The following is a 69,666-nucleotide window of genomic DNA, read 5'->3' on the forward strand; positions in this document are numbered from 1 at the left end:
GAGTCTTACTTTCTCAAAATAGGACTTCGAAAGGAATTTCACATGTTTGATAGTAGAATGCAGTAGGTATGCCCATATAAGTTTCCCAAGCCAAACTAGTCATTTTTTTGCCCATTTGCAAAAAGTTAACTTTACACTGATCTCTCAATCTTGTATAACAACTATATTTTTGTCAAAAAATTGATTTATTGATCGATGGTATGATCGATTAATATCCTTTTATTGGGTCTGACAATTTAAGTTGATCAATCAATGTACAGGGAATGATCGATTAGTCAAAATTCCTACTGATAGTCCATAACAAGTATGATAAATCAATGACTTTGCTATAATCAATTATGCTTTATATCCCTGGATGGCAAAGTTTTGTAAGATCAATCAATGTATGGGGGTTGGTCGATCGATCAACATGATTTTATATTATTTGGACACTATTGATCGATCAGTCCACTCGGAATGATCAATCATGCTTTATAGCACAGTTTCGCCATGTTTTAGTTGATCAATTAATCGACCCTAATTGATCGACCGTGTTTTATATTTTTGGTTTGTGCACATCTGGTTGATTGATATTGACATATGTTGATTGATCAATCCAGTGCCAGTTCACTAAGTGAATTTTTAAAACATGAGTAAAAATGATCCTAAGTGACTCTGACATGTTTGAAATGTGTGTGTGATTTGGTAAAACATGTAGAAATGTAAATATAACCTAAAGGTTTGAAAGTTTTTATTGTACCTCAAGTTTGGAAAGTATAGGCATTGCTCTCTTACATAGACTAAGTTTTGTGATTTTCATGACTTCCTAATCTCTAGTATTCAATTGTTTACTTCTTCTTTTGTAAGGTGCTTGTTCAAGAACACTTTGATACTATTGTGTAGCTCGAGGTCTTTGAGATGCTTGTGTCGATTCATTGAGACCTTTGAATTTTCTTTCTCTTGAAGAAAAAATATTTGAAATGCGTGAATTCCAACTCCTCTATCATAGACCTAGTAGGTTAATCCGATGCTGATTTTATCGAATGCAAAAATTGATAGAAAGAGTACAAGTGTTAGCTGTCAATTACTTAGAAATATACTTGTTTCTTGATTTTTCAAGAAGAACACTCAGTTGCATTATCTAGAATCGAGGTTGAGTACATAGCTATTGGAGTTGTGCACAACTTCTATGGATGAGATAGCAACTAGGGAATTATGGTTTAGAGAAAAATAAAATTCCATCCAATTGTGACAACATAAGTGTCGTAAGCCCAAGTAAGAACCCAATTCATCACTCTCGATCAAAACACATTAAAATTACACATCACTTTATCCAAGAGTTGGTTCAAACCAACATAATTAGACTTGAATTTGTTGCAACCAAAAACCAATTAGTGAATATTTCACAAAGTCATTGAGAGTTGATAGATTCTCTAAGCTTCGAGGAAAACTAGGCATGCACAACCCTTCTACGTCTAAATAGCTAGATAAATATTGAACTAAACATGACAGCTCATATAATTCATTCTATGGGAGTGAAATAGAAGCCAAAAGATCACTTTTGTTCACTCCACATAGGACATGATCGATTAATACACTGGCATGATTTATCAATCAAACAAATTCAATTGATCAGTCAACTACAATGGGAATTGAGAATATGAAGGATTTAAGCAACGTTTTAGGCCATTTCAAGCTATTCCAAACCCTATTCCATGGTTGCCAAGAGGTCTCTACCCCATTTCTCATCCTTCTCTGCCTGATTTCCTTCAATTTTTCCAAATCTTATCTATCCCTCTTAGAAGATATAGGCAAGATCTGGTCATATTGCATGGTGAGATGGACCAAAATCTTACCAACAATATAATTTATAAACTTCTATGAATATCACAAAACTTAATTCTTGGAATACCCCACATTTTTGTATGTCATGATGATTTACATGGTTTTTCCTTTATTCTTATCAATCGAACAAGGATCGTATCAAATCATAGCTGGATGACAGGACACAACATTTGATCTGAGAAGATGCAGAGCAGATCTCAGTCTCTCTTGTCTCGTTATGACACTCTGAACGAGCACTGGTCGCCGAGAGAGCTTACTTCAGCAGAAGCTCTTATCTCTTTTGCTTTCTTCTCCGTTTTCTATGCTTCCTACTTTTGAAGGTAGGGTAAGGTAGGGTAAAGCTCTTATCCACTGTTAGATGCAGTAAATAGACGAGCACAGACTTGGGGTCTTAGGAGTCCAAATTACAGAAAAGAGAAGATGAAAAAGCAGCAATCCACTAAAGCTTTTCCTATATTATATTTCAGACGATCTTCACTTTCTGAAGCAGTAGCTTGTTCCAGAACCCCGTTTGGTGTTTCAGACTAAAAAAAGTTAAAACCCACTTGGGTAAGAGCAATCGGAACGAACAACTCGATATTAGAAATTGAATTTTGAGGAGGAAAGCGAGTCAACCTGTTTGTCATCTTGACTGACATCACAGTTCTTTAATGTGCATTGAGTTCTGAGGCAGCTAGGCTGAAATGAAGTGCAGAAGATGACTGGAGCACTCCTGAATCCGAAAACCCATCTCGTCCTTGCCCAACCGTCCTTTGTAGTGTTTTTAGGGTCGGTAAGATGGGTAAGATGAGTGCCTGCTGCTTTGGCTCATTAAAATCTGCAGTTAGAAATGGGTAAGAGTTACAAAGAGATCATCCTTTCTGTCTACTTATTCAACTTCTGATTCTGAAAAGGTGCTTTAATTGGTGCGATAGTAATTGAAGAGCTATCCATGTTCATTATATCCTTCTCTTTAAATCGTACAAGCATACCTATTTATCCACTGTTTGTTGAGAGAATCGAAGAGATATGCCTGTCACTTTGCCTGAGAGGCTAACCTGATTATCATTAAGGTAATCAAACGTAAATTGAGATCAGTGGATATTCTGCATCACATCAAAGACACAAAATTCCAATAATCATACACGAATCATCGTTTTCTTCGTGGGCTGGTCAGAGCAAGAATGGAGAAGCTTCACAGAGGCCGATGCACTCTTGACTCCCTCTTACCAGCCTGTCTCTAAACTCTCTGCTATGAAGTCTGCTCTGGAGTCTGGGCAGCTGCTGACACCTTTGAGAAACGCGACATGGAATTCCTTCCGCAACGACGAAGGCAGAGAGGAAAGTAATTCAAAAGGAAACAACGAATTAATGCCCACTTCTGCACTGTACGGGAGCTGCATCGCGACACCTTCTTTATTCAATTCCTTGCGCCATTTAAGAACTGTTTCTCACTTCTTTAAATGCAAAGCCTCGCAAATTAGGAACCAAATCCGTTCAGTACAGTAACGAATCAAAACTACCTCTCGGTTCTCTCAACTACCAACTTGCAGTGTTTTAATTCCATGGCTCTTCTCTCCTCTGGTCTTTTGCGAAAAGAAGAGAGATCGGCCCACGAAGAAATTTGAAAATGCAAGGAGAAACGCCACCGGCGAAGAAGTTTGCGGTTCATTTCCTTTCTGGGTTCATATTGATGCGACCTTTCCTGCTACCGAACGACAGAACAGTTAGGATGGCCTAGCTTTCGTCTTTGTTCCGTGCTTCCGTGACAGCTTGCTGTAAAAAAGAGTTTTTCTCCCCAAAATATCAAAATCCGTTCCTTGATAGCATTTTACCAGTATGAAGCTGAAGTACATTTCACCATTCACCATGCCATACAGGAGGAAGACTCACTTCTTTTATAGGCATTGTAAATAAGAATAACGAACCATATGAAATTTGATAAAATTGAGAAACTGAAACAAGATGAAGCAGAAGTTTTAATTTACAGACAACAAAGAAGTAGCGGAACAAAAAAATTTACTTGTGAGTTTTCGTTTTTCTATCTCATGAACATCGATAGAAAAGCTCGACAAGCTTAACGAAGAAAACACTACATAGATCTTCTTTCTATTCTTGATCTTCGTTTTCTTCATCATCATTTCTTCCTGTACTACTAGTGTTACTCTCCTCGTTTCCTTCTTCGTGCTGCTCTACCTGTTGTGTAATGGATTGGGGCCTGTCGGCACTACTCGTTTGTCTGCCGAAAGAGTGGAGTTCTCCGTTCCAAGCATGTTATAGCAGAGATTGAGCTTCTTCGACGCGCACTCTTCAGCTGAAGCAGCGGTAATTGAACCTTTTGAGGTCTTCCGTCCGTCCACCCCCAGGAATCCACCAGAGATCCGTCTAGAAATTGCATGTGATCCCATAATCAACAAACACAACACCAAACTGAACCTCACCCACCACCTCATCTTGCCCAATTAGATATACAGAGGGGAAGCAAGAAAGAGACCCGACCCACCTGCATAAAAAGGCTTGAAAAGCGAGGGAAGATTTGAGATTCAGAGAGAGAAAAGGTGAATGGTTTGAAGGCAAAAGGAATTCGAAGAGGGAAAAAGTAGCCATTTACTAAGGCACCTCGGATTTACAGTCCGGTCCGATACATCCACATCCTGGGTCAGAATGCCCACCAAACAACATTAATGGCGCTTAAATTTTCTAGCCGTAAGCACAAAACGGGTACTTTCGAACCAAGCAAATACTACTGCAACTCTGCTATTCTCTTCCCGGTGTTTTCTATGCGTTTCCACTTCCTGCACTTCTCTGGTAGCAGGAGCCTCTGTTTCCCTTCGTTTTTACATTGGTTTGGGCAATCTGGAACCGAGTCTCGGCTAAAGTGCAGACCAGAAGGGTAGATTGAAGATCCTCAACCTTGTGTATTTTTGTTTCTTCGCCAGCAACAGAGAAAGGGAATCGAAGACTCAGTGTCGCTTCATGACGACGTAAACTGAATCACAGACTCGGTGTCGCTTCATTGTCGCTTCCGATCAACTGTAACACCCAGGGCATGTAGGATCTATCCACCATAGACTCGTCCAGACAAGAATTTTTTGTTGTTAGTAGGTTTGTTCATAATGCGGAATAGTTAGAGAGGCTCCACGTGAGAAGTTAATTGGGGTGTGCTCATCATCCTCTACGGATTCTTCTCCTTTTTGCTAGATACTCGGGAGGGGGAAAAAACGGAAGTTCACGTACAACATACCAAATCAACCCTTATAGCGCGCCGGGGGGGTGTGGGGGGGGGTGTGGGGGGGTGGGCTTGGAGAGAAAAAAACAATGAAGGGGGTAAGGAAAGGAGAAGTAAGATTAAATAATAGGTTGAGTCCAATTAAAAGGAGGCTGAGTTATTTTCACAATAAAACCCGACCCCTATTAATGATGAGGTATGTTCATAGTGACTATGAAGTCATATGGGACTCTACCATGGGTATTTGGTGAATTTGGACTTAGGTAAATTTTTGTATAAATAGGATTAGAAATTTTTTATTTTTTTTAAAAAATTATTAGTGTTATAAAATGTTGTTAAAAAAATTTGAAGTGCTATGAAATGATATTGCCATATGGTGAGGAGATTTGTATGTTATAAATATCCACCGCATGATTTTTTTCTGTTTATGTTTTATTGTGTTTGCGCTAATTACTAGGATGGGTAGAGAGTTTGATTACGAGTAGGTTGGGTAACCAAGGGTGGATTGAGTCCAATTCAAACTAGGTTGAGTCATCTGCACAGGCATCCATTAATTAATGAAACCCGACCCCATCATTAACGACGTACAATTTGTAGTAACTGCGAAGTCATATAGGGCTCTACTAGGGGTATTCAGTGACTTTGGACTTAGGTAGGGTTTTGCATAAATAAGACTAAATTATTTGCTATGGATTTTTCTTGAAAATTTTGTAAGTAATATTGAAAATTATTGAATTTTATAAGTACTATAGAATTATCTTGCCATGTGGTGAGGAGATTTTGATGTTATAAATATCCACCATATGTTTTTTTTTTTTTTTTTTGTTTATGTTTTCTTATGTTTGCCCTAATTACTAGGATGGGTAGAGAATCCTATTAAGAGTATGTTGGGTAACGAAATGTGGGTTGAGTATGATTCAAACTAGGCTGAATCATCTATATGGGTATCCATTAGGCAACGAAACCCGACCCCCATCACTAATGGCATACGGTTTTGTAGTGACTACAAAGTTATATGGGGCTCTACTAAGGGTATTTGATGAATTTGGACTTGGGTAGGGTTTTGCATAAATAGGACTAGATCATTTGCTATAAAAAAAAAATTTTTAAAAAATTATAAGTGTTATGGAATGTTTTTGAAAACTTTTGAAGTGTTATGGTATCTTACCTTATAGCGAGGAGATTCGTGTATTATAAATATCCACCACATAGTTTTTTTTTTTGTTTATGTTTTCTTGTGTTTGCCTTAGTTACTAGGATGGGTGGAAAGTACGATTAAGAGTAGATTGGGTAACCAAGGATGGATTGAGTCCAATTCAAATTAGGTTTAGTCATCTGCACAAGCATCCATTAAGCAAAGAAACCCGACCCCCATCACTGATGAGGTATGGTTTGTAGTGATTGCGAAGTTATATGGGGCTCTACCAGGGTATTCGGTGAATTTGGACTTAGGTAAGTTTTTGCATAAATAAGACTAGATCATGTGATATGGATTTTTTTTTTGAAAAATTTACAAGTGTTATGGAATGTTGTTGAAAATTTTTGAAGTGTTGTGGTATGTTCTTGAAAATACAATGGATTTGACTCTTTTATTGCATTTAAAATTTTTGGCATGAAATTGTATGAGTCAACCCAATCACCAAAAATTGCTTTCAAAGCCATTGTGTTGTTAGTGATAATGTTTAAATTCCTTGTATTTGATTAGTTCAATATGAATAAAATTTCAGAATTCTCTTCAATGAGGGCTACAAAATTGTTGCTTGATTTGTTCCACTTTGAATGTGAGGGCCTTACTAGGTTTCAATGGAATTTGAATACTAATCCTCACCTCAGGTGAGAGTCATTTGAACAAGCATTTTCTGGGTGTTTGGACCCTCCAAATATCAAGATCTTTTTTTAAAGCCTGACCAAACTTAGACAAACTAACATAGTGTAAGCCTACAAAGCAGAATTTGTTCAGCTAGCCAACTTGGTTCAATGGAGAAAAAGGACCCCTCCTTGGCTGTTTTGTAAGTGTCCTTCGAGCTGAAATTTGAGACTATGGATGTTCAACCCTACTACCTTGGTGCAAACAATTATGCTCTCAAGGATTCAAAATGAGTTGACAACAATCTAACTTGAGAAACAAAGGTCTTAATGCCAACTGAACTTTCTCACCTCAAGAGTTTCAACTTCCCACCTGCGGCCTCAGTCCAAACAAGGTTGATCAAGTGCCTACAATTGTTGAAATGGAAGCAAGGTTTTCTAAGAGGCCTTTTCTTTAATTGTGATGATAAGTTCGTGGCGGGTCATAGTTGCAAACGGTTTCAACTTTATATTGGGAATGAAGACGAAGATGGGGAGTTCTACCACCACTACTGGCCCATCATACAGGACGACATCCACGCTATTGGCCAAAATTTCCACCAATGCGGCATCACATAATGGGCTATGGGGGCCTTTGTCTCGGTGCCCAAAAAAATCAATGTCGAGCAACCATAAGATTTCCGCCCAATGAGCCTCACTACCCGCACATACAAGGTGATTGCTAGGTTTCTCGCTAATTGAATTAAAGAATGCCTCATATATCCAGTCAAGTCAATGCACTTTCATTCATGGATAAAATATACTGGACTTTGCAATGGTTACCCGCCCACAAACTGCTTGACTTCCTCAAGCGCTCGAACCTCACTAGATTCGCCATCAAGTTAGACTTTGAAAAAACCTTAGATTGAGTTAACTAGAAGCTCGCTGACCATCTTCTCTTACGCTTGAACTTTGGCACCCGATGCAGATTCTGGATGCATAAGTGCATTTCTTTTGCATCATACTCCATTTTTATGGAGTATCTTGCGATTACTTTAACAGTTTTGGGGGAATAATGATTCTTGGGGAATTAGACAAGGAGATTCTCTATCCCCATTCCCTCTTCACAATTGTTGTCGAACTCCTCTCTGCCATGATCCAACATAGGAAACAAATTGGTTGTTTCAACCCAATATCTAGCCACGCTGAGCAAGACATTGCCATTCTATAACATGCAGACAACACACCGAATAAAAAAAATTAAAGCTCTCTTATTATTTGTTTGAGGTCTCTTCGGGCCAAAGAATTAGTTGGAGCAAATCCTCAATCACTGGCTATAAGATCGATTTAGCAACCTTCTCTCCATAGCTAACTACCTCAGATGTTCGGTCTCCAAGTTGCCCGGTATGTACCTAGGCCTCTCCTCACTTGACAACTCTCCAAACTAGAACTGTTGGAACCTGGTCATTGAGAAGTTGGAAAACCATCTTGCTACCTGGAGCAGGAAGCTCCTCTCCAAGGCTGGCAAGCTCGTTCTGATAAAGTTGTGCATTACTCGATGGATTGAATTCTAGAAGAGGTGGTTCCCATGGGAGGGAATACATGCCTGAATAAAGTCCTCACCACTGATAATCTCCTCCAGAGGGGCAACTCTACCTAGACCCACCCCACCTACCCCTTTGCAGCTCGATACCTGAACCAGTCAGGCAAATTCTACTTCGCTGCTCCTACACTAAGGGTGTTTGGTCAAACCTCTTGCACCGGATTGGCATTCCTAACTTGCGCAATTCAAAACCTCCCCTCCATGATCCAATCCTTTCTGCCAAAGCTCATCAAATTGCTCCTCTTCAGCTGTTTGAGCTTCATCCACTGGTCCCTCTGGAAAGAAAGGAATCACAAGCACTTTTAATGCAAGTTCATTGATGTTGAACTCCTTGCTAAGTCCATTGTCGGCCACGTATCCTCTTAGCTCCTTTCTAGAAAGGAGTTTATCCACCTCAAGGCACTCATCTAAGAGGGAACTGGTGGCTTACGGCCATGATGACTTGTCCCTTTCGTCCAATCACTATTTCAGAATTGTTTCCCCACTTGTTGGTTCCTCAAGCTAAATTTTAACATTAGCACCTTGGGCTGTTCGGGGCCAATTGGATATGGTGGCAGCATTCACTTGGATGACGATACTCTCCTGGGTACCTATGTTAGTCCCCTTGCAATTTCAGACTCTACCTCAGTGGAACTCATTGACCTCCTCACCTCATTGTCTTTCACGACCAATTTTCCGGGCCTCTTATCATTAAGGGTGATTCCAAGGTTGTCATTGACTAGTGTGCCAAGTCAAAGACCCCTCCCCTTGAAGACATTGGGGCATCTTTCTTGATATCTATAATATTATCTCCAATTTACAATATACTTAGGCCCATTTCCCCTGGACTGCAACCCACTTTGTTAACAAGCAAGCCAAACTGGGTACTTCCCTTCAATCCCTTGTGATGACAGGAGGTTTACCCCTTATTTGTACTCTTTTCTGTTTTTTTACAACAAAATTCACATCTAATAAAAAAATAAAAAAATAAGAAACAGGTGTGGGTGGTAGTTTTGATTGACAACGGTAATGCCCATAACTTATTTGCAATAGACTTGCAAAACAATTAGAGTTCCCTCTTACTCAAATCTCTTCTTTCAATGATGGTTGGGGATGGGAAAAAATTGGTTCCTCTAAGAACAGTACAATACAACTCAGCATTCAAGGCACTTCAATTGTGATGGATTTTTTCTTGTAACCTATCAAGGGTGCTGATGTGGTTCTTGGGATGTAATGGTTGCAACCAATGGGATTTATACTTTCTGCATATGACAATGGCTTTTGAAATTATTGATCGCTAAGGTCATTTGGCAGTCTATACCTTGTGAGCCAGTGCAACTAGAAGCTGTCACTGACCCATACTTTGGGGGGAAACCATGGCTTTGCTCTTACACTTCACCATTGAGTCTCCCTCATCTCTAGCACTCATGGTAGATGGTTCCTCTATGATTGCAAAGGTTTTGAGCACCTTCACTGGTGTCTTCACTACATCTGTGGGATGCCACCTCCTTAATCACATAACCATCAATTTCCTCTCAAACAAGACACCACCCACCAAAAATTTGGCCATATTGTTATCCCCATATTTAGAAGGATGAGATTGAGAAACTTCTCAAGGAGATGGTCCAACAAGATGGTTGTAGCCCTTACTCGTCACTCCTGTTGCTAGTGAAAAAAGAAGGATGGCCTCTGTGGACTAGTACAACAAAAGTGATTGGTGAAATTGTTGGGATATGACTATGGGATCGTGTTTTAGAAATGGATAATGATTCCACCGTCGATTAGTGACTCTCTTGCTAGTACGAACCTGCCAGCATTTCTGTTATAATTTCACTTCTCCTCTATTTCAAGACATTTGTTACTCCTATGTGAAACATGAACGAGTAGCACATATGAAGCTGAATGTTCTACTTGCCAATGCAGCAAGTAATTCACAACTACCCCTTACGGATTGCTGCATCCCCTGTCAAGAGAATGAGAATGTTTCTCCTATAGATGCTTGTCAAATCTAAGAATCCAAACCTCCAGTGTCATTTCATTCTGGCGATTCTAGCAACCTGACCAACCTACCGAACTTGCTCTTGGTTTCCCAGTGTCAAAACTTAAAAAGGGTTTTTTACTATCTTTCAGGAATTTGTATTCTACAGTTCTTAGATTTTGGTTACAGTACAACATAATTTGCCAATCAGAAATTCATCAATGGGAAATGAATGATTAATTTATCATACAATGATTAAACGAGAATTGTACAAAAAAATTATGAGGGATATATCTGCACCCAAGCTAGACTCCAATAGACCTTTGGAAAACAAGAAGAAAAAAAAATACGTGTCAGACAGCAGAAATTAACAGTTTCTTACTGGCATCAAAGTAATAGATTCAAAAAACAGCAAATTCTTTAAGTAGCCTGTAACTTACATATTTCATGACAAAAAGTTTTTGTACCCAACTTAACAAGAAACTCAAGTCAGCATTTTCCATTCTCACCAAAATCAAAGCAAAAATAAAAAATACAAGTTCTAGTCGTGGGCTTTCAACTGAAGCAAATAACTGACTGTGGCTACTTTTACAATTAAAACAGCATAATTTTGCCATAAACATGTGAAAGCTAATGTGCGACCCCAAAACAGAAATTTGAAGAGCAGTATCCCATCAACAGTTTCCCATTTTCTATCTTGAGCAACAGATTACGAATAAAACATGAAGAAAGTAACAAGAGTGAAAAGACAACATCTAGGCCTCCAAGATCTATAAATATTGAAAATAAAGGCTTTCAAGATTTATAGAGAAACTCGACTCTTTAAGTTGTAAAAATGATGACAAAAGAAGATTTGAAGGCTTTGTTCTATTAAAACTGCTAGTAGTGTTTGTCAAACTATCCTTGTGGAAAAAAACAATAACACCATCTATTCTAGTAATCAATTACATATAATCTACGAAATTTGGATAAATCTCTATTCATTTTACACCTGATTGGAAGCTGATTCCAAGAAAACATTTAACATTATCGATGAGACTTGAATGAGGTTAAGTAAAGTTTGCAAAGACTTGTACTTTGTATGTTTTTCACTTGGACAAAAATCACTGGGCTGTCCTTAATTACTGAAGGAAAACGTCTGATGCTTTTTATATTTCAGTTGGTGGAAACAAAGAGCCATTCACAGTAAAGGTTCATTTTAAGACATGGTTCAAGATTTATCATTTTATCTTTCCTTTCCAAAGGTTGCATCTCTGACCTCATGGATAGCATCCAAAACACCTTCCAGCTTAGCAAATATATATTCTCAGCTTAACATGAATCGTTTTCATTATGTACATTGAGTGCAAATGATTCAAACTAATGCGAGTAAGAGCATCTATGCCTATGTTTGTCTAGACCTCTGAGGAATTTATTTGCTCTTTGTTGAAAATAGTCCCACATTGGTAGTGAAGTGATCGGCAACATAGTTAAGAAATAGAATCATGCCTTTTCACTCTTAAGCTTTGAGCATTTGAGTGGCTTGTCTTTCTTCACAGTATCAATTTATGCATGATATGCCTCTGCAAGTTAGTTGAACCACCAACCAAATGAACCAATCTTCAGGGAACTAGAAATGGCCCACAAGGGGAATGCAAAAATAGACCCAAACCAGTTATGAAGTAATCTGGAAGTGAGAGGGGGGGTTGCATGTACAAAGCATCCTACATTATGTTGGGCCTGTCTAGTCTGAGATTGATTTTTTCATTTGGATGTCTTTCTTAACTCTATTCAAGTATTGGAAGGATTAAGTAGCCAAGATAGCCTAATCAATTGAAACTAGTCTTTCTGCCACTCTCAATAGTAAGCATAAAGAGGGAAGGATTTGTATTTTACAGGGCTGTGGCCATTCTCTGACTACTTTGGATGTTCCGGGTTCTGGAAAAATATGGCCTATTTTTAACAAAATGAAGAACTTCCAAACATAAAAATCTACTCTACCTCAAGATAAAATGACGAGCCCAAGGTACATTGATGCACATAGAAAAATGAGTGATATCAGGCCCCTGCAAGCAAGCTCATTACAATCAGAGCGAGAGACAATAAGAGTGAAACCACAGCCTAAGAGCTTACAGTAGAACCAGTGCTGAACAAATAAATATAATATCTGTTTCTTGTATAATCATCTACAAATTTTAAATTTATATTCACATTTCAAATGCTTAATTATATCTTACCAAATGAACCCCCATGCCATACCATTGCATGGGCAGGGACAAACTTCTGCAAACTTCTCTGCATCACTTGAGTGGACCCTTCGAGATATTAGGTCATCATAGATATCTACACCAACAAATGACAGTCACAGAAAAAAAAATGAAATGACTAAATGATTTTATTTAATTATATTTAGTATATCTAGACGGCAGAAGTATGACAAAAAGAACCTAAACAACATCCTGGTCCAAGGGTTTACCATAAACGGAGAACAAGCTGTTCATTACACCTGCAATTAGAAACAAATTAACAGGATGAGAATATCACTACATAGAAAGGACAAACTCTGTCATTGATAATATAAAAATGAATATTGCCTACCTATGAATAGAATGGCATAACGTAGTATACGGACACTTGTTGTTTCTTGCAATAGCCAAACAATGCCAAGGAATATAATAAACCCTGAATTTTTAAGTTTCAAACATCAGCAACTCCTAGTTAGTGTCTGTCTAAAATAGCCAAGACATTTGAAATATATTATGTTCATGACGTACCTATACAAAGTCCTCTAAGCAGCCACTGTAGGAAGAAAAGAAAAGGCAATGGTTAAATATGCGTACATAAAATTTTGAAGGAAAGAATGAAAATTCAACAACATAATTGTTTTTCATTTTCTCAATAACTTTATTATTCCTCACATTTTTAGCAACAAAAAGTACAACAATCAATGCTGCAGCTAAACAACCAGCTCCAATCTTGGCAGTGAGGAGATTTGTAGAAGCAAGTATCAAGACCATCCCCCAAAATGATGAACCAAGATCTGGAACCAAAATGACTATATGTCACTGTGCTAGAACTACAAATGTAGGCTACGGATTGAAGGTATGTAGGACATTAATCAGAAACGAAAATTTTAGCCTACATCCAGCAGGTAAGATCACCCAGTATATGCCACCACGTGTTTGTGTAATTCCACCTTCATTTGCATGAACCTGGATTCCCTCTACCTGTATATGAAATGAGATTCAGACAAAACACTTTGAACCATTGGAGGATAAGAGAGGAATATAAAAGTTATAATTGAAGCAACTCTGCAGGAATTGAAGAGAAAAGCATTTTCATTAGCAAGTTACAATCACAAGCATTTTCATTTGCAACTAACAAGCAAAAGCTGTCCACCAGTAACAAATGCTAAATAGAAGAATTCGCCAATTAAAGAAGAAGTAAGTTGTCGCTAAACTACTAGTTTTAGTGTTTTAGCAACATGTTAAAAGCAGGGTCCAGCAATTCAATAGACATAAATCTTACCATATTATAGACCCAATCTAGCTGGGCCATTTCTTTAAACTAGTTATGCCACTTGAGATGGGTCTTTTGTGGTTTCACTGCTGAAATTATTGGGCGCTGAAAGTGGGGATGTAGCTCCCTACTTAAAGCAATTAAAACCTTAACCTAGCCATCCAAAAAGGATGCAAATACATATTCCCTAACCATCAATAGTGACTTTGCCCACAATGTCACTTTCATGTACAGGCATGGCCACTACTTTCTTGTTAGCATGCGTAAAAGTCTTACATTGATTTATAGATTAGAAGTACGTGAATTGACTAATCTTTTTGGGTTGGAACCTGACCCAACTAATCATGGTATTTAAGCTAGGTCCAAGCCCAGTTTTATGTTCCATCCATGTGATCCACATCTGTCTCCCTAGTCTGCTAAGTCTAGACATGAGAGGGGTGGACAAGAGTCACATACTGGTTTAAGATTGGCCTAACCTAACATTTTCAAATAAAAAAGACACTGCAATTCAGTTTGTCCAAATAATCGTACACAATGAAAAACTAATGCCGACTGAACTACTACACTAAAAATGTACACGTTCAACTTCTAGATTAAGGAATATCAAAGAGGAGACACCAAAAATTCTAAACATCATGCCAACATATGTTCATGGTTTTGGTGGCATCAATTTTTTTAAGACCTAATTTCATTATGAGATACTATTTAGATGCAATACAGTCAAAGAAAGAAATGATAAACAAAATGCACTGCGTGTCTGATGCAGATTAAAGGTTGATCTATCAGTTTTCAGGTAACTGAAAAGAAAGCTGTATCAGACTGATCAGGCATTGATACCGGTTTGCTTACTGATCCAAATCAAAAGTTCCTGACGAGAGAATATATTTGGCTCTCTAATCTAACTTAAACCAAGACTATGTTATCAGCTCTCATTGCCAATTTTGGACTCTCCTTGAGCTAGGCCACGATTATATAAGGAATAATATTTAGTATCCCAAATCATCGCTACCAACTAAAAAGGGAAAAAGGAAAAAGTAGAGAGCATAGGAAAGCAATTCAGCGAGTGATACATGTTCCTACCTTCCCACAGGTTAGCTTGCAAGCAAGAGCATGGCTAGATTCATGAAGAAAAACTGTAATGAGCTTGAAAGGCGTTAGCAGCACCGTCCTCCATAACTACAAGTTACACACGAGTCACATGAGAAGGTGAAACAAAACACTTAAATAGCCGGTAAAATGGCTTCTTGAAGCAGGTTTGGGAAGGGACAAAAAACTATAGGAGATCGAAAAATAAAACTATGTGTTGCGTATGCAGCAGCAGACACTCTCGAGAATCATTTTAAGGGAAACAGTCACAATGGAAAGAAATGCCGTTCTTTTAACTAACCCAATCCCGAGAAAGATGGAGTTGGAGAACATTTCCCCAAGAAAACAGAAAGGAAAAGAACTCATTCTTTTTCTATTCGGATTTACTCAACCAGATAGATAACAAAGGTAGAAGAATGCTCATTCAGAAAGAAACAAAAATCTCCAATCCCCAACCGTACCGCAAGGATTACAACCGTAAAAACACCAATGACAGACAGAAAAATCTTCTGTTCATGGCCGCAACAGTTCTTCAACTCCCAGTTAGGCATCTCCTCTCAGGATACAAGCAGCCCAAACGAAGCCGCGGGAAGTAAGTAATGAAGCCCGGGATTGCAAACTGGTATCTCCAGAAACTAAGATCCAAGACAGCTGTTCAGATTATTTCGTACCAACGAAATTGTTACAAGGAGTGGGATCTGAAGCGGCGGCCGACGAAACAGACACGGAGATAGTCGTCCCTGGCCAAGCTAAGTCTAAACTCCCCTTGGAGCGAGCGGCTTGGTCTAGGGAGCGTTGGTAGAAATGGCGACCGGCGCTTTTGCAGATGATAAATTTGATATCTTTGATCAACAAAACGTAAATTGAATATCAATTAAATATATAATCCGTAGAAGTTTCCCTAATAAAATATCGGTCGAGAGAGTTGATTTGATTGGGTCCGCGTTGTCGGACTTTTCCTCACCAACCAGAGAAATGGCAAGGCGGAGTCGGTCAATTCTTTTCAAATTTTAAAAGTAATCGTCCACGAAAAACACCAAACTCTCCAAGTCTTTGTCCGGAATCCCAAGGCACGAGGCCGAGGAGCGACTCCAGAGGCCAGAGGCGGAGACTACCACACTCATAATTCAGCCCAAATTAACCAATTTTCACCTGTTATATGGATCTGTCGGGCAGCCATTGTCGAGGTGACTTTGGATCTCGGTAACCCTGAAATGAGTTATTTTTTATAATATATTTAAATAAATCATATACCTAAACAAATATGATTACTTTTATAATAAGTAATTTAATATAATATTAAAATATATTAATATAATAAATAATTAAATAAGAATTTTTAAATAATAAATTAAAATAGATGGTAGTTTAGCCTAAATTAATATAATAATTACGAGTTAAAATTAAATTATAAATTTAATTAGTTATAAAAATAGCATACTTAAACAAAATTGTAGACTTTTATAATATCTAGATATTTGATCAAATTATTACTTTAACAATATCTTAATTATCACTCTTAAATCATTAATTTAATATAGTATTACAGTGATGAATATAATTAATAAATAAATATAGTATTTATTAATAACATAAGATAGATTTTAATATGGTATAAATTAATAATAAAATTACAAAAATTATGATTATTAATATAATTATGAACGTCCAGTGTCAAAACAGTTCGGTGTCAAGGGCACAGCAAGACAACGGTGAGCTAGTAGAGAACGAGAGGCAAGAGGGCACGACATCATAGCGAGATAGCGGCGAGCTGACAGAGAATGAGAGACGCAGTCGAAATTGTTCGGCATCGAAGGCATGGTAGCACAAGGAGACAACGGTGAGCCAGTAGAGAGCGAAAGATGCCATATTGGCGAGAAGCCAGTAGAGAGCAAGAGACGAGAGCAATAAGGGTTGGGAAGCAAAGAAGGTCGAGAGAGAGAGAGGAGGACACAGAGAGCGCCGAGTGAGCAAGTGAAAGTGAATGAATTGGGTTTAGGGTCAGAATTCACGTTCACTCATTTTACATTGGAGCTTGTAAATTGAGTTATTCAAATTAAAAACAACTTGTGCTTGTGATTAAATAGATATGCATAAAAGTAATTTAAAGCAAGGACTAACATGCACACATTATAGGGACAAATAGATTTTTTGTTAACGATGTTCCCCTAGTGGTAGTCACCACCCAAGAAACCCATGTTTGGGAAAATTCTACTATTAAACTCTAATTGCTGGAAAATTACAAAAGATATTCATGCTCTCCTTGGCCACGTGTAGCTCAATACATGATTTTATACAAAGCCAATTTTCCCAAGAGATTGATGTTAGATTCTAGCTTTAACTCGACCCTTCTATCTAGATTAATAGGTTCTAGATGAACCTTTCACAAATACATAAAAGATAAATGAAAAAATTATACCCTTACTTGGAGATATGCTTCTTTTGGAGAGATTAAAGCTACCTCCTCCTTTGTAACATGTTATGAAAAGATCAAGGAGCTTGTACTATGATTTATACAAGGATGATTGAAAGAGATTGAAGATTTTTTAAAAGTAAGGTTCTCTGTCTTTCTCTATAAAGCATTATTGGTAGGAAATTTCAAGATAAAGTTTGTGATTTGAAGATATGCCAATAAATACTTATAACTTTTCCAACTCAAACTAGTCGTTAATTGCCCATTTGAAAAAAATATATAGTTGATTGATCGGTAATTGGTAAGTGACTAATCGATCAATCAATCATAACGACTAATTTTTTGTCAAATAGTGACTTATTGATCGATGGACTGATCAATCAATATGTTACCATTGGTCCAGAAAAGTTAAGTTGATCGATAATTGTCAATGGTTTATCAATCAATCGAGATTTCATCTGGATGTGCATTACAAGTATGATTGATTTGTGTGTTTTCCTTTGATCGATCATGCTTTCAGTCCCTTATCAGCAAGGTTCTGACTAATCAATCAATCATTCCATGAAAATTCCACTTGCCTAGATAGTTATGATTGATAAATGCAAGTGGGACGATCAATTATAGCATGAAATGGCCATATCCTGGATGATCGATCAATCTACTATGATTGATCGATCATGCTTTATATTTCTGGCATGCACAATTCTAGATAATCAATCATTCCAATGCCAGATTAAAAGGGAAGATTTTATAAAGCATGTGATTTTTTCTCTAAATGGTTGAACATGTTTCTAAACGATGTTTATGATGATTCTAAACATGTCTATAAGCAATTTATATCGTAAAGCTCCAATTTCACAAGTACTTAAGGAATAGAAGTTTGGAATACTCTCTTACAAAAATTGATTGAGTTTAGATGTTTGTCTATGATGCTTGAACTCGAGTATTCTCATTGTCTTATTCCTTATGAGTGTTTCTTCAATAAATGTTCTTCAATTGTGTTTGAGGTCTTCATTTTGGCTTTGATGCGTTGGACCTTGAGATGCTCTTGAAGGTGAAGTATCTGAAATACTTTAGAAATACAAGTTATTAGTTCAATTAAGTTTTGTTATCATCAAAAGCAATATGGGAGTCAACCTACAGTCAAAAGTTCCCCCCTTTTATATGATGACAAAACCTAACTTGGGAAAAATAAGAATTTCCATAAGGGTAGGAGCTAAGAAAATAATGCAATCTTATCATAAGCTCCCCCTTAATTTGTGCATAGTTTGTTTTAATCTTTTTAAGTGCAATTTTTTTTGCGAGTGCTAAAGTCTTTTTTTTTTATCCAAGTTTCCTATTTTTTCTTCTCCCCCTTTTTGTCATACTAAAAAAGAAAAGTGAAATTAAACGCATAAAATATAACAAAAAGTGGCTCAAAGGCCATATCATAAAGATTTTCAAATGATTGAAAAATAGTGTGTACAAGTAAAAAAGGCATTACATACAAGTAAGTCGTCAAAAGCAATATACATTGGAAGTCAAAAATTAGATGGGTGGATCCTAAGGTAAACTATGCTGGAGGCGGAAGTCGGTTGAGGATGGTGTCGATTAGTTGCTCAATCCTCTGCTAGCATACCTTCACCTTGTCTAGAGTGGATATAACTGCTATATGAGTAGTCCGAACATCATATATGACGTCTACTAGAGTGGAGAGCCGATATGTAGATGATGAAGCGTCTTCTTCCAATCTTTTCTTCTTTGGGAACTCATACTAATCTGTGGAAGACTCCGGACTAAGCTTGTTTCTGGAAGTGGTAGGCTATGGGGCAGACTCCTTTGGTATCTTTTCATTTTTTATCCATTGTACTTGTAGCTATGTCCAACATGACAAGTCATAATATTTGCATAGTCAAGTGAAATCCTCTTGATAATGGCCCAAAGCCAGAAGAAATTGGCTACAGTGAGGCGAGAGAATGTGTCTTTCCTCAGATTGAGGAAATGTGTCACAATCTCCATAAAACCCTGATGCTCCATGCTTAAGTCTTTTATCTTAACTTCATAGGAGCTTTCACATGTTTTCCCAAAGGACACTTGGACGGTGTGCGTCTTGGATGTTTTGAGGGCAGTCCTGATGGAGGTTCATGGGCTAGCTCTCCTTTATAGTCTTGTTAATCCCATAGACGTTGTGCCACGCCAAGCACCAAACTCACTAGACTTGATTGTTATATGCGTGTTTTTTCACATAGCTCGTGAGTTGAAGGTCTCATGAGGAGAGTTCTTCTACCTCCTAATTGGTATAGAAGACTTTCACTAGGAGAGGGTAAACCGCTTTCTCACTTTCCAATATACCTTTATAAGATCTAAATATTTTATCAAAGTCAAAAATTCCTTGTTGGCAAAATGAGAGATTGATCTTACTTAGTTCTACTATGCTTTTTGAGGCAACTATGTTTTTTGAGAAAAAATGTTGGAGAAACTTATCTCTTAGAGTCCATGTTCTGAAATGCTCCCTCTAATTGGGCATTTCTTCTTCCTCGCAAGCTTTGTTCTCTTTCCTCAGAGACTTCTTTTTTGCAATGACGTTTGTCCTAGTTTGTCCTAATCATTTTATTCAGTTCAGCTTTTGAGAGAAAGTGGAAGAAATGAGGGTTTAGCTCCAGATTTGATGGAAAATCTCTTAAAGATGGAGACAAAATGGTGGAGATGTGGGGTCACTAAAGATATGGAAAATCGTCGCAATGGATCTTGAAATTATTTGGGATGAAAAGATAGATTAAAAATTCGAATTTGACCCTTCATCTACTCTGTTCACTCCATGAATGATCGATCATTTTGTTTCGATTGATCAATTGATCGCTTAAGTTGATCGATTAATGACCTTAGTAGAGTGACTGAAATGTAATCTTTTGATTTCCATTTCACTCTTTTGGCACTATAATTATGGGTTGTGTTTATTAAGTTCAAGTTTTTCAGCCTAAGAGAATCAAGATGGATTGCTCGTGCCTTGTTCTCCTCAAAGCTTAGAGAAATAATCAAATTCTAATGGTTTTGTAAAAATATATGCTAATTGATTTTCAGTAGGGACAAACTCAATTTTAATAGCCTTGGTTTGGACCATCTCTCTGATAAAATAATGTCTAATTTCTCTGTGTTTTGATCGAGAGTAGTGAACTGGGTTGTTACTTAGACTTATGGCGATCATGTTCTCACAATGGACTAGAATTTATTTTTGCTCTAAGTCGTAATCATCTAGTTGTTGTTTCATCCAAATAAGTTGAGCACAACAACTTCCACTTGCTATATATCAACTTCGGTAGTGGATAGTGCAATTGAATGTTGTTTCTTGAAAAACCAAGAGATAAGCATATTTCCAAGTAATTGGCAACTACCACTTGTACTTCCTGTCAATTTTGCAATCTACAAAATCCTCATCCGAGTAACCGACTAGATCATAGACCTAAGTTGAATGTCCTAAGTAGATAACGGAAAATTCATTTTAGTACTACTAAGTGAGATTCTCTAGGATCAGATTGATATCTAACACATATGCATACCGATAACATAATATCGGGTCTATTTGTATCATGCTTCTATAATATTGCGGTTTGGGTTCTGCCGGTGCTCAGTAGATCATTTTGTTTTTACCAAGAATACTTTTAAAAGGAAAATATTACTAGTAGTTTATGTGGATGATATCGTCCTAATTGGCAGTGATGTGGACAACATGAAATAAGTCAGAGAGAAAATATGCCAATAATTTAAAACAAAGGATCTTGGACTTCTGAAATATTTTTTAAGTATTGAGGTATTCCAGTCAAAGCATGAGATTATAATATCTCAAAAAAAGTATGTCTTGGATCCACTAGAGGACACAAGGATGACAGGGAGTTGACCTGCAAACACTCCTATGGATGCCAATGCATAGCTATCTGCAAGTTTTGGAGAAGATGTTGATGTAGGTAAATTATGAGAAAACTTATTTACCTCATGGTGACCAGACCAAATATATCATATGCAGTAAGTATGGTGACTCAGTATATGCACAAACCATAACTTACCAATTGGCAAGCCTTGGAAAGGATACCGAGATATTTAAAAGGAGCTCCAAGAAAATGGTTTCTCTATAAGAATCATGGCCACTTCAACATAGAAGGTTTTTTATATGTATATTGGATTGGATCATCTAATGACAAGAAGTCCACTTTAGGGTATTATACCTTAGTTGTCCAGTGCAGGAGCATAGTATAAAGATATAACCCATACAGTTAATGATCTTCTATGGATCAAATCCCTTTTTACTGAATTGAGATTCTATAAAAGAGCTTCTATGAAATTATATTGTGACAACCAAGCAATCATTTATATCACTTCGAATCTTGTCTTCCACGAGATGACAAAACACATTGAGGTAGACTACTACTTTATATGGGAGAAATTTCAAACTGGTATCTTATCTCTCAAACATGTTTCATCACATGAGCAGGTGGCAAATATTCTTACGAAACCAGTCACATTCAATATCTTAACCACTATATGCGGCAAGCTGGGTATCTACGATGTTTTCTCTCCCCAAGCTTGAGGGGAAGTATTGGAAGACATCTCAATGTGGTATTAAGGTAAATATCTTCCTCACATCAAGGACGTGGCAAAAGATCTAATTTAATGGTCTTCTCATAAGGATGTCACAAGGGTGTAATTAAAAAGATGATATATGTTTATTCATATCTTTTCCTTTTGAGAATTTGTTGCCCTAAGGGTATTGTAATCATTGTAAACTTACTTCTTTAACTATAAATAGAGACTCAAGGCATGGGGTAGATCATTAAGCCTCTCATTTTCTCTCTCAAATTCGTCCTTAGACATTTAACTCAAACTCTCTCTCTCTCTCTCTCTCTCTCTCCTTTCTCCTCTCTGCCTTCTTCCTCTTTTATTTTTCTCCTTTTTTTCTTTCTCTCCTCTCTCACCCTCTTGGTTGAGAACCTTATCATGAGATCCTAAGTCTAACATTTTTCAAAATCATGCTAAAAATCATCACATAAAAATATTTTAAAATCATAACACAAGATTTAACTTTTTTCCAAAAGTAAAATATCACTTGAACTCATGAAAAAGTTTTGGATGTAGTTTGCATTCTACATGTTTTAAAAATATCATATACATCTTTTCAAACATGTTAGAGTGCTAAGAGTAGTTTATTCTCATACTTTAAAAGTATACATTTTAAAATTGGCATTGGAATGATTAATCAACCATCCGTAATGAGCGATCATCTAGAACTGTGCAGGCCACAAATATAAAGCATGAACGATTAGCTATAGTCGATTGATCGATCATATAGGACAAGGTCACTTCATGCTATAACACATGATCAATCATCCCACCTAGAGTGATCGATCATTATTGTCCAGGCAAGTAAGTTTTCATGGAATAATTATCCCTTGTGATTTGATTGATCAATCAAAACCTTGCCAATAAGGGACATAAAACATGATCAATAATAAGAAAATACATTAATCGATCAACTTGACTTTTCTGGACCAACTGTAACATATTGATCGATCAGTCTATCAATCAATAAGTCACTGTTTGACAAAAAAAATAGCCATTATGATTGATTGATCAATCAATCACTTTACAGTGATCGGTCAATCAAAGTATTGAATTTTACAAATGGAAAATAACGGTTAGTCTGAGTTGTGGAAATTATAAATACCCCTCCAAACATCAGAGGTGCAACTTGCACTTGCATAACCAAATTCCACAAAATTAATTTGAACATCAAAGTTCTATTTTTACCTTATTTGAGAGAAAAACCTTCATTTTCTCAAATCTTCCTACATCTCTCTAATTTCTAAAGCATACTTAGTTCCATCAAACTCCTTCAGTTTAATCATTCATGCTTAAACATGTGAAAACTTGATTCTCATATGGAGAAGGGTTATTAAGAAGAAATTGTAAGTTTTTATTTTACTTTTATATTTTCATTTATTCTTTGATAAGTTCTCTAGTGCCTAGAAAGCTAGAGGAATTGGTTTCTAGAACCAGGAATCTAGAAGGGGAGTGCACGACCAAATCCAGAATCTAGTCCTTTGTATTGAATCTCTTGGGAGATTGGAAATCACGTAATTGGGATTACAAGTAGCTTAAAAGTGTCAAAAACTCTGTACACGTGGCTCATTGAATCTCCTAACCATTTTAAAGGTTTTTCTGTTTCAAGATTTCCGAATTCTCTACCATACCATATACACTAAATAAGAGTTCAAAAAACATGGTTGACAACATGCTTAAGAAAAGTGACCACCTCATTTTATGTCAATAGCATAGTTTTAGGTTGAAATTGAACATTCAAAATAAGTCATGTTAGTATAAAATTCCTTAGGACCACATTTTCATCAATGGAGTTGGGATAGGCCAGAGGGATATGTTACTATATATGAACTAGCATTAGTATCATACAATAGATCCACATTGAAAAAAAAAAAAAAAAATACAATGTGACACAATAGCCCCTATATGTACCGTGTATCAAATAATTTCTTATTCTCTATATACATATACACCTTACAATAACTCCAAATCACTTCTTTTATTTGGAACCTCCTCCTTTCCCGTGACCTTATTATCTGCGTTCAATCCCCTCTTTAAAGCTCTCTCTGACACCTAGTTATTTGGAAATTAACGCCATTAATGGTTCTCTCTTTTCTTCCTCGCAATGCAGGGCCTGGGTTTTGTTCAAATGGTCGTAACCTCACAAATCCAAAATCTTGAAAGGGTATCTACTACCTCCGTGATAACGTTGTTACGAAGGTCCTTTTCTTTTCTTTTCTTTTCTGTGTTTTACCCTTTTGAGCGATGTCAGGTTCGCATTTATTGCAGAGAATTGACGACACACGGATGAAATATTTAAGGAGTGTGCCGTTATCCCTTCCGAACTCCGCTTTAACTGCCTCGTTTTCCCTTCCACTGCACTTCCTCGTCTCTCTGTTCGCCGCTCGGTTCTGCTAATTACAGCGACAGTCGCCGTTTTGTTTGCCTAGCTTCTTCTCGGTCCGGGTTCTACAGTTACGTTGATCATGTCGGACTCGAGCGCACCGTCTGCGCTCGTCGACACCTCGCAGACTGGGTTCTCCATGAAGACGGACGGCTGGCGGGCAGACGGACCCCCACGAGCAAAAAGCCATGTTCGAGATCATGAAGGCGACCACCATTCCGGACGTGTGCAAAGAATGATGGCACGGCATTGAGTCCATGCCTGAAAAGGATCAGACATATCATGTCGTCTGCCTCTCCTTCGGCTCCCTTTCCGGCGACACCGCCTTCCCTACCTGTGACCAGGAGCATTCCTTTCTCTCCCCTTCCCTTACCAAGCTTCCCCACATCCGCACTCTTTTCTTCTATCTGCTTCACCGGCAACCTCCTCGTTCCTACGCTCCATTCACTCGTTCTTCGGGAGAATCTGACCGTTCTGTCTCTCACACTCGTCTGGAGGGTATGCCAACTCCTGGGCCAGCTACGCGGCCCTCGGGTGCTCACCAGAACCTGAGAACCTGAGGCTGAAAGACAACCGGCAGGTGGGGCCCAGCCCTTTCGACTGGGAGATGGAACGGCGGATGGGAAGGAAAACTGAGGCTCGCGAAGCTGGTCAGGCCTCTTTAGTCAACCCGGTGACGACAGCGCCGGGACCCTTCGTAGGCGTCAACCACTCAACACCTGGCATCGGTCGGTCCGTCCCCATCCGGAGAATCAACCTCACGGTCTCGTCGTCTTCACGGATCTTTCCGCCACGTCGCGTCAGCGCGCTTTGGTTGGTGCAACTGTGATAAAGTTCGTCGGCATTCCATTACAAAAACGTAGCATTAACGGTGCGTAGTAATTCGCTTACCGAGCACGAGGTTTATCGGAAAAACAGGTTCCCAATTATTTCAACGAACAATAATGGCTGCGTTTTTTGGGCAGGGGAGGCAAGTAAGCCGACGGCAGTTCGGCGATTCAATACTAAATACACGCTGTGTCGTCATCGTCACAATTACAGCAGATAGGAGGAGACCGAGTCGCCGTATTCTATCCAGTTTTATTTCCGTCGTGCGAGGTAGTGGTGGAAAATTTAGTGATTTATTGACTCGGGAAGCTCAAATGGAGAAGAAGCTTTAAATGGGAAAAGGAAATGGTCAAGAGGATCGGACTGGTGATGGAAATGAACGTGGAGGATGTGTTTGATGGTTACTCTGTAATTCAATTTCACTCGATTATCTGCTTTTTAAACTTCAACTTTAAGCCCACTCTATTATCAATTACCAAGTACAAATGGCTTTCACTTATGGCAAAATAAACAGATATAATTGATCAATCTTGACTTAATGCCTCAAAGAATGTTACCCATCAATTGATAATTAAATTCCAATTTAATTGTAATTATTATTTACGTCTTTCGATCGTCACCAAGATGTATTATTAACCAAACCGGTGACAGTGAAAGTGAAAGTGAAAATGAAAGTTGACCGCACCTAAATGTAACATATAGTAAGTAACCCTAAGGCAATCGACACTTTCCTTTTGGTCTTGGTTTGGTAGAACAATTGAGATGTGGACCCTTCATCCACTTATAACACCCTGGCTCACTATGTCAAGTTAGGAGGTGACCTGACTACCAAAATAAAAAAGCTCGAAAACCAAATACCCAACACAAAAGATCTCGAGGGAAGATGAAAAGAGAGGAACTCTAACTATTGGGAGAGGCGGAAAAAGGGAGAGGTGTCTTTATTTTCTGTCTTTTTAGGGTTAATTTCTTTAGCTTAATATAAGTATGAAGAGACAAAATATGTTTACTATATTTAGTTTAAAGTTTAGCTTTTAGTAGGGAAGTAATAATTCCATCTGAATGGATGGAGGATTGTCGCCCAGTCGCCCTCGGACTGGAACGTGGAACGTGGAACGAGAACTTCCAACACCCTTCAAATCCACTCCACCCTCGAATCTCGCCCGAAGAAAACCGCGTCTTAATAAGTCCACAGACGTATCTGTTTGCATTTTTGATAGGCGAGATTGATAAGCAGGTGTGCTTATACCTGGCCTTTTCCACATCCCTCGTTTTCGTTTAGTATTTAGTTTTGTTTGTTAGCTTTCGCTTCACTCTTCTTTTTTGCCTTTGGGATTGTTCCGTCTTGGACCTAAATAGGTTTTGTGGTTTTAGAAGACAGAGCAGCGGAGGAATAAAGATCTACTAATTATTTGGGTTGGGGTGGAAGGAGAATCGGGAGGTGTGTGATGGCTACCTCTCATATACTTTTTTTTTTTTTTTTAAGATTTATTTTTTGTTAATAATTTATTTTTTATTTTTGGGCTGAAGAAAAGGGTTTTAGTTTGGAATTCGGACGATCCTTGAGGTTTCGAGATTTTTGGCGTTGATCCGAAATATGACTTCGCTCAGCAGAGAGCTCGTCTTTCTCATACTTCAGTTTTTGGAAGAGGAAAAATTCAAAGAGGCGGTCCATAAGTAGGTTATGGGTTTTTTAAAAATCTCTGTTTTATTTTTTTAAAGGCTTGTGATTGGATTTAATGTAATTTAATTTAATTTTTTTTTGGTTTTTATTTGAAGATTGGAGCAGGAATCAGGGTTTTACTTCAACATGAAATATTTTGAAGATGCTGTTATTAACGGCGAGTGGGATGAGGTGGAGAAGTATCTTTCTGGTTTTACTAAAGTTGATGACAATAGATACTCGATGAAGATTTTTTTTGAGATCCGTAAGCAGAAATACCTCGAAGCGCTTGATAAGTATGTTTCTCTAATTTTTCTGTCTTCCCTTCCCTTTATTTGCTTTCCCGCTCCTGAATTGAGAGAAGCTAAATGGCTTGATATATTGCATTTGTGTATGGAATCTGCAGGCATGATCGGTCAAAAGCCGTTGACATCCTTGTTAAGGACCTGAGAGTGTTTGCGGCATTCAATGAAGAACTATTCAAAGAAATAACACAATTACTGACACTGGAAAACTTTAGGTACAAGCCCTTTAATTTAAATGGGGTATCCGTCTCTGGAAACTTTTTGGCCAGTTCCTACTTTAATTTGCAGCCACGGATGTTTGCCTGGTTATGGAACCCTTTTGTGCTTCCAATTGTTCAGGGAGAATGAGCAACTATCAAAATATGGCGACACCAAGTCTGCAAGGAGTATAATGCTTGTGGAACTTAAAAAGCTGATAGAAGCAAACCCACTTTTCCGTGAAAAACTTCAGTTCCCTGCATTGAAGACTTCCAGACTGCGAACCCTAATCAATCAGAGGTAAATTGTGAATTGATTTCTCTCTCTTATCCTGCTTATCTTTCAAATTTTGCTTGGCTGTGGATTCTTGCTGCTATTTTCCTATGCTTTTTTTTGCTTGGTATGATCTGGTTGAAGTTGACAAATATATGAAGACAATCAATGTGGCATTGATTGGGGAAGCTTTGCTCCCTAGAAAGAGCCGTGTTTCATAAGTCATAAGCTGGGACTGACTTTAAGTTATGATTTAACAGAACTACTTGTATGGTGGGTCTTGAAAAACATGTTATCTCCAACTTTTTTTTATAACAATGAAAGTGGTTTCGGTTAAGAGGTTATCAATGGTTTAGGGATACAGAAAATACGGCAGTAAGAAAAGCAAGAGACATTAAAAAAGAAAGGAAGTGGGAGGGCAGTGTCAACAGCAAGTTGCTGCCAAGTCACCCTTTCTCTTGCCAATGAGATCAAATGACATTTTAATTTTTACAAATGTCTGCATATCATCTCCTATCATAACCAATAAAAAAAGATGGGTTGTGATTAGTGTGATGATTTAATGTATTAATTTTAGAGATGATTAATATTGTATGAGTGCTACTATAGTGGGAGTTATGTATAACTTAAATTGGGCCACTTCTGACATCCTTAATTTGGTGCTCTTGGAACAATCTAGTGTAACACTAGATTTTACCTATATGTTTATCTTAAATTGCTTTAGTTCCTTGGATCCCTTCTTCAAAGTTTTGGGTGATTTGAAGGTATTTGCAGTTCATACTTAAAACTGGTTAAAACTGGCACCTTCTGTTGTCATCTTGTAATTTTCAATGTTGTTACTTTCTAATATTTAATGGTAGATTTGATTTTGATGAAGCTGCTAGACAATTTCTTCATATTTTGGTTTGTTTTTTCAGTTTGAATTGGCAACATCAGCTCTGTAAGAATCCAAGACCAAACCCAGATATTAAGACCCTTTTTGTTGATCATAGTTGTGGACAACAAAATGGTGCTCGTGCACCATCTCCTGTGAATAATCCCATGATAACGGGCATGCCAAAACCCTCAGGGTTCCCTCCACTTGGGGCTCATGGAGTAAGTGGCAAATCATGATGCCCCAGATTTATTTGCAAAACACCCTTTTTTAATCTGTTGGGTACTGATTGTGGTGTTTCTTTTCCCAGCCCTTTCAGCCAGGACCTGCACCTCTTCCAACTTCACTTGCAGGGTGGATGACAAATGCCTCTCCCATTCCTCATCCTGCTGTTTCAGGGGGACCTATAGCCCTAAGTAACCCTATGAATGCAGGTGATTAAAGCATATATGTCGTGGTGCTGGGTTGGTTCTGCACGTAACTGTAGTTGTACTCTGTTATTGATTCTGTTTGGTGATGTTTCCTCATCATAGCTGCTATCTTGAAGCGGCCAAGGACCCCTCCAATGAACAATCCTGCCTTGGACTGTCAGACAGCTGATTCTGATCATGTTCTGAAGAGAACTCGGCCAATGGGCCTTACTGGTGATGTACGATATCATGCTGAACATTCTGTTTTTCTAACTTCTACTACCATTTTTACAGGAACTATTGTTTCTTTTTTCCTGATTAGTTATTTACTCTAAGCTTCTTGGTTAAAGGGATTATGTGTTGTTTTGCTAAAAGTAAATCTTGTTGCAGGTCAATCTCCCTGTGAATATTTTACCTGTTGGATTTACTGGACAGGGTCATTCTCGGAGCCACTACTCTACTGAGGACCTGCCCAAAACTGTGGCTATGACTCTAAATCAGGGCTCCTCTATAATGAGCATGGATTTTCATCCTGTCCAGCAGACCCTTCTACTTGGTTAGTTCTGGGCTTTTAGATTCTTTGTCTCTCTCTGTTTCTTTCTCCCTGCACTTAGTTGACTGAATCACATTGATGATTGTAAATTCAGTTGGTACAAATGTGGGTGATATTGGACTCTGGGATGTGGGCTCTAGAGAGAGACTTGCTCTTAGAAATTTCCAGCCTTGGGACCTAGGCACTTGTGGGGTGCACCTTCAGGTGTGTCCTGGCATTTGTAAACTTGAAGCCTTGGCATTTGCATTTTTGACAGCAATCTGTTGCATTTTTTCTTGTAAGCAAAATTTTAACATATCTTGAAAACAGGCAGCTTTGCTCAAGGATCCTGTTGTGTCTGTTAACCGTGTCATGTGGAGTCCAGATGGATCACTCTTTGGTGTGTACTCCTTTTTATGCTCTTATTGTTCTAATATGCTATGGTAACCAAAGTAGTTGGTTTTCATGCCTTGTGATAAGCTGGATTCTTATGTTGTCAACTACATTGTTATGAGGGGTTGAAGTTTTAATCTTTCAGGAGTTGCTTATTCCAAGAATATTGTGCATGTATATTCCTACAATGGCAGAGATGATCTGAGACATCACCTTGAGGTCCTTATCATAGTGAATTATCATCTTTATATTCAAAGATATGCCATTTTATATCATTTACAGAATTACCTTATTGGTATATTTTTCAGTTTTAAACTCTTAATGAACCTTTGTGGTCATATAGATTGATGCCCATGCTGGGAATGTTAATGATCTTGCTTTTGCCAGTCCAAACAAGCAGTTGTGTATAATAACTTGTGGTGATGATAAAACCATAAAGGTTTGTTTTTCTTTGCTCTCTAAGTAAATGAATTTCTGCATTCTCAAAAAGGAAGTAAGTGAATTCTGAAATGCTTATTCATTGCTAGAAAACTGTATGCTGTTGCAGGTATGGGATGCCATAACTGGTACCAAACAGTTCACTTTTGAAGGTCATGAAGCATCAGTGTACTCAGTTTGTCCACATTACAAGGAAAACATCCAGGTAGTATTTGCAATTCTATTGTGTTGTGGTGGTCTTTGTATCTTCTACAGTTTAAAAGACTCACTGAGCCTGAAAGTTAGGATTCTTATATTCGCTATTTCTTATTACTATAAAGCCTATTTTTTTTAACCAGATTATAAAATAGCTTGTCACTAACAATAGATGTATGATGGGACTATATAATGTGAATGCTCTTTTCTAAAAGAAAAATATAGTGATAAATATGTTGATAATCTGTATACTTTTTATTTATTGCATAGTGCATAATAATAGTTCAAACCAATGATAAATGTCATTGTCCTATCCGTAGAGTGATAGGATCATATAATCTGGATTGCTTATGTGTTTTCCATTTAGGACATATGAATGCTGGGTGGCAGAAATGGTTGGCCTACTATGTTGACAGAAAGAGAATTTTTGATATGCTTTGTTTGTCTATGTTTGTCTATGTTTTTCAGTTTATCTTTTCAACTGCCATTGATGGAAAAATTAAGGCGTGGCTATATGATAATATGGGCTCCAGAGTTGACTATGAAGCTCCGAATAGTTCGTGTACAACCATGGCATACAGTGCTGATGGAACAAGGTTTACAAATTTTAGCATCAGACAATTCCTTTCTTTAATCCAATGTTTTTGCATTGTCAATTTTAACTAAAGACTTGTCTGTCTCCAATTCATAGGCTTTTCTCATGTGGGACGGGAAAAGATGGAATATCTCACATTGTGGAGTGGAATGAAAGTGAGGGGGCTGTAAAGCGACAATATCAAGGTCTTGGAAAGCGATCCTTGGTGATTGTGCAGTTTGATACCACAAAGAACCGGTTCTTGGTTTGTGGAGATGAGTTTTTGGTCAAGTTCTGGGACATGGATGTGGAAAACATCCTGACCACCACTGATGCAGATGGTGGATTGCCGGTAAATGGCTGATCTCTGTGGGTTCTTTTCCTTCTAAAGACTGTCAGAATAAAAGCTTTGCTTATTATTTCACGTGTGTTTCAGAACTCTCCCCGTGTCCGGTTTAACAAGGAAGGAATGCTACTTGCTGTATCCACAAATGACAATGGGATAAAGATACTAGCAAATGCTGATGGGCTTCGACTACTGCATACTCTTGAGAATCGCTCTTTCGATGCTTCTAGAGCTGTTTCTGAGGCCGCATCAAAGGTAGCTCCTTGAACTCTTTTTCGTCTAGCTAGATTTTAGACATGTATATGAAAATTCAAAAGTGCTTGTATTATTGCAGTCTCTTCAGGGAATTAGCCCTCTGGGACCCATTATTACTGCTGTTGGTGCTAGTGTTGGTGATCGAGGTGGCCCAGTGACTGCTCCAGGAGAACTTGTAAGTTTGTTGCAAATTATTTACTAGTGACTAGTGAGGTATGAACAAATGTTGTACATTGGAAAGAATGGATGTGAGTTGTTAGCAGTATCACTCACATTGTTAAATACGATGGAATTTTGTAGAATGGAGACCTCCGCAACCTTGGGGACATAAAACCCAGAATTGATGATTCGTTAGAGAAATCCAAGATATGGAAACTAGTGGAAATTAATGAACCTTCCCAATGCCGCACCCTCAGGCTACCGGATAATCTAGTGGCCATAAAGGTATGATTATGGAAACCCAATTCACCTTTTATGTTTCAAGAGATGAAGCAAGTCAAAATTCTGCATTCTTCGTCTTTACAATAATCTCGATATATCAGTTTTGTAAAACTCTTAAATATTATTACTTATCTCGAGGAGGTGTTTCACCACAGTTTCAATCTATGTTCTAGTTTTGAATCGTATCAAGTTGTGAGTTGTGTGAAATAAAACCAAGTAGATAGTCATCCTTGGCTAAAATTTCTGTGATTGTGCTCTAACCTTTTCCATGTCCCTCCATAGCGTAGTGATTTTCTCCTTTTATGTTTTTAAGGTTTTACATCGGAGTATCAATATTATTTTTTGCTTCGCTCTGATGTTTGAAAGCATAAAGATTCTCTTATTTCTGATTAGTGCTTAATTTGTACCTCAGACTCGGATGAGTACTAATTTACATGACCATGGCTTCTGTTATACATTTCTGTATGCCATAAGCACTGGAAAAAAACAAGAATACTTTCTGGGGGAAAATATTTTCAGTTCAGTGATATGAACATGGATTTGATGACCTTTGCCAGCGCAAAAGCAAATGCTACTTTCTGCAAATTTTCATTCATTGACTGATGGACCAGTTATTTTATAATGTGAGGTCTTGGGCTCAATTCTCATCTGGTATGGGGCATAATGAGTGTGATTTTATTCCTAGTAAACATTCTAGTTTTTCTCTTACATAAATCATAAATGTAAGTTTTGGTTGTCCATATTTTTGTGGGTCACACTTTGTCAATGCATAGAACTTCATCCAGAAAATCTGTCTCAATAATTATTGCTTTGAAAATGTCATGACTAATTTTATAAAAATTGACCCTGTGGGTTGACTGGGTCCAGTTGAATCCAGGCCATTGGGTTTTGACCGCTGTTTGAGCCGGTTTGATGTTAGAATGATGTCATAATGTATAAAAACAAAAACTAAAAGTTAATTTTCCCCTGCCTTCCGCCATCATTTAGAATAAAGTGAAAGGGGGGGTGGAAGGGGCAGCAGCACCCCTCCTTTCTTTGTATTTTACTGAGAGAGGGTGAGGGGGTGTGACTTTTTGTGTCGGTAGGGGAAGACCCCTGTTCTTCGTCATGATGGGAATTCTCCACTGTGATGAGTGTGACCCGGAGACTGGGCCTGGTCAGCCAGTGAACCAGTCAATGGAGCTTGATCAGATTTCTGGATGTCATCTCTTCTTGACCTGGGCAGGATCTTGGTTCTGGTTGAATCTCTTTCAATCAACCGATCTGGTCAAGGTTTTACAGCACTGGCCGTCACTTAGGAGAAGGATTTCTTTGTTGCTTTGGTCACAATTTCCTGTGTCTTCTCTTAAATAATATTTTAACCTTTTAATGATCTTTCATAGTTTTGAAGCTTCCATGTCCAAAGACTTGAACAAAGATGAGTATCTATTATATTTATGTATAAATATTTTTTATAAGCCTTCAGGTATTATTCTTATTCAAATTATTGCTCAAATCATCTGAACATAATCTTTGTATCCTTTTTATTTATATGTAAATTCTTGCAGTTCCTTTGATCCTCACATCTCTAATGAATTATTCCAGGTGTCTAGGTTGATGTATACTAATTCAGGTGTTGGCATACTGGCTCTAGCATCTAATGCTGTTCATAAACTTTGGAAATGGCAAAGGAATGAGCGAAATCCAACTGGAAAGGTTTTGGTTGTTTCCTTTTATTGGAACATTTTCTTTGTACTCCGTAAATGATGTTCATCATTTAACTGTCAAATGCTTTTTCCAGGCAAACGCGAGTGTACCTCCAGTGTTGTGGCAGCCAGCAAGTGGTATATTGATGACAAATGAGATCAACGATAATAATCCTGAAGAAGCCGTGCCTTGCTTTGCACTCTCGAAGAATGATTCTTATGTTATGTCAGCTTCAGGAGGGAAAATCTCTCTTTTCAACATGATGACATTTAAGGTAAATGTGATACAATGCAGAAAATTTCACGTGGTTACTCTGTGGTTTGGCCGATTAGACCTTTTTATCTATGGAAGGGTTCAGAATGTGAGCTCAAACAAAGATCTTTTGGTTGTCGGCCTATAAAACCCTTTTTCATGATTTTGCGTCAAACAGCGATCTTAGGAGATTCAAAGAAAGCATGTCCGAACAAAATGATGGGACATGGAGGTTCATGTTTGTAGACTTGTTGGTGTTGCAGTATTTGATATTTTTTTTCCAATTGCAGACAATGACCACATTCATGGCCCCACCACCTGCTGCCACATGTCTTGCTTTCCATCCTCAGGACAATAACATCATTGCCATTGGCATGGACGATTCTCAGATCTTTATTTATAATGTCCGCGTTGATGAGGTTTTGTGCTTCTTTCTCTTCATAGGAAGCTGAAGCAATAAGTAAGGTTTATTGCTTGGTGCTCGTGGTAATTTAAAATGAACAATGACAGTTTTCTACTTGGTTTAATGTTTCACACAGATTAAAAGCAAGCTCAAAGGACACCAGAAGCGAATTACTGGTCTTGCTTTCTCCAACGTGCTAAATGTACTTGTCTCATCAGGTGCTGATGCTCAGGTATGCTAACCGACTGAGAAAGCCAATTTTCTCTCTCTCTCTACACAAACACACACACCATGTTTAGAAGAGACAGGTGATTGTAGTCATCAAGTTGGTTTTTCAGCTATGCATCTGGAGTACAGATGGATGGGAAAAGCAGGCCAGTAAATTTTTGCAGACTCCGGCCGGCCGGGCAACAACATCTCTTGCAGAGACACGTGTCCAGTTTCACCAAGATCACATTCACTTTCTTGCTGTTCATGAAACACAGATTACCATATATGAGGCTCCCAGCCTTGAAATAGTTAAACAGGTTGGTGCTATTTAGGTAGTGCTTCATAAGTGCCTTTGTTATCATGTTTCATGCATTGATAGCAATATCTGTTCTCTTTTGCCTCAAAGTTTTCTCCTACTCTACATCTTTATCTTTGAAATGTCAATGTAATTCTTTTCTGACCATGATAACTGGATTTGGTCATAGTTTGTAGCACGAGAATCAAGTGGGCCCATCACGCATGCAACTTATTCATGTGACAGCCAGTTGATATATACAAGCTTTACCGATGGGAGCATCAGTGTCTTCACTTCCTCAAACCTTAGATTGAGGTGTCGTATTAATTCCACGGCATATCTACCAGCAAATCTCAGGTATTCACATATGTCACTCAGAGAACTGCTGTAGAATTCAAGCTGGATGTTTTCATTCAAGTCTGGAGAATGTATAAACTTGAGGCAGTGATGAACTTATTAGACTAGGCAAAACAGGCAAATTAAATCTACTGCAGATTCCTGATTGATAAGTTGATGTTGCCTAAATACTTCTGCTCTAAGAATCAACGGGGTTGTCTAATTAGCATTACTATACGGTGCACCCAGTGGACAATTAGTCGTGGCTTTCTATTTTGTATAATGTGATTCATTTTTATTCTTTGCTGACTAACTGTTATAATCTTTTCAGCTCCACTATATATCCACTTGTTGTTGCTGCACATCCATCTGAACCCAATCAGTTTGCACTTGGTTTAGCTGATGGTGGAGTCCAAGTCCTTGAGCCACTGGAATCAGAGGGAAAATGGGGTACAGCGGCACCACCTGAGAACAGTAGTGGTCCAAGCGTTGCATCTAGTTCAAACCCTGTTTCCGATCAACCACCGAGGTGATAACATCGAAGGCATTGGGTGCCTATACTGTAAAAAAGAATGGTATGGCAGGCTTCCTTCCTGAACTCACCATGTTTGAGCCCTTCTTTTGGGCATACCCCGAAGAAAGAGAAGCTTGGGGTCTTGCAGGTCGCGCTGGAGAAAAAAGTATCAAGTTCTTCTTAAAAAGAACTACCTTCTGTATGAGGCACTGTAACTTGAAGTTACAAGGGTAGGGAGGCAAGAAATTGGATATCAGATGTGGAGGGTTGTCAATCATTTGTCAGTCATAGCGGAAATAAGGAGTAGCAAGTTTTTATTTATTATTTTTCAATTTCTTGATTGCTCACATAGCTTCTTATATATATATATATATATATATATATATATATATATATATATATACCTTGTATTCAGAACTTTAGGGCTGGTTGTCTTTGTCCATTCAATTGGATAATATTTTATTCAGAACTTTAGGGTTTGCTGTCCTTCTCCATTCAATTGGATATATTTTTGTTTCCTCTATCGAGAACTCAGAAAGAGTTGTCACTTGGGATGTGTAAATTCAGTTAATTTCATTAATTTCCTTATCAGTTCCTGATGGCATATTCCAGTAAATAGAACATGTTTAATTTTCAAAGGCGATGTTATGCTGGCTGAAGCCATGATCCAGGGAAGCTACTGGGAGTAGTAACCCAATTATCTTTTGCAAATATTACTGATTCAATAAGAAAAACCATTTGATTTGGTGCGGAATATAATAGTGATCGGTTGAGATAGCCGATTTGTACCAAATGGTTTTCCGTATTAGATCAATAGTATCATCTACCTTGGGTTAAAAACCAGCACTACGGCCAGTAAACCGCTCGTAACAAGGGCAGATAATGCAAAAGACAAAAAGAACGAAAAAGAAACAAAAAGTACCAGCAGAAGGTATTTAAAAACTCTTTCTGCATGAACACTGACCTCGCAGAAGATGCCAATTGTTCAGAAGGGTCGATAGGTCCAATGCCATCAGAACAACAAACGTGTCGAAATATAACAGACTGATATAATTGGACCGGTAGGTCTGAACTTTGGGTGAGAATGGTAGCAGTTGGAGCTCTCTAAAAGCCGCCCCAGTCACATTCTTCACTCTCCAGTCTCCTCACTCCACTGATGCCAACATGAATTCTTCTTGCCTCTTTCTGAATCACCCTGCAAGAAATGGTGCTTCTCTTCCTCTTCTCTCCCTCTCTCTTTGCAAAGAAATCTCAAAATTGTTTCTTTCCCGGCTAATGGATGATGTCTTTTCGGTTTGCAGTCGCTTGCGCCCATTCTGGTTCGGTCTCTGGTTAGGCTATTGTGGTCTCTGATGAACAGGCCGGCGGCATCCGTTGCGACCATTCTCTACTACAGCCATCTCCTTCCACGAGACACTAACCTGGAGAGATTGGTTCGAAGAGATCTTCTCCACCATCAAAACTATCTCTTCCGTTTCGTCATCAGCGTGCTGAGATGCTTCTGGTAAGTGATAATAATCTCTCTTCGCCGGCCGGCAGCCGAGTAGCTCCCACGTTGGTCTACAATGCTCTAAACTAACGACACATTCTGTCGTTTTTTCTTTCCCTTTTCCAGATGGATGATCATTGTAGACTTCGTCATTTCTTCACGTTACTGTAGTTACATGAAATAATTCCAAGATTATGTAAAGTTCAGGTCGTCCATGGCTAGGACCGACTGACGATCCACTTTAACAAGTCTTTTATCAGCAAATAAAGTCGTTATACTGTTTGGACTTTTGGTAGCCGGCCATGAACAGCTCGCATGTTTTAACGCTCATGTCCAACGTATCCTCTAATGTTTAAATGGACAAAAATCTGAGATACCCGACTTACAAATCTTTACTAATCACATTAAAATGAAATGAGTTCCTAATTGACGACTTTGTGGAAAGAAAATGGAGAAGGATTGTAAGTTTTGAATATCCTTCTTTGGTTCATTCTGTTCAGATTGGTTGTTTGAAGTTGTTTGGTTGTCTTCATAGGTTGTTGCCCTCCTCGTCCTCTTGAGCAGGGAGAAGGGTGACTGATCTCTTGTCTCTTGATTGAGCAATGCGGATACATTAAGCATAGAGAAGTTTGTCATAAAAAACTGATGGTGTCATAATTGAGAGAAGGAGAAGTCCCCCCTCCTCCCTCCCTCTAAGCAGAATTTAAGAAGAGGGAGTGGGTGTCTCTCTCTCCTCCCTATTCCTCCCTTAAGATTGAGGAAGGAGGGTGGTGTCCCTCTTCACCACCCTTCATTAGCGAACATATGGAGGAGGAGGGCGGTTGCTCCTCTCCTCTTTCTCTCTATTTATTCTGTCTTGGAAATATCCATCGAATTCGTCATGGCTTGATGGATAGTTAAAGAGGTTCTTTTGGCCTTTGGCTATTCCTTGTCTGAAGCGGATTGCTTCATTCAAAAGTTAAATAACTAGCCTCCGCCAATGGAAGAGGAATCCCACTTCGTGGATAAAACGTCTTTTCTCTTCTCCAGTGCTTTCCATTAACAAAGGTCACAACTCCAACGGTCAGGAGATAAAGATCCGAGATCCGATTGCTGAGGTCGATGTCTCTTCCACTCGTTGTTAATCTGAACCTTCCACTGTTGCCCCTTGGGCCTCTTCTAATGCACGGCAGCTTTTCCTTATACCAGTGCCCTACGGAAGAACACAACGTACTTTGTCGAGTGTGAAGGAGCGCAGCCAAGGATAAGATCATTCCTTGTCTTGCGTGGATGATCAACATTAGAGCGACTTCCATCGATCAATCTTCTTTTTCTGTAAGGCATTTCAATCTGATTTTAGCTCCTCACCTGTCTTTCCTCCATCGTATCTGGTTTTTAGGCCAAAATAGAAAATTTAGTGGAAACAAGAGAAATAATTACTTTTTATAATATACTAAAACAAATAATATATCTAAAATAATAATATGTCAAAGTCCAAGAGTAGTTCCCGGAGGTCACCCATCCTATACAACCCGAAAAAACTAACCGTTTAAGGTGTGGAAAGTCAAATACCTAACTCAAACCACTCTGACACCCACCCCACCCATTCTGGAGCCGCTTCTCACAAGATACTAATGCGGGCCATGGCCAAAATAGAAAATTTAGTGGAAACAAGAGAAATAATTACTTTTTATAATATACTAAAACAAATAATATATCTAAAATAATAATATGTCAAAGTCCAAGAATAGTTCCCGGAGGTCACCCATCCTAGAATTACTCTTGGTCAAGCTCACTTAACTTCAAAGTTCTGAGTCAGATACCTAGCCAATACAACCCGAAAAGACTAACCATTTAAGGTGCAGAAAGCCAAATACCTAACTCAGACCATAAACTCTAACAAGAGTAGACGACACCTCTGACATAATAAACTTAAATAAACATTGTTACTTTTATAATTAGTAATTTAATATAATATTAAAATATATTAACATAATAAATAATTAAGTAGGATATTTTATTAATATATCAAGATAGATTGTAATTTAGTCTAAACTAATACAAAAATTATGAGTTAAAATTAAATCATTAATTTAATTAATTATAAAATATAGAATACTCAAAAAAAATTATTTACTTTTATAAATCAAATTCTTAGTTTAACAATATCTTAATTATCACTCTTAAAATTTTAATTTAATATAGTATTAATAGTAATGAATATAATAAATAAATAAATAAGATATTTTATTAATAACATAAGTTAAATTTTAGTGTAGTATAAATTAATAGTATAATTAAAAAATAAAATAAAATTATTAGATGGCGAGAAGGAGAAGAAAGGATTCGACGACTGAGGGGAAAAACAGAGAAGAGCTAAGATGGCGAGAGGAGATAGCCCAATTAAACGATGAACCGAGAGAGAGAGACGAGAGAGATGAGGATTGGGAAGCAAAAAGGGTCCAGAGAGATGAGGACAGTCTAAAAAGTCTCTTGCTGCTCTCTCTCTCTCTCTTTCCTGGTCCACCACCACCACTCACCGAGCTGGCTGTGCGGCCGCGAAATTATTTCTATTGAGGTCATTTTCACAAACAGAAAGAAAACCAAAGGGAGAGCGAACGAAATGCTTCTCCATGTCTTGCAATTAGTTGGATTCGATTGAATTGCCGGGAAAACCAGTTGTCGCCACCTAATGCTTTCCTCTTAAGCATCAAGCTGTCAAAAGCCCATGATCGAGATCCCGCCAAACAAACTCCTCACGCCACCATTCAACTTCCGCCAAGTCACCTACAACTGAGGACTCCGTCCTTCGCCTCTGCAGTTTTAAATGACCAAAACACCCCTAACCCGACATCGCCGTAAAAACACCTCTCCAAGGTTGATCCAATTTCTCTAACGGTGCCCGACCCTGCCTGCTCCAGCACGTGAAAGGTTTTCGCTTTAGGGGGCAATTCCGTAAAACTGTCAGACTTTCCATCTTGCCATCCGCCGCGTATCGTGCGGCAGCAAGGCTCAAGCTGTCGCGCACAACTGACAATTACTTGTCGGGCCAGCAGCCTCGCACATGCCAAGGAATAAATTTAATTATTTTATATATAATCTGTTGGTATCTTAGAGAAGCGGTTTTAACAGGTTCTTTTGGGTGTCGTTTTCCGAGGCCAGACTGATGAGCTCAGTGAGTCAATGGCATAGAACGTAAATTCCGGGAGGCCGCACGAAAAATGTGCGTTCCAGCTCAGGCTCGCGGCTCGGCTGCCACTTGGCGACTTCACTTTGGTCCGCGCCTCGGTCTTCGACTAGTTTGGTCCAAAAACGGTTATTAAATGCTAATTATGAGCATTACCGGCTTGACTCCCCACTTAGCTGGATTGATTAGGTTCAACTACTCTTGAGCACATGGCGGGGGCAGGGGTTAATTCGGTCATTACATTTAGGTTTTTGGATCGACATGGACGACGAGCTGAGGCTTGGCCTCCATCATGGGTTGGAGACTCCCGAGTCGCGCGTCTTGAGACGGAATTTGACGGTGACGAGCGAAGACTCCAGCGAGCGGCAACACAGACGAATTCCCAAACGTTGGAAGACTACTTAAACGGAATGGATTAGATTTGTAAGCGGAAACTTGGAAGTCTCTATCGGGAATCTCTTGCCTTCCTCCTCTCACATTCCTTCTTTAATGGCGAATGCTTCGCCAGCCTGATCTTCATTTCATCTGCATTTGCATGCGGTGATCTCTGTCGCCTTCGTTTTCAGCTCCTCTGGTTTGTTTGTGCGTTGATCTTGCTTATTTGGTGAGAGACAAGAGGAAACTAACGGAGGAGATGCTGGACGGTTTGCGTGGCCGGGGTTTTTCCTCGAAATGGTAAGAAGAAGAATAATCTTTCATCTTTTTGTCGTCCTTTTCGCATTCTTTCTTCTACTTCCAACTCCAATTTGGTTGAAGAGTTTCTCCGGTTGGTGGCAGCAAATCGCTGATCGCGAAGCTCAAGAACCGTACGGACATTCTGAAGAGGAAGAAGAGAGCTGTCATCGGATATTTGAAGAAGGACATTGCTGACCTTCTTCTGAAAGGTTCTGATACAAATGCCTATGGCAAGGTCCGTAACTTTTCTCTCTCATCTTCCCCGTTATTCTTTTTTTCTTTTCATTGGCGGAACGTGATTTTTATGCTTACCGGAGACTGTGAAAGCGGATCGGGATCTTATCCTTCCTCTGCAATTTCATCTGAGCGCTCTCTAAGGATTCTTTTTCTTTTTCTTTTCTCCTGTTGGATATATATATATTTTATCATGCCATTTATGTAAATTCTCTTTTATTATTCTCTGGCTTGAGCTTTTCAGTAATTTTCCTTTTCCTTTTTTAACTTCTATTTCTTGGAAATTCATTCCGATTTCACTGTTTTATTAAACATTCTGGTTCTGCATTTGAAAAAAAAAAATCATTCGAAATATTTTGTACTGATACTAGCCTTCACATTGCCAGTTTTCTGTTTGCTGTTTTTCATGCCATTTATGTCAGTTTTTGACATCCTGATTTACTGATTTGCTTTGTGCCTGAGTTTCTGGTTTTAGTCCGATGCTGCTTTGGAAAAAGAGTGTCTTTTGTTTGTGTTAGCTGGGAAGCTAGATAGTTGCTCTAAATTGAAGCCAATATGACCTGTCAAAGATACGAGTTCCATGGCTTTGATCTACTTAACCACTTCCTGATCAAATCCTTAGGTAAATTGCAATGATTTGCAATTTCAATCTGTTTGGAAAACTTCTATTATTCTCTCGTCTTTTTGGAGCCATAGAAGCTCGATGTTTAGGGACGGTGTAATGCATTTGTGAATAACTCAGCAGATAGACAATCAAGGTTTAACCTTGGACCAAGTCATATAGTGAACCCATTGAATTTCTCTCAGGAGCAACAGAGGTTCGATATTCTAGGTTGGCCAGGGATGTGATCTTATCAAATTTATACTTTTCCCCCCTCTTTGCAGAGGGGTAGAGTTCAAACTTGAATCTGGTCATTTTGTTACTTCATCAAATGGCAAACATGCAAAAGTCCTCATTCCAGATATGACGAGATCCCTTTTAAGCTTTATGGAAGCAGATGACATTTTAGACCAGCCCTGGATGACAGATCATTCCAAATTGCATTTCTGAATATCTGAAGCTTGTTTTGTTGTTTTGAGGGAAATGTTCCAGCTGTTTGTGCTTACTATCAGGACGCTTTCTCTGTGTTAACCTTGCCATATTTCCACTGATGTGGGATAAGGAATTTATTAGGTTTTCTTGATATGCCACGTGACAGGCTGAAAGGCTGATAGCTGAGGTTAACCATGGTTGTTCTTATGAGTTGATGGAGAAATTCTGTGATTGTATCTTGAGCCAGCTTTCGTTGATGCAAAAGCAGAGGTATGGTAAAGTTGTTTCTTATATGTTTGGATTTTCATTATGACATAATTAAATGTACTAGGTTATCTAATACATTATTGTTGATACACTGCTAATGAAGAGCGGGATGGTGATACAGTAATCTCAATGAATAGAAAACATTCAGGCTGTCTTAGGGGCATGCTCTCATGGTCAGTGAGGAATATTCCTTGGCAAAGATTCCATTATGCCCACATGAATGTCTTTACTTGGTCGCAGATTGTAACAACAAAGTGATCAATTATATATCTAAGAAAAGAATAAAAAGATGACCAATGCTTTGTCTACAAACGTGTAGAAAAAAAAAGTTGTCCATGATTAAGATGCAACTGCCAGAGGTATGTTCAGATGATGCGCTTGTTTCCTGTCAAAACTATGCAATCCCAAAAGTGGAAAGACTGACAGCCTGCAAGTAGACTACTTTGCACTTTAGGCTGTTCAAAATCATATCCTAAATCAGTTAAGCTGGAATCTGTTCTTAACTTTAACTATTGAGATACCTATGCTCTTGTCTTTCAGAAGAAAAAAAACATTTGTTTCCTTGCATACCTCTCAAAATTTGCACTCGAGTTGTTTAAAACTCATATTTATTTTCAAGATTTGGCATCCACTATATACATCTTCTGGTTTCATGGATGCATGTTGCTGATGTATAACTGGATGAAATGTTGATCCCATATGTTTAAAAGGAAACAATCAAGTACCTCTATAACATCCTTTTTTATCTTCCACTCCTAGTAGTTAGAAGGATCTGTTGTTCTGATGAGACTAACTACCAATATAAATAATGAAACTCCATCAATTGATTGGGCTCTATTAGAGGACTCAGGAGTAAATTTTTTTTTATGTCTTCTTTTGCGGCACCATGTACTCAGATGGATCTTCAGCCTTCTCTAACATCATATGGGTTTGGAAAAAGCATTTCAAACATTAATTTTCAATTTGTAGGTTGTCACTTATATATGCTGACCAGAAAGACAAATACCCCCTTGATGCTAAAACTTTTTTTAGGTACTTGCTTTCTGTTTGCTTGATAGGGGATTCACTCTCTTATTAGATACAAGGCTTTTTTTCTCAAAAAAATGGTGGCGGAGAGAACTGTGCAGAGGTTGTGTGGAAAGAGACTTATCAAGCCAGATGTTTTTTTTTTTTTTTTTTTTGAATGACTAGATGAAATTGAGGGTCCTATATATCAACATTAGTCATGATTGATAACCACTTTGGATAGTCGGAGTTTTTCACCTCATTTATTTAATGATGTGATCAGGGTCAACAATATTAACGGTCTTCTTCCTTTAACAACGTGTAGTACCCATGCTTTTGAGTGGCCAAGTTGTTCCAAACTCAATATACTGTCTTCCAAGTGCATATCATTATTTTCTTAACCACTTATCCCTTTCTGTCCCATTTTCTGTTCTTACTGAGTTGAAACATGGCTGCTGTTTGCACTTGTAAGGCCATCTAATAATTCTCTTTCTTTAATTTTTTTTTCCTGAACACATCATATTGTCTTTTTTACAGGGACTGCCCTGAAGAAAGCAAGGAGGCTGTAGCTACTGTGATGTTTGCTGCTGCAAGGGTTGCTGATTTGCCAGAATTATCTGACCTCAGGCGAATATTTACAGAGAAATATGGTAACTCACTGGAGTCATTTGTGAACCAAGAGGTGCAAAATCTCTCGCTCTCTTTATGCCTTCAAAGTTTTTGTAGTTCAAACTTTAAGATTAAATCAGTGATTTTGTTTTGTTATTAGTTTGTTGACAGAATTATCTTGAAGCTTCCCTCAGTAGACCAGAAGCTTGAGCTGATGCAAATTATAGCTTCAGAATTTTCCATAAAATGGGATGCCAAGAGATTCAAAGAGAAGATTTCTAAACCATCCACAATTCCAGTGGTAATTACCACCGATATTTCTTCTAAGTGCTTGTCATATTTGAGTTCACTGGTTCAAAAGATGAAATTAAAAGAACTCTCTTCAGGTAGACCAAGATATTTAATGTGTCAATTGCATTCCATTATAGGCCATAAAGCAATAAAACTTATGCCTCTTGTAATTTGAATATACGATGATAATAAGTGTAGGATCCTTTGCCAATTTTGCTATCCATAGAACATTACAGCCTCAGGAAATGCCATCTAATGGTTTGAACTTCTATTTATGCAGGATCGGCAAACAAAACGTGGTTCTGCTACCAATGGTAAGGACAATGCAGCAGACAAAAAGCAAGAGGTTTTGTCATATGGAAATGAATTCAGTTGTATACCCGCCAGAAAAGAAGTCAAAGCAGAAGCACTAGACTTGCATGAGAGGGAAGGCTACTTATCTCATGAAAGGGTGGCATTCAATGCTGACCCTGTCTACACAGCAGTAAAAGAGGTCAAAGCAGACAGAAGAGATGCCCATGAGAAGGAACATTTTTCATCTCATGCGAGAGAGAGAACAGAACCCAATAATCCCAGAGCTAAATTTACTAATCGGCCAGAGTTCAACAAGGACAATGGAAACCACCATCCTGTGACCAGCGAGAACAAGAATCTACCAGGGTTAAATGCATCTGTTTATAGTGAGTCCGCAGAAAATGTGAAGCCTACTTACAGTAATAGAATGCCTCCCCCTTATGTTAAACCGAATGGACCCAAATACAGGAGCAAGCTGGAGGTGCAGCATAGAGGATCTGATGATAATGAGTGCACTAGCCCACTGAAGCAGAGGTCAGAGAAAAGACAGATGGGATCGAATCCTACAAAGTTTGTAGCTCAAGGGAACGACATTAACATTGACCAGGATAGTTTTGTGCCTGATGCAAAGGGCAAACCAAGATCTGTTAGGAGGAAACACAAGAAACCACCCTCAGTTGAGGAGGATACCCCCACTGCTCAAGAGAGTGTTACAGAGATATCAAAAGGATGGGGTGGGAAGGCTACTTTTAATGATCGTAATGTTGAGGAAGAGGACGAGACGATGGACAAATTACTTGTTCATTACAGCAAGAAGAGTTCGTCGACCTCATTGGATGCCCGCAAAAAGCCGGAAGGTCTGAAAGCTTTACTCCCCGGTAATGATGAGGCCCCAAATGCTCGGACCAGAGGAGAAAGTTTACGGCCAGAGTCCATCCGTCTTCCAGCTAGAGCAATATCACTTCCCACGCAGCCAGCCACGGAGGTCACAAAGGCGCCTGCTCGAGCCACTTCATTTGAACCCAATGGTTGCAGCCCGAACGGTGTCCACGTCCATCCTAAACTACCTGACTATGACGAACTTGCAGCCCGATTTGCTGCACTGAAAGGAGGGAAGAAATTCTAGTTGTTTCTTACCGACCCTTTGGCTGATTCACCATTGACATCCAGAAATATCAGAGGTTTGTCCCTGGGAAGTCAGCCCCCGAGCAAAGCTATTGTCTGTTCCATAATGAATCTACCCTACATTTCAGTCGTTTGCAAAGTATATGCAAATCCATTTGTTCCGCAAATACACGAAATTTAGTAGAAATGTAATTCCCATACATGACTAACTGGGATGTATAGATCAATATATCGATTGAATATAATGAGGTAAAATCATTCCTTTTATTGTGCCATTATTTTATTTTGCTTCTGGATGATTTCCCGCATCCGCAGGTTAGTTTTTCTCTTTTTCATGTCTTGAACAGCCTTAATGTCAGAAGATTCAGAACACATGAGGCCACCTATGCCTTCCCCAAACACAAGCAAACAACGAACTCCTATGTGTCTTTCCCGCCAAATCTGAAGTCCACACTGTAAAAAAAATTTAAGTGCTCTTGGGCCATCCGTCTCTACCCCTCCAGACTCTAACTCGTCTTTATCCATCCCGCCAGTTTTCTTCACCGCAGGCAGAGGAATGTTGAAGTTGGTTTTATGGGGAACGTTAATAATGGCCTCAAGCCTGCTCATAGTATTGTGTCTTCTCCTGGTACTCTTAGCCGAGCTCTACTGCTCCCTCCTCCGCAGCGGCCCAGACAGCAAACAAGCGGACGAGGAGGAGCAGCCACCTCTGTCCGGACGAGAAAGATTTGCCACTAGCCTACGTCTCATCGGCCTCATCTCCGCTCCTCCTCTCGCCACCAAGGCCACACAACACCAACCGGAAGACAACATGGACGCAGAAGTTGAAGCTGATGGTACTAACCATTTCGTTTACATTTCTAATCCTATTTACGACCAAGTCGCTGCGGGTGTCGGCGGTGGAGGTACCAGTGACAGCAGCACAACACCGTTTGAGACCCCGGATTCTTCTCCTTCTCATTTGGAAATAGCAACCGGATGTAAAGAGGTGGAGGAAGAGGGAGACGCAGATTCCTTCTCCCCTCCAATCGCACCCATGAAGAAACTTCCTCCGAGCGCTGCTTCCATCACTCTCAGCGCGACCACTGATAGCAACCTCGCCAGTTCGTCGTCGTCTTCTTTCTCGCCACCGTCTAATTCACCTTCTTGGTGATCAAAGGGATGAAACAGCGGCAAAGGAGAGGGGGGGGTCTGTGCACATGGTGGTTTTTTGGTTCTTGTGAATGATGAAATTAATTAGTAATATAATGGCTTGACTTTAAACACGCCTGCGCTTTCTAGTCCCCTACCCCAATGTTTCTCTTCTCTCCTTTCCCTCCCTGTTTTGATGATTCCGATGTTCCGTGCTTTTTCTTATTAGAAGAATCCAATGCTCTTAGACGATGCTTTCGCAAGTTAGTTTGGTTAATCTACTGGCGCTCCAAATGGCTTTGGATTGCCCGGTCGATAGTGGGTTCTGGTGGAAATCGTTTTATGATAGTGGTCGACGCTAAAATTCTCAGATAATCATCAGCCATTATGATTTCTAATTTGCTTTGACGTGGTTGAACCGGAAAATATTATGTGGAGAAGGGAGAACGATTGTGTTTTTCGAGAATCAGTGAAGGCCAGACTTCAGTAAGCTCTGATCGAAGGAACAGGAGGCGGACAGAGATGAAGCCTGGACATTTATCGTCTTGATGCATCAGAAAGAAAAGGAGCTTTACCCTGCTGCCACTCTTTGACCCCTGCTTTTTCCTTTGAAAGCTAGATACCTCATTTGTATCATTTGTCGCGTATCGGATTCCAATCCAATTGGAATTATGGGGCCTTAAAATCCGATAAAATGAAGAAATTTCAATCGAAGCTCATGCACAGGTCTAAGTCACTGCACAAAGATATATCAATTCCTGGGATCTGGTGTAAACATATTCAAACCTAAACCATCTTGTAACTGCACAAAATTGCAATGTTAATGAAGCTATAGAGGACACTGTGATGCTTTCCAATTGTTACACCAACTAAAACACAACACTGTCACCTCCTTCCAATTTTCAGGGGGTGCAACTTCTCTCATGAGTGTACAACAGAGCGACTGCTATGATGGTGACCAGTGTTTCGTCCAAGACCTAAACCAAGACCCAGTCCCAATGGTACAGCAGAGTCACTCTTGCTGTGGCTGTGGTCGCACTCGCCTGAATGCACATGTCCATGACTTCTGGTGCTTTTCGAGTCCACATCAAGGGCAACATGGCTATTGCTATTAGTTTGAGGCACTCCATCTTGCAAATTTGTGTTCCGTGGCATCTCAGACATCCCAATTCCCTCTGCATGAGCTGCCTCTGGCACCACATGCTCGATATCTTCATTAGAACCATTGATCAAAAATTCATAACAGTTCTTTTGGAAGCCATGATCATATGGGTTCCTGAACCGCCCACCAGCTCCTCTTAGATAGCTGTAGCGCATAGCGTTTGCCATTTCATTGGTTGTGACGTTGCGAGAGATCTAAAAGAATTAAACAAGCAATGTCAAAAACCACAGAAAGAAAACAACTAAGCTATTTACAAAAGTAATTGCCAGTATAGATGTTGTAAACCAAAGGGTTTGGAGCATTGTTTGGAAAGACATCCTTCAGGCATGTTTCATGGACTAGAATAAGGCACCATAAACGAACCACAAGTATAGCAGGATATTTTTTCATCACTTAGATAAAGATGGTTGATGCCTTTTGTAAGAGCCCTACCCATAAATAGTATGAAGCAGCAAAAAATAAGTATCCTTTCATCTTAAGTAGTCAGTTTATTCTGTGCAGAAATTTTCTTTTCTTTTTTCTTTGTAAAATCTTCCTACAGAAAGCTAATTACCAGAAAATGTTTTTACTGATTCAGCATTTTAATGCTGTGAGCCAGTGGGCGTTTCAGAGAAGGGAAAAATATGACTTAAATGTCCTAAAGCAGCAAATAGCTTTTATAGGTGAAATCAAAGGATACAAATTTCTCTTTGAAGTGCAAATGACAAAAGTTGAATTACTTTTTCCAGTAAAATTAACAACATTACATTTGAACTCAAAAACCAGGCAGGTCTCCTAACCAATCCAATCAACTGAAATTCCAAAAACAAAATTTCCAGCATTGGTTGAAGCATGTGAAAGCTTTCATTCATGAGCAGATCATGTTCAACCTTTTTAAAGTTGTACAACTAGCAAACGATCATTACATCAATGATGAATAATGATATGAAGGAAACGAATTCCACTACAAAGTAACTCTCCATACCTGTGAAGCCTGTACAACTGTTAAGACGGATACCCCAAAGAAAAGAAGACTGTCCATAATAAGAAATGATACAGCACCAGCATGATGAGCACCTACATGGTTCACCCATTCTCCAAATGAACTCGAAGTCACTGGATCTGTCCAGATTCCTGCACTCAAAAAAAAAGGGAATGTTATTGAGAGATATGAAAGTCAACAATTGTTCAAGCCACTTCACAAGAAACATTACAAAATATAAAACATCTTCAAACCAACACAGACGTGTAAAAGTCACCACTCCAGTAACCAGCATGGCTGACACTTCAAGAATGAGGAACATAAAAAAATCCCACTTGTTTCTCTGCAATAAATTAGCAAATTTACATCAGATCACACAAGGTGGAACCTAAGGCTGTCAAAACAGAGATCATGAAAGATATTTTAAAACTGAAAAACCAGAATTGATATAGATTACCTTGCCAATACAATTGGATACCCAAGGGCAATGATGATCAAACTGCTCAACACAGCGATCACAGGTGGAACAATGCTTTGCTCGCAAAGGCCTAACAATCTAAAAAATATGAAGGATAAGACTAAGAATTAGTCCAAAAACGTAGACAAATAAAGGAGTTCCAGACAACTAAAGAATGATAGTCATAAAGGAGACCTTGCATGTTGCACAAAGCTGAGACCAGTTCCCAGCCAACAGGGCCGGATGATTCAGTTCTGTCTTCAGTAAAGGCTCCTGACAGAGAGTAAAAGACAACCAACGTTATTAGCTGCTTCTAAAGTAACACGTGCTAAACAAAGAATGAATTTGAAAGAATTAATTTTGATATAAAAATTGAGAAAAAATTTATGAGTTAAATTTACATTCTATAAGTTAAATCAGTCAAAAATAAATAAAAATCTGCAGATAACGGAAGTTTTTAGTGCTCTTTAAAAAAGTTCCGATAACAGGAAAATTGTGTTTCGAATTTTTTACTTCAGACACAATATAAGAGCTAATCACCAACCACTAAGCATGTATATTTGAAATGCTAGTGACAGGATATATAATTAGATCACTATTCTCCTTGCACCTTCTTAGCAACCTACGCTGGCACAGTCACAGAGTTCAATAATCATATTTCAAGCAATTCATCATGCCAACATAAGACAAAAGCATATAGTGATCATAAGAATTGAGTGGTTCATATATAAGCAGCTTAAGGGATAATGATAAAGAGAGACTACAAATCCAAAATCAGATTTAACGGGTTAATAGTAGAACAAGTGCAACTCACATCATCTTTCATATTTTGAGAGTCATGTACATTAATTCTGATGTACCCAGGGTCTTTCCTGCATATACAAAATAAACCAAAAGAAGTGATTCAGTGATAAACAATCCACAAGGGCTAAATCTAATGAAGGCTGCAACCAAACATGAAATAAGTTAATGATAATAACAGCAAAACATGCGATCCAAATATAAGCAGTAAAATATGTCTACAGATCACCACATGCCTAAGAGTCTTAACAGAATCCCAAGAAGTTTATCATGTGCTCTTTGAATGAAAAATGTAGCATTAAGAATTAAAAAAGGAGAATACACCAAAATAACCTTTTAAATAATAAACAATAATAAAAATTAACTAGTGCAACCTGAGATACAAACAGAACCATGGTAGAAGGAATTTGATATTGTTAAAGATGATTGCGACAAAATACTACTCCATACTTTGAACGGGTCAGGGGAACAACTAATTTGGATATAGTTACTGAGAGGTAAAAAATGTTAAGCAAGCAGCTACTACTGAATCATCACAACACACTCAATCAGTTGGAGTCTATCTGGCAGTTTTGAGCTTGTTGGATCACATTATGCACACTAGTAGGTTAGTATTTCTTGATATGTAGTGTGCATCAGCACTGAATAAAATTGTTAATCAATGGCTCCTTAAACACAAAGTTTGGAAAAGAATTTGACATTACATATTTTGGGGCAGGGACATTCATTGGTGAGAGGTAGAGAACAAGAGGATGAGGGACTACCTACTAATACTACATATCAAGAAATACTAAATAAACAAACCTAATAGTGTGCATTATTGTGATCCAACAAACTCAAAACAGTTCTTAGTGCTCGTTTACCTATTCTCTTTGTTTATTTCAAGAACATCTTCCTAACTTTAATGCAACCAAACCATACGTAATACATAATTTTTCCACTTCTTCATAGCAGAAAAAATGATGACACTTATTAATTTGGAGAAATCATGTTTCATATGCTCCATACCTACTACACCTATAGAACATAATCAGTCCAGCAGTCGCAAGGAAGACACCCGACCAAGCAAAAAGAGCGAATGCAGCAGTCAATTTGAAATATTGGGAAGCTGCAGCCAGAGAATAAGAGAAGAACCTGTTATAAGAATAATATAGTGATAAATGCATAGTTCTCAAATACTCAAATCAAAGGTTCCGCCACATAATGTACAGATAGTCCAGGACCACCAACAGAGATGTCCTGTCAAGGTTGTGTCAAGGTCTGTCTAAGGTGTTGATTGGGCAACTGCACAAACTTGATATCGTGTTTTCCTAATACATGTTAGCGTGGTTATTAGTCCCACAGTGAAAATTACTTATAAGGTTGAGATAGGTCTCCGAAGTCATTTTGGCATAGGCTTTAGACCCATCTTCATATAACATCAGAGTTAGATTTGAACCCAAGCCCGTCTGTCTGTGCTCCATTTGTATCTGTCCACATTGTAGGCCCATTTGTTTGTCCAATTGGACCCGAATGTGAGAGGAGTCTTAGCATAGGTATTAGTCCCACATTGGAAAATTACTTCAGTATCTGTTGGTTTATAAGTTTGAGAAATAAGCCTCTCAAGTAGCTAGCCATTTTTGGCATAGGCCTTGGACCCATCTTCACTATACGGAAAGTTTTAGTGGCAAGGACAAGAGTATTTGGCTTATGAGACTTCAAAGGACACAGCCTGTCCATTTTGGGATCTGCCTTGGACCCATCTTCACTATACGGAAAGTTTTAGTGGCAAGGACAAGAGTATTTGGCTTATGAGACTTCAAAGGACACAGCCTGTCCATTTTGGGATCTTCCAGTCGATCCATGTTGTGCATGGACGATAAACTAATTAAAATGCAGGCACTCTCAAGAGTTCTCAACCATTTCTCATGGGAGTAAAATTGAAATAAAAAAACCAAAAAAATCAAAGATGAAAAGCAAGTATATACCGGTGATGACTGAATGAATATAGATAGTGAGTAGCATTAAAATCAGGCACCAAAGTACAGGTGCAAGTCCTAATTTTGAAAGTCTTCCAAGCCGAGTATTTCCATCACAGCGTTTGTCCAATAGCCTTATAGCATTTCCCTGTCAGGAGAAAAGTCATAAAAACAACACAAAATTGATTTCACCAAAACAGTCAAGCAATAAAAATCGGCACCTGTATTCAACAACTACGAACTTCTTGAGAACCTAAAATTGGCTCACAATTAAAATTTGAATCCATCAATATTCCAGAGTTTTTAAATTTGTCATGTGTTCTCTGATCCTTAATTAGTTTTTTTCTGGAATAATGAATAGCTTTATATACAACCATTTTTCAAGATTCCATAAGTCAAACAAATCCCAAAAAAAAAAAAAAAAATACAAAAATTCCCACAAATGTATCATGGGCCTCTATAGTAATTGCCATAATGCAGAAACAACAGAAAATTTAAAAAGATTTTATTTCAACCCATTGCATAACCTGATGAAAATTAACTGAGCCTCTCATCTGCTTCTACCTCATATCAACTGTCAACCTGTACCCCAAACTTTTTTAAAACAAACATGAAAATTTCAATATAAGGGCCCAAATACTTTTATAAACAAGAAGAACAAGTAAATGTTCCATGAAGATAGGAAATTGGCAAATCCTGTTGAGAACCTCAAATATACCCTCAAATATATGGGATGGCTTCCTTCTGACTGCTAAACCATATGAAAAAGTTTGAATCTTCTCTTTAACTGTCTTCTGGCAATTTTCTGAACAACTTTAAAAGGAATCTAGAGACTGCATTCAGAGTTCCTCTATGCAGCAGGCCAGATGTAACAAGTCACTGGTATCTTCACTGGCTTTAGCAATTCACTAGACCTAATCATTCACTTAACCGTGTATCCTAGCTGCACTCCACTTTTTATTTCAGAAGAATGGTTGGAAAGAACTTAAGGTCTTGCTTTACATGCATTTGATTTCATTATTTCTATCCATGACATAGTGGATCACATTCTAATGATTCAAATTTTGCTAAAAAGCAAGGTTCCTGATGTTTATAGGTTGTCAAATTGTACAAAATGTGTACCAGTCACCAATACTTATCATAACTGACAAATATGGAAAGAAATTGTTCATTATCAAAGCAACAGCCCATAGTGATGAATAGCTGGTCAATCCATGACAAAATGGAAAATCTTACAGCTAGAGAAAGACTACTGCTAGATTTTTCTAAAAGCCATGGTCCCATTAAAAACAACATGCAACAAGATCAAGGGTTCCAAAAAAGATCAATATTCAATCAAGAATGTTTCAGTTATAGAATACCTACAAGGAAAAAAGCAACTTGCCGGTGATTCTTATCAGAAGCTAATTGTGCAGGGGTAAAACCAGTGTTATCTGTCACCATCAAATCCTCTTTCTTCCCTGCCTGAACTAACACTGTGCATGCCTCTAAATTTCCTCTAATAGCAGCCCAATGAAGTGGAGTACAACCTAACATGATAACATAAAGGTCATAGACCTAAAAATGGGAAGCAGCATATTTTCTGCTAGTACATAAAGTGAATAATAAGGAAAAAATGTAATAGAATATTTTGAATTCTACCCTCTTTATCTTGCCGCCCTCTATATGCATCAAGAAACAAAAGAAGACGAATGCTATCTGCAAATCCTTTATAAGCAGCCCTGCAAACTCAGAAAATGGAAAAAAAGAAAAAAATAATCATACATTATTCCTGCAAAGGTGCAGCACTTAAAAAGCTTTCTGAAAAGAAAACTTCTCAATAAAACCTATCAAGAAAACAAACATAACACATTACTTTTTTAAGAGAACCATCGAATCTTTCACTTAGTTGGATATTTAAGCCTCTAACACCAAAAACTGACCATGACCACAATGGAAGCAACCAACTGATATCCAGAGTCTCCAGAAAAAAGTGAGTTTATATTTTCAGATGGAGCACTACTAGGTTCAGTGAGTTATCGAATAGCAGAACAATTAATTAATTGTGGATGAAATGTCCAGCAATTCTCTAAATTGTCCCAGCCAACAAAATCAACAAGCCAGAATGTTCTTAACATTTGCTCTTTGATTAGCCAAAAGGTTCACATTAAAGAATCAGGATCCTCATATTTTAATGCAATTTCAAATGCCAAATGATGAGTGTCACTGTAATTGGCATGGAAGAAATAATAGAAGAAAAGAAAAGAAGTCTAGAGGCATAAAAAACCAATGTTATGTCATTTTTAAAACAAAAAATAGCAACATCTAAAAAAAAATGTAATACCAATGCAAAGGGCTCCTTCCATCATTATCAGGTATATCAGGATCAGCATTCCACTTTGTAACAACATGAAAAAGGAAAGCTGTCTGACCATATTGGGCTGCAACATGTGTTGCCTGCAACCAAAGAAAAAATTGATCAAGGAAATTCTTAAGAAAAGAATTAAGCTAATGTCCCACTACATCTACATCGACATGTGTTGTCATTTCTTAATACATCTACAAACTCTCAACAAACATGTTACAATTCCACACAGGTTAAAGATTAGATTGTAAAATACCCAAAGTAAATTACATAAAATCAAAATGGGATGTATAACTCTCTCTCTCTCTCTCTCTCTCTCTCTCTCTCTCTCTCTCTCTCTCTCTCTCTCTCTCTCTCTCTCTCATAAAAACTTCCAAACAAACTTTAACTAAGAAATACAAACACACCTTGTTTCACAATATATTGCCCTGAGATATTAATTTTTGGCTGTTTTTCCTCTTTACTGAATGGTGTTTTTTACTTGGAATGTTTTCTGAATGAAACTCTAAAGCAGTTCTTTTCCAAAGTAGCTAAAGGTTTGTTGCAAGTGAGCTGGTTGTGTTGTCCATGCTCCTGTTTCAGAATTGACAATTGCAACTTTCACCCCACAAGACCCTAACAAGTGGACTCCTCTATGAAATATGGTTAATAGTGGCTTTGGAGAACTGGTCCGCAATGTCCCTTGACCCGGTTCAAAGATTGATGGGCAGAAGCACAATAACAGTGAAGAAAGCAATACGAAGGAGAAGTTCAAAGCCACCTTCTTCAAATATGAGGAACTCAATGGTGTTATCGAATATGAATTTTCCAAAAACTAGAACAAAAGCACAGCTTGAGAATGATAAGAACATAACCTGGCCCAATAAATCCAATTCCCCACCAACCTCTGACAATTGAAGTGCCTTAAGCAAGAGAAGTACAAATTTTTTTCCCTTCTCCATCAGAACCATTTTTGTTCTAATACCATGTGAAAATTGCAAAAAAGAAGGGTATGAGAGATTAATGTTTAAAGACCCTTCTCTCCTATTTATAACAAAATCAATGTTAAGAAATACAATAATGTCCCTGCTCCCTCTAACCCTAGGAATCTAGTTCCTAGAGAAAAACACTTTCCCAGAAAATCAAGAAAATTAAATAATCTCAAAATTATAACTTCTAATCATAGTTGCTTCTTACCTCTCTAAACGGTTTGTACAGTAGAAAGAGCTCTAGTTTACATGTTAGATGTGAATGAGATATCAGTTAAACCTACTGAAGCAGGCCCAATGAGCTCACAGGATTAGTACCTAGTTTGGATTTTAAAGCATTGGTCTCAGGCTGAAGAACAGGTTCAAGGAAGCAACCTGCATATGGCCTAGGTTGGGTTTTAAAGCATTGCTGTCAACCATAGACTTTCTAAAGCAAAGTTGAAGGATTCCCTCTGGCAAATCCAACATCCTCACCATCAAAAGGATAGAAAACCTCTCACAGCCAATGAGATTTCTCTTTGTTTCTCACTTCCAATAACCCTCAAGCTAATATGAGCCATAAGTATACCCACAGAAACATCACAGAACATGGGTTTTAGAGATAGATGGAAATTCTGGATCCATCATTGTTTCCTCAACTTCCTTTCTGGTCTTCCTTAATAAAACACATTCAAAAGCTCTAGAGGTCCCTGCCAAGGTGATCTTTCGTCACCTCTTCTTTTTAACAGTGTTAGATAAGCCCTATATGCCTTGATCTTGTTGGGCTAATCCCACATCAAATTATCCTAATGTTGCTATCCCTCCTCTTTAATTTGTTGATGGACCACGTCATCAAATATTAAAGCCCTTCTTTCATTTGCTACCATATCTGGCAGAAAGTCAATTGGACCATTGGATTTCCATTGCCACCATCCATTAACCCTGGCATAGCTTCCCACCACCCAACCTGGCCTTCAGCTTTTCACTTCTAACCCAAATACAATGTTTTGAAACCCTATCCTAGAGAAGATTGAGTTTCCTCTTTGTTAATGTAGAGCTGAAATCCATCTAAAAATGACTAGCCGACAGTTAGGAGACCTTCTCCTAACTAATAACTAAAAGGCCTTTTTCCTGACATTAACTTAAGTGGATTATTCGCACTAATTCTCTCACTCATGTTTAAATCTAATCAAACAATGGACACCATTGAACAATGTCAAAACAAAAAAACGGCACAAACTAGGCCCAACAAAATAGACAACCTGCATGATGCTAGGGACGGCCATAAAGCAAACCAAACGAGAATCCACCCTACTCCGTCCCAACTCAAGCCGTGAAGGCGTGGGTTTTCCCTTCCACCCCTCAGGGCAGAGTTGGGATTAACCCCAAAGGACGGTGCCAGGTCAAGGTTGGTATGGTGTTAACCCAAAAAACTCTATCTGACCCACAACATTTAGATTACATATATACCTCATGTCTTTTTCAATAATGTCATAGCTTTTCAAAATAAAAACAAGAATGCAAAAGATACAGGTAGGTTTGGAAATAAAATATACCATATGATAATGAAATACGTTCATACCTTTAATTATTAAACAAAAGGTAAAAAGGAAAGAAAAAAATGTCAAATGTTCAAATTTTAGAGGGTATAAATGGAACTTTATGTGGATGAGGCAGGGATAGGACAGTCATGGGTTATAGGGTCAAAATTCCAGGCAGGGAAGGGTTAGAAATCAAACCTAGACAGTGTTTAAACAAAAAACGACATTTAGGGATGGGGTGGTGGGGCGGATCGGACTTTTTGAAAGCCATCGGTTGTCATGCTACTGATATCATGTTACATTCAAGTCCAGGTCTGTCCAAAAATAATTTTTGAATGTTGATTACACACACACAATGTACCCTTGAGATAAATGACAAATCCGCCATAATCAAGGTATATTCTAACGAATCAAGAAATTAAGGTTCATGAATGAGAATGAACAGACCTAACCTTGAATGCAGAGGTCCAGAAGCCCTAAAAATGAGCAAAGATGACAGCTAGAACCTTCACACATATGTCAAGGGCAGAAATGCAGTCTCTGACCTTTATGGAGAAGGACCAGCAGTTGTAGTGCCTACTTTAAATAGGCACTTGACACATTAGGATAAAGTAGGGGTCCCAAGTTTCTACTTTGCTTGTGTTTCCATATAGGGATGAAGACTAAGGCCTTCCATCAAAGAAAGGTAGGTTGAAGGAGAGGAACCCTGTTGCTGATCTGATTTCCTATACTCCATGATCCCCCTACTGGTTATCCCATCCGCTTCAAAAATCCATCACCAGTTATGGATCAATAATACTACCTCCAAAATCCTTTTTCTCTTGATTGTCCATCCAATGCACACCATGGGAATAAAAAAATAAAAATAAAAGAACCTCATAAGGACATAAGATCACCTGCTTATCAATTGGCAGGTTGAGTAAACAGGGCCAATGAGAAAGCCTCCTTGAGATGAGGAAACCTATCATATCACAACAAGATTTTTTTCTTTTTAAGATAGCATTATTATTGATGATCGCAATAAAATGATACATAAAACGTGGTAGAAAGAGAAAACCCCTAAATTGTGAAGGGAGGGAGCCTCCAGTGACAAGGATGTATGTCTCAGGAAGCCCCCTCTCTAGATAATATATCTGCATGGATATTAGCTTATCTGGGAACATGCTTACAAAAAGTCATAGATTTCATCAAAGATGTAACCAAGATGCCAAGGAGAAGTAGCTTTCTTGGACAACCCACAAGTCACATTTGCAGAATCTCCTTCTGTGATTATCAGGCCCCAAAAATTCTGAGAAAACTGCCTAATCCCAATTAGAAGAGCTTGGGCTTCAGCTTCAGACAAGTCACAAATTCCAAGTGGGATGGACTACAAGAGAAGGGTTGAGCTATTTTGGTCCTTGATACTGCACCCAAAACCAGCAAGCCCTAGGATCCCTAGTGAGGAGTCATCTAAGAAGGAAAATCAATTATCTCTCTACTATCCATTTTGTCTTGGTCAATGAGTTAGACATTTTAGGATCTTGCAGAAAAGCTCTTAACTAATCCAAGAACAGAGTTTCACATCCAAAAGCATTTGTTCTTCAGCTCCACCACTCCAGGATTCTTAAGATGAATGTAAAACCTATTCACACGGAAAATATGTCAATTATAGCTAATAAATTTCCAGTCTGTCTACTTCATGACCTACTCCGCTTGTCCATTGTGTGTTTGTGAGTGTGAGCATAGACACACTTTGGGTCCATCAGTAATGAACCAAGATCTCCCTCCAAGGAAATAGAATAAAAAGGTGGAAATGCACACTTTCTTTGAACATTATACATTATATTGAGGCATAAAAACAGATGACTACCTGCTGCCTACAACTATTAACTATATTATTTCAGCGTGTAAGAACAAAGCATCTTCTGCACGTATGATATTTTAAGTGCACAAGAATTATACAGCATACCTAAACAAGCAGAAAGAGACACAGAGATCAGATCTAAATATTAGAAAGAAAAACAAAATAAATAGCTAACCTGATATCCATATAAGTCAGCAGCATTTACACGAGCACCCTCCTGAAGCAAAAGCTCTGCAACCTGGATTGCACCCCGAACAGCACTCCAATGAAGTGCAGTCTGCCCAGTATGGTCCACCGCATTCACATCACCGCCATGCTGCCCAGTAAACAACACAAATCCTCATTGGCCATAAATGTTGAACCCTTGTATTCTTCATTTATCAAATTACTTGAACACAAAAGTAGAAACCATGAACTTCCATTTACAAGATAGAAATAATAGACAAAATCTTGATTTATTTTTAGACACTAACACATCCATTCCTCAGTATCATCACCAACGTTTTTGCCACACAAACACAATATCATACAGAGTAATAGCAATACAAATGAACAAAAAAGTGAGCATAGTCGGAAGCAAATCAAACACGAAAACAGACGAAAAATGGGTCACCTCAATTATATACTGTGCAGCGGCAGTACGATTGTTCAAAGCGGCCCACTGAAGAGCGTAATACCCAAGACCGTCTGTCTCCGAAACCGAACATCCCTCGCACTCCACCAACCTCTGCAACTTCTCCAGATCCCCATATGCCGCCGCCGTGTAGACATCGTTCCTCAAGATCTCCTCTCCAGCGTTTGCCGTTGACGCGTTCTGATCTCTACCGGCTGCCCCGTCCTCGACAACCTCGATCTCGCTCGACATTTCCTTCCCCCTATCTTTTTCCGTCACCTCTCTCTTCTTCTATCTAAAAATGCTCTTATTGCATGTTCTTGAGATATTTTTTTCCCGGGGGAAAGAAGAAGGAAAGGAGAAGAGCTGTTGATGTTGGTGTTGACTGGGTTTTTAGTTTCTGGATTTTATAGGGGAAAGTATTAGACAAGGTAAGAAGAAAAATTGAAAAACACAGGAAACAAGAAGCCAAACCAAGATGAGTGGCCTATGGATATCCGATAAAAACAATCATTTTCTTGCTCTCTTTCTGTGTTTCTCAGTTCTTTCTTCCATTTTTCTCTTTTTTAATAACCCTCTGTTCAAAGACGTTGATGAGTGATGACGAAATTTCACCCTTCGATCTCGATGGTAGGAACCGCAAGCTTTCTCATCTTATCCCTTCTCGTGGAAAGCTATCTCCAATCTACAAGTCTTTGATCCTGTAATAAAGTCCTAACAAGCAGGGTCTTGCAATTGGGGATCCGACCGGACTCGCCGTTGTCCGATCTCGAGGCGATTCACCCGAGTCGATTAGAAAAAAATTCTTTTTTTTCTAAAATTAATAAAAATAGGAAAAATATTTATTATGATATATAATACATTTAAATAGTTATATAAATATTATAATGATTTATGGTGCATAAATTTAGTGTATTGTGGTTTCATCATAGCTAAATACTTGTTTGTTTGGAGAAAAAAAAAACAAATATAATTCCAATAATATAAGACTAACAGCTTTTAGAATTGGAATTGGTATTCGACTTCGTGTCCAATGAGCTCAAGTCCTCACTCGAAGTACAACAATTCTCAAACATGACTCAAACTATATTCGATCGTACAACCTTCAACAAAGAGGCGATTAAAAAAATATTTGAAAGAAATATAAAACAAAATATAATTTAACATATAACATTTATACATATTTAGCTAAATATAAAAATGTTTTTAGGTTATAAATTGAGTGTGTGTAGTGAACAAAGAGTTTATTGTATTGTGGGGTCTAATTATCTGTTTGGTGTTAGGGTTTTATGACTCAAGATCAGGACTTGACTCAGCATCGCCTTAAGAAATCTGGAGGTGCTGATAGACATGTTGAGTTGCATACCTTGTTAGATTCACCCCCTGATATTTCTACTAGCCTAACCGGCTAGAAAAAAATTAAAAACATCATAAAAATAAGAAAAATAAGAAGAAAAAAACCTTTATTATGGTAATATATATAATTAGTCAAATTTCATAATGATTCGTAATGCAAAATTTTAGTGTGATGTGGGTTTGTCATAACTAAGTCGTTATTTTTCGGGAGAAAAAAAAACTCCAATATAAACCCTAATAGTGTAAGATAGATAGTTTTAAGAGTTGGGATTAGTATTCTACTCGATGTCCAATTATTTTGAGTTCCAACTCGACATACAACAATCCCCAAGCACGACTTAGCTTGACTCGGTCATACAACTTTCTATAAAGAGACTCAACCAAAAATATATTTAAAATAAATATAAATATATTGAATTAAATATATAATATGTTATGCACAGTTTACTAAATATAAAAACAATTTTTACTGTATGTAGTGAACACACAATTCATTGTGTTGTGGGATCTAAGTATTTGTTTGGTGAAAGAGAAAGAAACATATATATAACGAGATAACGTTGTCACTTGTAAGAATGATGAATATAAAATTATTCGTGGGATAGTATTTAAATTTAATTATACATTAGCATGTTAAAATGTGACCAATATAAGCTAAATAAAACCTAATGTGGTAAATAGTTCACCCTCATAAATCTAAAAAAATGATGAACCAAAACCATTATTCATAGATTCTCAAGCCTTGGATGCAAACATTGTTGTTAAGTTAGACTTGCATAGGAAACACGAATATAAATTTGATTTAACACATATTACTTAAATATTAAGTAAACTACTTACAGTTTATAATAGACATATACTTTTGATACACAAGATTCTTAAATGTAATGAAATGAGTGGCAAACCCAATAATGCCAAGATAAATTATTTCTCGCCCTCTTGTGTATATTTGCATCATATCTAGTAATTGTGAATGATTATAAATAAAAGTCATTATTTTGTTGCACTTTGCAATTGTTTCATGAGAACCTTTTAATTTCCAAATATCTTCATTCACTGAACCAATACAATGCGCAACAAATGGACTCCAACTTGTGATCAGTCGTTTCCCTTGCAATAGTTTGCCAACCAGTTTATACTTTGATGCATTGTCTGTGACAATATGCATAATATTGTCTTCACCGATTTCATCAACACCCCATCCATCAATTGACACAAGTATTTCACATCTTTTACTTTTCCATTAGCATCAGTCGATTTAACAAATATTGTTTCTTTGTTTGAAATGACAAGAAAGTTGATTAAACTTGTTTCTCGCTAGGTCAACCCAACCATCACATATTAAAGTGCATCCACATATTTATCAATTATCCTTAAACAATGTAACATATGATCTCATTTCCTCCATTTCCTCACACAACAATAGACCTTTGATATCTCATGTGGTAGGTCGCTTCACACCTTTGTCTTCTTTGGCAATAGCATTTGACATTCTGATAAAGTGTTCATTATGTGAATATGTGAAGGAATGACATTTGTAATAGAAAAATATGACAATCATTATGTGCACTGTCTTTCTCAATCCACCTTTCCATATATCTTTAAGCTTGCATTGAGTATACTCTTTTATGTGAGTAACAAATGAGTCTATTAATCATGTCCTCTTCATCTGGGGAATATTTTCATCCTTGCCAACACACATATGTATGTTTAGCTTTCATCATAGTTGTCTTAGAATGACGACTTATATGTATAAACTTAACAAGTTAAAAATCTTCAAACTCTCTAATTGTCTGCCTACTATTGCGAGTTGTAAACAAATCTCTCTCTCTCTCCTAGTTGGATGTGCAAGAGGGACCAACACCTCCCATTTGTTATTTTTATCTCTCTTCTTGCACATGCACATATGTTGATGACTCCTTCATTGCTTGTAGCATATTTGTGACATATTCATCCTCGGTGTTATTATCTTCATCTTCTCTATATCAAAGTTCTAATATATCATTAACAATTGCCTTCCTTCTTGCTTTTTTCTTATTTTGCTACTTTTTTTAACACTCATAAGCATATTAAAGTACTTCTTAACATCATGTTACACCTTGTACATGGCTTAGCATCGCCTCAAATGTTTGCTAAATATTGCTTTAACCTATTAATCCTTCCTTGCATCACTTTGTCACAATAGTTACACATTGTTTTATGTCGACTATTGTTGTCTCTAGTGCAATGCTTATAACCAGAATCTCGATGAATTTGTTTTTTTATCCCTTGTCACATATATCTGGAGTCATTGGATCAATGCATTCCAATAATCCATGGTCTCTATTTATTTTCTTTTTGCCCTTTGAGAGTTTCTTTTCTATCCCCTTTCTCCCACCAATTGAGAAATGTAACCTTCCATCACATGTTTGTCATTGCTCTACTTGAATCGAGAACTCCTCTCCATAGGATGGTGATTGTGATTCAATCATCCCACCTTTTTCTCTCCCTATATTTTTCTTCTTTCCTTGACTAGTTTTGCATGCAAGAGGAAATGAATACTTGGCAAGACTATTTTCATCTAATGAGAGTACAATACTTGTCCTCTCATATAGTTTAAAATAATATCACCTCTTGTTTTTAGGTGACACCCTCCTACATTGCCAGGTGTTAACCTCCCACCTTGTTTCCTTATATGGCATTCTATGTGCCACTTTTTTTGCTTAGGTGACATTTTTATATGATGTCATATATTAGCAATGTGAGGATGCATGGGTCATATCTTTAATAAAATATAAATCATAGGATCATCGATCAGAGTTCTGATTTTGATGAGAATTAGAAGGTATAGTAAACTTGCACGACCAATGCAACTTGAATTGAAGAAAAAGTTCAAATTGGAGATGCGGGGTATCGAACCCCGTACCTCTCGCATGCAAAGCGAGCGCTCTACCATGTGAGCTACATCCCCTCTTGTTGTTACTCTAAATGCTTCTAATTTGTTCTACAAAAACATAAAAAGTCCATACATAATTAGAAAACTTTTTCATTAGACTATGTTACATATTTATTAGTTGAAGATAAGGGTAGTTATTAGGTCGGGTTTCATGGGAACCCAACTCGACACGACCCAAAAAACTCTTTCAGGTTTTTCATAAAGCCAACCCACAAGGACGAGATAGGGATGTAAAACGGAGTAAAAATGAGTCGGGTATGAGTTGGGTGTACGAGAGCGGGGTAGGGACGGGTCGGGTTTGACATTTCAAATCTTTTTGGATTCAAAAAAACCCAACGGCAACACGACCCATGCGCAACCAGAGCGCAACCATTCACAAAATTCCCTGTTTTTTTCCTAGAAACAACATATATCCTAGGAGATTTGTATCTGAAGTATTACACAAATTTCAAGGAGAGATTTCCGTCCAAGATAGGAGAGAAATCACTCTCTTCCTTTTCTTTCTACGTATCCTTTGGCGACCAGAGCAAAAACTTGTACCCCTTCCCTCTTTCGAAGTTTAAAAAAAAATATAAGCGTAGTTCTACTAGAGGACATAAGCGTAGTCCTTCCTCCCCCGTCGGAACCTTCCGTCCCCCTTTGGGTCGGAGCTTTTGCTCTTTCTATGTTGCAATAAAGGTGGACGGGATAAGGGGAAAGGAAACGCTCCTTCAGACCCGCTCGCACTAACCCTAATTGCAGAGGCTTCTATAATATCTTGCTGTCTCAACATCTGTTCTCCATTTGCTGACACCGCTAGTGACGTACCGATTGGTTTCCAGTTTTCATGAGCCTATTAATGCATCAAGTTCCGTCATCACTTGATTTGGAAGTAACCTATACGGTAGGTCAGGCTCTCTTCCACGAGTTGTCTCTTCGTGCCCGTCAGCAGACCTGCTCAGACTACAAATAATAAGCTTTTAGCAATTCGTAGGGAAAGTGGGTGTTTTTTCTTTAGGATCAAACTCCTGATTATAAAAACAGATACGCGTTTGTGATTTGCATGTTACAATTATGGACTACTCTCTTCCTCAACGTCTATTGACCCGATTTCGGGAATTTGAAATTACGAAGTTTGCTACTAGCTACAAATGTGTTTTTTTTTTTTTTTTTCAATTCTTTTAAATCAATAAGGAAACAGAAATTCAGGGATAACTGAGCTTTTCAGTTATCATCCAAGAAAAAAGGCAGCCTCTAAGAAAATAAATTACATGATCAACTAATACTTCCCCACAAAGCTATGGTATTTTGTCATTGTCTCCAAGTACAGTTAAGGAGGTTATCATATACAAAGAGTTGCATTAACTTGAGACTCATGATTCTGTAACATACTAGCTACAACTCGCTACATGTAAAATTACCAACGCTACTCAATACTCTTATCTACACCTGCTTCTGGTAATGATTCTAAATATCCGATGCACCAAAACTTTGGTGCAAAGGAAAACCATAGAAGATAAAAAAAAAAGAACTAGACATATAAAACAACTGAACCCCATCTGCCAAGCATGTTAAATATGCAATCAAATGCAGGTCAATAAATACCGTTCTGCTTCCATCCTCAACAGGGAACCAGGGCATTTCTGAATGAAACATCTGTTAAAAGCCTGTCACCAACACTCCTTTCATTTATCACCTAGGGGGCTGATCTGAGCAAGAAGCCCCAGCCACGGTTGCAGTTGACATGCTGCTTGCTGACCCATTCTCAGCAGGTGGGGCAACGCCCCATTTCCCTTCAGATTCCGATGGTTCCAAGACATGGACTCCACCATCTGTTAGCCCCAGAGCAATCTGATTTGGCTCCGAGGGATGTGCAGCAATCACAAGTGGATACACAGTTGAGCTGCAGAACCAGAAAGATCAAGCCATTGGAATTACATTCGTACAGCTTCAAAACATTGGAACCTTTGCTTTGAAAAAAAATAAAATAAAACAAAATAGAAAGCATTCTTATTTGCCTCACCAATTGCCACCACCGTTGGTACTAATACACAAATTAATACCAGAGCATGCGCACTAAACATATGCTAGGGATGACACACAAGATTGATAAATTTAATTTGAGTTGTGTAAAAATGAAAGCTTTTCACATTTTTTTTAATATAGACCCATACACAGCCCTACTAAGAACAAGAGATTTACAAGATATATTAGATATGTCATGCATCATCAGAATGGGCAGCATGCTCTTTATGTTCCCAACTCTTTCCCCTCCAGGAGGAATCAGGAATAGACTTAGAAATTAAAAGATGTGAAGTTGAATTTTCAAAGAGATTTCCAACTCCAGAAGACTTCCAAAAGTGTCCCTAGATGCATGAATAAAGATGCCCATAACCACAAAAGACAAGCATGAGAAGCACCTATTGTATTCATAAGTCTAACACAAATTAAGTTTTAATTATAAACTCACAAAAATTCTAAAATAAAACAGAAATTAAAATGAGCAACTTTCAGTAGTAATGAGGAATTGAAATTACCTCATTTTATCTGGAAGATATGCAGCAGGATTAATCCGACAACGGAGTCTGAGGTTTGCTGCACTAAAGACACAAACAGTTGCATCTAGGAAGCTTGCATACACCAACTGGCTATCACAAGAGAATGTAGCATGGGAGATTGGTGGAGACGATTCACGAGGAGCCCACTAAATAGTGAAACCATAAGAACAATTAGACCAAATTTAGGAAGTTATGTAGTATAATAAATACTCTTGACTTTTCATAGATGCTTACCTGCTTCAAGCACTCAAGTTTTGCTGCTTCAAATATAGCAATCTGAGTTTCATGTACAACCAAGAACTGTATTTGATCCTGGTGAAACTGCACGCGAGTCTCTGAAAGTGCAGCAGGTGTCCGACCAGCTGGAACCTGCAAGAACCTGCTCTTCTGCTTCTCCCAACCATCAGTTCCCCATACACAAATCTGCAGTGATAGAATGTGGAGAAATTGTCATTAGACAGACAATCAAGGTTAATGTTATAAAGGAGAATCAACAGGGTGGGTTCAACAGAAATGCAACAACATATTTCAAACCAACATAGGCTTGTTAAATAAAATGCTGTGTAAAGCTACATTCAAGCTGCATGTGCAACCCATTGCACTCTAGGTACAATGAATAATAAGCTTGCCTACAAATAAGTTACTAGATTAGTAGAATAATGTGGGGTTTAACATTAAAAAAATTGACAGTTAGAATTTGAACATCTATGTAACCAGATGCCAACAAGATATGGGAACCATTTGAAAAGAACAACCAACTAGGACCTTGTAACATAAGCGCAGATGATACCTGAGCATCAGCTCCAGATGAGATTAAGACATTCAATATGTGAGAGAAAGCAAGACCGGTGATTCTTTTGGAGTGGCCCTTGAGCTTACTTTTGACCTGCATAAGCAAAAAAACTCATTCTTATTTTCTCATCCAAGGACAGATGTCTCAACAGTATATCATGCTAATCTGCATGTGCATCCAACACAATGCATGACGGATGATGCAATGAATGACTTAGTTTTATGATTTATCCAATCACTAAACAAAGAAAAATAAGACCATTAAATGGTTGACACAACACGGTGTCGTTCTTGCTCCCTATTTTTTGAATAGGAGTTCACAACACCTGAGGTGTAGTATACAAGTTTTTTTTTTCAAATGTCGATTACACATGCACGCTGCACCTCAAACCCCGGTTGGAGTTGAATCCAATACCTCACACTAAATCTCCCTACGTCTCCATTGAGGCTTGAGTCAATGGCCCATCCACCACACATACAGAAGTTACCAGACTAAATATACCTTTTTCTCGTAATTATATTCATTATGCATAATATTACCTCATCAACACGGACATTATATATCTGAATAGTGGAGTCGTCCATGCCTATAGCAATTATGTTATTATCTTGTGGATGAAATGCAAGAAATGTTGCTGCAGGCGGTGGAGGCATGAATGTAGTCATCGTCTGCAGAAAAATAAGTAATCTTAGAATACTGGTTAAGATGGCACTTTAAAAGTTCAATACTATCCTCTCCATGTATAACCACCTTAAATGTCATCATGTTGAAAAGAGAAATTTTTCCTCCTGAAGCTGACATAACATAAGAGTCGTTCTTGGACAAAGCAAAGCAGGGGACAGCTTCTTCAGGATTTGTGTCAGTAATGTCATTGGTCATTAATATGCCACTGGGAGGTTGCCATAATTGAGGGGGAACACTAGCCGTGGCCTGGAATTGATATAAATATTGACAATAGAACCATCATGGCATAATACGAATAAATATATACATGAAAAACATCACAAGAGACATGCGAAAATAATGACCTGCCCAGTTGAATTTCGTTCATTTCGTTGCCATTTCCAAAGCAGGTGAATGGCATTAGATGCTAATGCCAGAATGGCAACACCAGAGTTGGTGTAAATTAGTCTAGATATCTGCAATAATCACATAACAGGCTAATAAGATGAAATTTTACATTCAGCATAGTCAACATGCCATACACTGAACAAAGCATAGAATAAATGAGTTAGAAAATACATCCAGGGATATTTTGGTCATTTTACAACTACAGTGGTTAATGTTTTTTATGTAATCTTGTTTTGCATGTTAAATTATATCAGTGGTTAAATTTTCATGTACATAGGATGTGTGGTTAGGGAGATATAAGGAGATTAGATTTATTTAGTGTATAAGGGTATTTTTGTAATTTACAAATTAAAACACCTATTTAAGAAGCCTGGGAATTCGTGTACAGTTCCCAAAGAAGCCTTTCAGGCTCTTCGGAAACTTCTTCTTCTCCTCTCTTTTTTTTCTTTCAATTTTCTCCTCTTCCTTCACCCAAACCTTGATTTTTACAAAATATTTTCAAAAAATTTGTTTCTTTCAGTTAAGAGATCAAAGATAAGAACAAAGATCTATGAATATGGACTCTCAATCAGAACATCATAGATATTAGATACAAGTCTCTACCAACCAAATTTAGTTGCTTTATGTTAATTATGCATTTTGTACTTCACATCCTTCCACTTTAGTGCCTGTTTCTCCCTTCTTTATGGAGATTCAGAAAACAAAACACATGCAGCAAAACGGGACTGCAAAAGAATGCAAGGAACCTCTTCATGAATATAGTTTGTTTGACTTGCTTTCTCAAAAAATAGTTTGACTAGTTTTGAAGAGTTACATAGATGAGAGAACAAATGGTAAAAAAAAAAAGATTAAAATGAGAAGAGGGGCTCATTTTGTGTTTAAATTAATCAAATGGAAATCCATAAAGTGGCACATAGCTTCAGAGATCTTTTACTCCCTAAAGAGCAGAAAAGAGAGATAAAAGTAATAGGAATTTAATTGATACTCCAGATTTTGAGATTTGAAGGCAACCATAAGTTGTTCTCCAAAAGCATAACCACAATAACATAGTTCAGTATGAAACTTCTGCACATCTTACGATAAATTTTTTTAATGAAAGATATCATGAAATGACATAGCTATTTCATATCTCTAGAGATATTACAATTAAATTAATTAATCTACATCAATTGAGCCAGAAAACTATTTTTAGACTAGCACTACTAGATCCGTATGCGGCCCTCATTCTTATAAAATGGTGGCAGACACGGATCACAAATTCTT

The 69,666-nt window shown here is 38.0% G+C and overlaps 6 protein-coding genes, 1 long non-coding RNA gene and 1 other non-coding gene across 11 annotated transcripts in view; 4 read left to right on the forward strand and 4 right to left on the reverse strand.

The window, feature by feature from the left end:
• Positions 1–10,541: 10,541 nt before the first annotated feature.
• On the reverse strand, positions 10,542–15,867 carry LOC137937650 (uncharacterized). Of its 2 annotated transcripts, none has more exons than XM_068782759.1 (10): positions 15,423–15,839; positions 14,956–15,051; positions 13,499–13,583; positions 13,275–13,396; positions 13,131–13,155; positions 12,955–13,038; positions 12,833–12,862; positions 12,594–12,699; positions 12,358–12,422; positions 10,542–10,698 (listed from the first exon to the last, which is right to left on the reverse strand). In XM_068782759.1, the coding sequence occupies exons 1-9, from the start codon at positions 15,510–15,512 to the stop codon at positions 12,359–12,361; spliced, it is 702 nt and encodes a 233-aa protein (XP_068638860.1). In that variant the 5' UTR covers positions 15,513–15,839; the 3' UTR covers positions 10,542–10,698; position 12,358. The 2 variants fall into 2 exon arrangements, with proteins under 2 accessions (XP_068638860.1, XP_068638861.1); XM_068782760.1 differs by lacking the exon at positions 10,542–10,698 and adding an exon at positions 11,667–11,939 and having other exon boundaries at positions 15,423–15,867.
• A 10,638-nt stretch (positions 15,868–26,505) lies between these two features.
• LOC137937554 (topless-related protein 1-like) lies at positions 26,506–36,364 on the forward strand. Of its 2 annotated transcripts, none has more exons than XM_068782621.1 (26): positions 26,506–26,613; positions 26,703–26,849; positions 26,952–27,131; positions 27,242–27,355; positions 27,480–27,638; positions 28,529–28,706; positions 28,796–28,919; positions 29,019–29,134; positions 29,286–29,451; positions 29,543–29,652; positions 29,758–29,827; positions 29,966–30,039; positions 30,164–30,259; positions 30,368–30,463; positions 30,922–31,049; positions 31,145–31,379; positions 31,464–31,628; positions 31,708–31,803; positions 31,929–32,072; positions 33,654–33,764; positions 33,850–34,029; positions 34,298–34,426; positions 34,547–34,642; positions 34,749–34,937; positions 35,106–35,272; positions 35,583–36,364. In XM_068782621.1, the coding sequence occupies exons 2-26, from the start codon at positions 26,770–26,772 to the stop codon at positions 35,782–35,784; spliced, it is 3,405 nt and encodes a 1,134-aa protein (XP_068638722.1). In that variant the 5' UTR covers positions 26,506–26,613; positions 26,703–26,769; the 3' UTR covers positions 35,785–36,364. The 2 variants fall into 2 exon arrangements, with proteins under 2 accessions (XP_068638722.1, XP_068638723.1); XM_068782622.1 differs by having other exon boundaries at positions 26,708–26,849.
• A 544-nt stretch (positions 36,365–36,908) lies between these two features.
• On the forward strand, positions 36,909–37,540 carry LOC137937866 (uncharacterized). Of its 2 annotated transcripts, XR_011109675.1 has the most exons (3): positions 36,909–36,972; positions 37,067–37,269; positions 37,381–37,540. It is a non-coding gene; the product is annotated as an uncharacterized lncRNA (long non-coding RNA). The 2 variants fall into 2 exon arrangements; XR_011109674.1 differs by having other exon boundaries at positions 37,067–37,540.
• A 3,233-nt stretch (positions 37,541–40,773) lies between these two features.
• On the forward strand, positions 40,774–46,220 carry LOC137936538 (uncharacterized). The gene is made up of 6 exons (XM_068781271.1): positions 40,774–41,095; positions 41,198–41,330; positions 42,529–42,632; positions 44,172–44,316; positions 44,404–44,544; positions 44,815–46,220. The coding sequence occupies exons 1-6, from the start codon at positions 41,055–41,057 to the stop codon at positions 45,952–45,954; spliced, it is 1,704 nt and encodes a 567-aa protein (XP_068637372.1). The 5' UTR covers positions 40,774–41,054; the 3' UTR covers positions 45,955–46,220.
• Positions 46,221–46,542: 322 nt separating this feature from the next.
• Positions 46,543–47,106, forward strand: LOC137936223 (uncharacterized). The gene has a single exon (XM_068780792.1). It carries the CDS (start codon positions 46,543–46,545, stop codon positions 47,104–47,106), a length of 564 nt encoding a protein of 187 aa, XP_068636893.1.
• Positions 47,107–47,769: 663 nt separating this feature from the next.
• On the reverse strand, positions 47,770–60,372 carry LOC137936044 (protein S-acyltransferase 24-like). Its single transcript, XM_068780557.1, has 13 exons — positions 59,712–60,372; positions 59,274–59,414; positions 54,747–54,859; positions 54,065–54,144; positions 53,789–53,952; positions 52,433–52,571; positions 51,474–51,573; positions 50,479–50,536; positions 49,860–49,937; positions 49,665–49,763; positions 49,472–49,550; positions 49,211–49,359; positions 47,770–48,440 (listed from the first exon to the last, which is right to left on the reverse strand). The coding sequence occupies exons 1-13, from the start codon at positions 59,961–59,963 to the stop codon at positions 48,006–48,008; spliced, it is 1,887 nt and encodes a 628-aa protein (XP_068636658.1). The 5' UTR covers positions 59,964–60,372; the 3' UTR covers positions 47,770–48,005.
• A 3,572-nt stretch (positions 60,373–63,944) lies between these two features.
• On the reverse strand, positions 63,945–64,017 carry TRNAA-UGC (transfer RNA alanine (anticodon UGC)). The gene has a single exon. It is a non-coding gene; the product is annotated as a tRNA-Ala (tRNA).
• A 1,215-nt stretch (positions 64,018–65,232) lies between these two features.
• The window catches only part of LOC137937746 (protein TOPLESS-like), a 10,234-nt gene continuing 5,800 nt past the window's right edge, over positions 65,233–69,666 (reverse strand). Inside the window, exons 20-26 of the mRNA XM_068782902.1 lie at positions 68,361–68,471; positions 68,083–68,262; positions 67,872–68,000; positions 67,330–67,425; positions 66,774–66,962; positions 66,519–66,685; positions 65,233–65,884 (exon numbers count right to left, since the gene is read on the reverse strand). Of these exons, the coding sequence (XP_068639003.1) occupies positions 65,674–65,884; positions 66,519–66,685; positions 66,774–66,962; positions 67,330–67,425; positions 67,872–68,000; positions 68,083–68,262; positions 68,361–68,471 (1,083 nt within the window). The 3' untranslated portion in view covers positions 65,233–65,673. The remainder of the gene's footprint in view (positions 65,885–66,518; positions 66,686–66,773; positions 66,963–67,329; positions 67,426–67,871; positions 68,001–68,082; positions 68,263–68,360; positions 68,472–69,666) is intronic.

This window comes from Aristolochia californica, unplaced genomic scaffold (genome assembly GCF_029961685.1).
Source record: "Aristolochia californica isolate CCGP_79_NKW_82.1479 unplaced genomic scaffold, dmAriCali1.0.hap1 SCAF_7, whole genome shotgun sequence".
Taxonomy (NCBI): domain Eukaryota; kingdom Viridiplantae; phylum Streptophyta; class Magnoliopsida; order Piperales; family Aristolochiaceae; genus Aristolochia; species Aristolochia californica.

What these genes read in the sequence shown, in the direction of transcription:
- LOC137936538 (XM_068781271.1), top strand. Translation starts at nt 41,055, where the DNA reads ATGCTGGACGGTTTGCGTGGCCGGGGTTTTTCCTCGAAATG. An exon ending in ATACAAATGCCTATGGCAAG is followed by an intron (nt 41,331 to 42,528) that starts GTCCGTAACTTT and finishes GCCACGTGACAG; the next exon opens with GCTGAAAGGCTGATAGCTGA. An exon ending in AGTCATTTGTGAACCAAGAG is followed by an intron (nt 44,317 to 44,403) that starts GTGCAAAATCTC and finishes TTTTGTTATTAG; the next exon opens with TTTGTTGACAGAATTATCTT.
- LOC137936223 (XM_068780792.1), top strand. Translation starts at nt 46,543, where the DNA reads ATGGCCTCAAGCCTGCTCATAGTATTGTGTCTTCTCCTGGTACTCTTA.
- LOC137936044 (XM_068780557.1), bottom strand. Translation starts at nt 59,963, where the DNA reads ATGTCGAGCGAGATCGAGGTTGTCGAGGACGGGGCAGCCGGTAGAGAT. An exon ending in CTGCACAGTATATAATTGAG is followed by an intron (nt 59,415 to 59,711) that starts GTGACCCATTTT and finishes TTTACTGGGCAG; the next exon opens with CATGGCGGTGATGTGAATGC. An exon ending in AGGGCGGCAAGATAAAGAGG is followed by an intron (nt 53,953 to 54,064) that starts GTAGAATTCAAA and finishes TTATCATGTTAG; the next exon opens with GTTGTACTCCACTTCATTGG.
- LOC137937650 (XM_068782759.1), bottom strand. Translation starts at nt 15,512, where the DNA reads ATGCCTAACTGGGAGTTGAAGAACTGTTGCGGCCATGAACAGAAGATT. An exon ending in GCAAGCTAACCTGTGGGAAG is followed by an intron (nt 13,584 to 14,955) that starts GTAGGAACATGT and finishes TTTCATATACAG; the next exon opens with GTAGAGGGAATCCAGGTTCA. An exon ending in ATGGCATGGGGGTTCATTTG is followed by an intron (nt 12,423 to 12,593) that starts GTAAGATATAAT and finishes GCTTGCTTGCAG; the next exon opens with GGGCCTGATATCACTCATTT.
- LOC137937554 (XM_068782621.1), top strand. Translation starts at nt 26,770, where the DNA reads ATGACTTCGCTCAGCAGAGAGCTCGTCTTTCTCATACTTCAGTTTTTG. An exon ending in TACAGTGCTGATGGAACAAG is followed by an intron (nt 31,050 to 31,144) that starts GTTTACAAATTT and finishes TCCAATTCATAG; the next exon opens with GCTTTTCTCATGTGGGACGG. An exon ending in TATCTACCAGCAAATCTCAG is followed by an intron (nt 35,273 to 35,582) that starts GTATTCACATAT and finishes TAATCTTTTCAG; the next exon opens with CTCCACTATATATCCACTTG.